General features: G+C 51.8%; 1 protein-coding gene across 1 annotated transcript; it reads right to left on the bottom strand.

Annotated features, from left to right (window-relative positions):
• Positions 1-12456: 12456 nt before the first annotated feature.
• DISP3 (dispatched RND transporter family member 3) lies at positions 12457-70050 on the bottom strand. Its single transcript, XM_043573745.1, has 21 exons — positions 69653-70050; positions 49158-50256; positions 48014-48233; positions 38498-38634; positions 37489-37623; positions 37024-37184; positions 35632-35771; positions 34522-34670; positions 34138-34299; positions 32958-33119; positions 30640-30753; positions 29730-29866; positions 28433-28617; positions 26499-26629; positions 26243-26415; positions 25151-25277; positions 24493-24638; positions 23090-23249; positions 22403-22516; positions 21777-21943; positions 12457-20982 (listed from the first exon to the last, which is right to left on the bottom strand). The coding sequence occupies exons 2-21, from the start codon at positions 50251-50253 to the stop codon at positions 20620-20622; spliced, it is 4179 nt and encodes a 1392-aa protein (XP_043429680.1). The 5' UTR covers positions 50254-50256; positions 69653-70050; the 3' UTR covers positions 12457-20619.
• Between the last annotated feature and the right edge of the window lie 663 nt (positions 70051-70713).

Genomic DNA, 70713 nt, shown 5'->3' with positions numbered 1-70713 from the left:
ACAGAATCCGAAGCAGGTTCCAGGCTCCGAGCTGTCAGCACAGAGCCCGACGCTGGGCTCAAACTCACGAACTGCGAGATCATAACCTGAGCCGAAGTTGGACCCTCAACCAACTGAGCCACCTAGGTGCTCTGATGCTCTTTTTTTTTAAATTAAAGTTTATTTATTTTCAGAGAGAGAGAGAGAGAGAGAGCAAGCGAGAGAGATCAGGGAAGGGGCATAGAGAGAGGGAGAGAGGGAATCCCAAGTAGGCTCCACGCTATCAGTGCAGAGCCCCATGTGGGGCTTGAACCCACAAACCGTGAGATCATGACCTGAGCCGAGATCAAGAGTTGGATGCTTAGCCGACTGAGCCACCCAGGAGCCCCTTAACCTATGCTCTTATATCAGCAGACACTCTTTTATTCATTCAATCCATATTTATTGAGCACCTACTACGTGTGAGACAAAGTACCTGTGGTCGAGAAGCTCACACCCCAGTGCCAAAGGGTCCTTGCTTTCAGGGAATGTTTCAGAGGCAATTTCTTAAACTGAAGAATTAAGCTGAATGGTGGGTGTGTCGGAAGCTGTGGTAGGTGGGTGGCAAGGAGATCTCTTGTTGAGGAAAGGGGAAGGGGGACTTCCAAAGTGCTACCTTGTTTGAGCCTCCCAGCAATCTGGGCCAGGCAGGGCAGGCAGGTGAGGCCCCAGCGACTCATTCCAATTTGCACTGGGATTTGGTAGCAGGGCCAGCATCCTGGCGGCGGATTGGGATTCGAAGCATCACCAGGCTGTTTCCCAATGTGCTGTGATTAGTTGGGGCTGAGAGAAGCAAAACTTTCTCCCCACGGCAGCAGCCCCAACTCTGTGATTTGCTGCAGTCCCTGGTGAACCGGAGTTGGAGAGATGTATTATAAATGTTAAGTAGGGAATACTGATGTTCCTGGGACGAAGAGAGATACTAGTCATGGAGGGTCCTTGTCACGCTTGCGGGAGTGTGGGAGGACAGAAAGGATTGACCTGGGGGCGGTCCCAGCCTGTCCCTACCCCACACGATAAAGGGGGTTCTGGCATTGTCTACTGGTTCCTTCCACCCTGTGAGTCCCCCTCCCCACTCCAGGGAAGGCCCTCGTGTTATCAGACCAGCTCTTTGGCTTTTGGGATATGGGATCAGGGAGAATAGGACGGAACAGCTGGAAAATCTGTAGCTCAGGAGGTGGAGTCAGGGCCAGGGTATTTGGCAGGAAGGAGTCACCAGGGGAGCCAAATACTGTATGGACGTAGGTGACAGGGATAAGCAAATTGGGAAGTTTCTCCGACCATGTGTCCCCTTCAAAAGGTCTGCGTTATGCAGCTGAAGAATTGAAATGATTTTAAATAACTTTTTGATTGCTGGACTATGTGCCATCATGGCACTGACCATTTGCATTGTGGTTTTAGTAGGGTTACACGTCAGTAAGAACAAGGACAAAAATACTACCTACCATGTACTGAAGGTTATTATCCAATATGCCCACATTTCACTTAACAACACTATTCTGCTTTTTTCTCTTTTATATTTTGAGTTTTGACCCCCTCAAGACTGCTTTTTTTTCCCCCCTTCTGTGCTGACTAATAGAATTCCAATATTGGATCTTGAAACTGTAAGCCCTTATAGCTGCTGGCGAAAGAGATCTCAGCAAGATAAGATGTAAAAAAAAAAAAAAAGTCCCCACTTCCCCTGCAGCTATAGGAAAGCAGATTCTAGTCTGCATGAGAAATCCATCCTTGCAAATGTTATTTCTAACAAAAGAGCTTTATACGGGGACCCTGACTTCAGACGTGGTTGCAGTCCTCCCTGGTAAACAGTTTTCACTCTTAAAGAAAACCCCCCATAATTCCAATTGATTGTCTTACTTAAAAATTTATCACCCTGGTGATAATACGTAAGCGGATATTTCCGTGTTCTGGAAGGTATTAAATACTTGTGAGCTGTCTTTGTGAAGCCAGAGGAGGGTGATGGGCACTGTCTCTTCTGCATGAATGAGCGTGAACAAACCTGGCCCTGTTGGAATTTGTATTTAAACAAGGAGTTGGAGAGGCCTTGTGTCATTTCAATTAATAGGAGCAAGGTGCAGTGTCCTCTACCTGGGTTGTCTTGTTTAATCCTCCCAGCAACCCCACAAGATGGGAGCTTCTGTCATCTCTCTTTTACAGACAAGACAATGAGACACAGTGAGACTGACTAATGTGCTGGGGGACACACAGCGGGCAGGCAGCAGAGCCAGGAGTTAGAGACAGGCTGGCTTGGAGATCACACTCTCAGCCTGGATGCTGTGTACCTGAGGGAAGGGGGTTTCATTTCTTCCTGTGGGTTGATGACTCTGGCAAGTAGTGGATGACGAAACTGGGACTGGTTGAGAATCCACGTCTTCAGAAAAGAGGAGAGTAGAACCTCAGAATCAGGGCAGTTTCACAGCACCTGGAAGGAATAAACACAGAAAAGAAAGAAAAGGAGGAGAATTGAGAGATTGTTCCAGAGTCAGAATCCAGGAGGCTGTAGTGAGAGCAAGGGGGTGGGAAGAGCCCAGGAATGGGCTGGAGGGGCTTGGAGAATGACTGGCCTGGGTTTGGCGGGTAAAAGGGACAGGGACCTCAAGGTCTGTGTCACTGACATAATACAACTCGGGGCAGGGCACCATTTATAAGGAAAAAGAGGTGAGTGGTAAACCCTGGAATTGAACAACTGAGAGACCCCGCCTGGGGACACTTTGCTTAGAGGAGCAGCCAGCTCACCACAAAGAAGAGGAGGGAATACACAGAAGAGCTTACTATGTGCTTTAACACTCTGCCCAAGCTAACTGGGCACTGTGAGGCCCAACACGGGAACAGACCCACGTGTACATTGTCTTTATCCTACAATCATTCCTGCCAGCGGTGAAAGTTGGTACGTTCAGAAGTGGTGGGCCCCATAGGCAATTCTTCAGGGGTTAGATGTAGTGCTTGTTTGTCTCATGTGCTTATCTGTCTGCCTTCTAATTCCTATGGGAAACAATCTCTCTAACACCACACACACACACACACACACACACACACACACACACGCACAAAGTTCCAGTTATCTTTTGTCGCATAACCTATTACACCTAGACTTTGTGGCTTAAAACAACCATTTTATTACGATCACAGATTCTGTGGGTTAGGAATTGGGAAAGGACATAGCAGGGATGCGTTGTCTTTGTTTAGAGGGTGTCTGGGGGCTTTACCAAGGAGGACTTGCTATTGGGGAAGAATCATCCTGATGCGATGTCACTCACATGTCTGGTAGTGATGTTGGTTGTCCACTTTAACCTCCACTGGGGCTGTTCTAACTGAACACCCACCCTTGGCCTTTCTACATGCCCTGGGCTTCCCACAACTTGGTGGCCTTGAACTTCTTAAATGGGGGCCCAGAGCTTCAGAGGTGAGTGTCTCAAAAGACAAAAAAATAGAAGCTGCCAGTTTCCTTTCTCTTTTTATTTTTTTAAATGTTCATTTATTTTTGAGGGAGAGAGAGAGAGAGACAGCATGAGCGGGGACGAACAGAGTGAGAGAGAGAGAGAGAGAGAGAGAGAGAGAGAGAGAGAGAGAGAATCTAAAGTGGCTCCAGGCTCTGAGCTGTCAGCACAGAGCCCAATGCAGGGCTTGAACTCATGGACTGTGGGATCATGACCTGAGCCGAAGTCAGATGTTTAACCGACTGAGCCACCCAGGCACCCCAAAGTTGCCAGTTTCTAAGGGCTGGACCTGGAAAAAGAGAAAGAATTACTTTTACCATATTCTAGTGCTCTAAGCAGCCACAAAGTCTGCCCAGATTCAAGGGGAGGGACCAACGTGACCATGAGATGAAAGGAGTGTCAGTGTTACGTTGTAAAAGAACATGGGAGATACTGGGGGGGCCACGAATGGAAAAATACAATATACATATACTTAGTCTTGGTGTGTTTGTCAATAATGGTGTTCTTCTTGTCTGGGAGTATGAAATCTCGGGCCTGTGATGACCCTCTTGGCCTACTGGTTGGGGCAGGCCCACCTGCAGAATGACTCCAAGCAGGCATAGGCAGAGCTGAGAGTTGGAAAGAGACAGAGTTCTAACAAATTGCTTAAGCCTCTGGGTAGAGCCATGCCCCCAGCCAGCTCTTGTCTAGGATTTTCATGTTTCTGGCACAACTGAAAGAATTCTTAACAATAAAGCGAGGGAGAGAGGGATGGTTGTACCACAAAAGTAGTAAAAGGGCCAAGATTTTGAGCCCCAAGTCTCATTCTGTGGGAGAGAAACTTCTAGATGGAGGCAGAACATCTCCCAGGGGTGAGATAGTGGGAGACTGCTTTGGGGAGGTCCCACCTCTCACGGAGTATTATCACCTCCATTCCTTCCTTTCCTCTCACCATGGCCCTAAAGAACCCAAGAATCACGGAGATGATCTAGAAGTTGGGCAATTAAAGGTAGCTGCTTTCCATTCCTGTGATATTGAGCAAGTCACTTAAATCTCTCTTAGGGGGCGCCTGGGTGGCGCAGTCGGTTAAGCGTCCGACTTCAGCCAGGTCACGATCTCGCAGTCCGTGAGTTCGAGCCCCGCGTCGGGCTCTGGGCTGATGGCTCAGAGCCTGGAGCCTGTTTCCGATTCTGTGTCTCCCTCTCTCTCTGCCCCTCGCCCGTTCATGCTCTGTCTCTCTCTGTCCCAAAAATAAATAAACTTTGAAAAAAAAAATTAAAAAAAAATCTCTCTTAGCTTCAGTCTTCTCATCTAAAATGTGGAGATTATGGGGTAATGTGAGGATTAAATGAGCTGATACTCAGGAAATCCTGAGCACAGTGCTGGGTACACTGTAAGCTCTTGATGACTAGAAACTATTACATGAGCCCTTTGGGTAGTCAAGATTCTTCTGATGTTAACACAAAGATGGAGGTCTTCGCATCTCTGAAATAGCCTCAGGTCTGCCCAGCCTTCTCTCAGTGCAGCCTGTGGAACTATTAGAAATGACAGGAGGCTCTCTTGCAGATTTATATGTATGGGTGAGCGGTAATTTCCATGACAAACACAACCACACACAGGCGGGGCACAGATACCTCCAAGGCCCAGGAGCTGCAAAGGGAACACCTACTAAATCAGGACTGGTGAATAAAGCCCAGGGTGTCTTCCTCCCCTTCCCCATGCTAATGAGCTGGTATATTCCAAATCATGAGCCCAGTGGAAGGGCCTGGCCATGATGGGATTTGCCAGTAGCCTTGAAACTGAAATAGCCATACATACCCACCAGAGGCTGCATGGAGTACAGGCATCTTCGTAGTACCAGCATACCTCCTGATGATGACCACAGAGGTTGAAGAAGAGCCAGAGCCCAGCATAGGCTTGAAGGGGCTGGGAGAAGGGGAAGGGGATGTCTGGAGTGAGGTGAGGAAGGCTGTGCAGAAGGCACTGCTGTGAGTTCCTTCTGGAAGAGTTAGGATTTATCTGAGTGAGTTGTAATTGCATCTATGTCCTCTCTCATTCAGTTGGTAGATATGTGAATGGTCCTTGTGATCTTGAGGCCTCGGTTTTCCCATCCTGAAAAATGGGCACAATGATACATACTTTCCATACTTTGGGGGGGGGATTTGGGGAGTACAAGAGGAGATACAAAAGAATGGGAAATTGAGGTCCTAGGGCCATTGCAGATTTAGAGACTTCTTGAGCTAGAAAATCATGAGGTTCAAATAAACCCCTTCATTTTGCATTTGAGAAAAACAAGGCCCAGGGAAAGGAAAGGATTCACCTGACATCTTCAAGTGAATTAGTGAATGAGATGAGACCAAGTGTCAGAGACCCTGATACTAAGCCATGTGATCTTTGTTTTTCCTCTCCTTGCTCAGTTTGCTCCCTTCCTGGTGGTCATATTGGATTCCAGTTCCCATATTGGATACTTATGGCTGGTGAACCTAGTTGGATAGAGCATGGACTCACATATTATGCATTTGTGGTCTCCCTAGGTCCTGTGGCTGGTCTGGGAAGTGATATCACTGTTACATTAATGCTTTAAATATCATATACATTCATGCTTTTGTTCACTGCATGATAGATAATGTATAGTCTCCTCCATTGACATCCCATCAGCATGAGCCTACAATTCCCACTGACTTGGTAAAGCTTATTTCTCAGATGATGAGCCATGAGGAGTGGATTCAGTGCTCTGCACATCCTTTCTCCCCAAGCAGTAACCCATGAATTGAGAGAGTGAGAAAAACTGGTGTAAAAGAGGTAATAGATTCTATTTCTAGATGAGACAGGTGGCTCTGAAGCCACCACTTATTCATTCTTTCAATGGAATGAGCCATAATATGTGACCATGTACATGATCTCTCATAATATCTCACAATAACCAGTGTGTGGCACTGATTATAAGAGGGACTGGAGAACGGGAACATGGATGACTCAGACAAGTGCATCCTTAATTTTGGAGACAAAATTGCAAACGGTGGGAGGTGAGAAGGGTTATCATAACCATTGTCTCTCAGTGGACCTTTGCAACAGTCCAACTTGGTCTGCTAGCTTCCTCTCCCACTTCCCCAGTCCACTCTCCCCATAGGGGCTAAAAAGCAGGTTGTTTTAAACATAAATCGGATCACTCCCATGCTTAGGATCCAAATGTCTTATATGACCCACAAGACCCACATGGACCAGTTCCTTCCTATTTCTCCAACCTTATTCCTCCAGGTCTTCCCCTCGTGCACTACACTCCATCCACATTGGGCTCCTTTCCACACTCTGAACATGCCACATTTTTTCCACCTGAGCACCATTGCAGTTGTGGCACCCTTTTCTTGGATTGCATTTCTGCTAGCTCTTCATAAGTCTGACTCCTTTTCATTGTTCAAAACTCAACTCATTCATCATCTCTTCAGAGCAGCCTTCCTTAACTATCCTAGCCAGAGTAATTCTCACCCTGTCACCATAGCCCATTTCTCTGCTTATTTTCTTCACAGACCTTACAATGAACTGAAATTATCCTAGTTACTGATATATTTATGTAATTTTTGTCTTTTCCTCCCGCTAGCCTGTATACCCCATAAGAGCAGGGAATTTCTTTGGCTCCTCACTATATGTCCAGTGCTTAGCACAAAGCCTGGCACACAGCAGGCTTTCAATAGTCAAGGAAAGATTTCTAAATAATAACCTCACTTTTCACTCTCTCAGAGAGGAGGTATTCTTGCATGTAGGTTTCAGAGGGAAAATAAGTTTGGTCCCAGGGGTTCTGCTCTTCTACCCATGTACTCCACTGACAACTTTAAAATATGAGAAACTCCATTTACCTGGGCATTCCCTGAAGTGCAGGTCCCTTGGGAAACACGTGGATTGGAGGAAGGAGGTGGAGGTGGAAGGGAGGTAAATGTTGGGTGTTTTCCAAACCAATCTTCTCATCACACATACATTTTTAATGCTGTCAGAATTTAATTTGTTATACAAAGCTGGAAGCAGTCGCGTTGTGTGTAAATAGCAAACTGTGGGAAGATTGCTCTCTGCAAATACGTTTTGCTAGCCCAGTCTATTTCCATACCCATTAAATGCACGAGCCGCTGTCCCTGGTGCTGAAATAAGAGAGCCGGCTGGGCACCAGGGCTTAGCGAGGGTCCTTCCTCTGCCCAAGGTGCTGAAACAACCTCTGGGAGCTACCCCTGGCGTATGGTCACCAAGCATAGCTGGATCACTGCAATGATAGCTGTTGGAAATCACAAGGCTGGACTATAATTCAATTCTAATTTAGTATGTCTTGAAGTTAATCCAGGAGCTGCTGCGACAGCCATCCTATGCTGCTCTAGGGAGAGTGGCAGGGCTATGGGATGATGAGACATTTTGGCAGCTCCAAGGGGCATGTCCAGCCTCAGGCGTTGTGCACCACATCAATAATGCCATGAGGAAGGACAGAGGTGTCACAGATTGTAGTTCACAGTCTCCACTCGCCATGACACCTGTCAGTCCAGCCTTACACTACGTGGTCTGTAGTGATGTCTCTGCTGGAAGATCCCATAGCTCATTATCCTCATCTGCACAACGAACAACTATGTTTCCATTTCCCTCAAGATGGAAAATAAAGAACAAAGGTTTGTAATTTTATAGCCCTTGAGAAGTGAATGACAGGTGATGATTTAAATTTTGGACTGAGGGAGTGGAGTGACCATTTGAAAACATTTATTAATCATTTTGAGGAATAACTTGTATAAAGTACACAAATCTTAAGTATACAGCTTAAAAGTGTGCATGTGTGTATAACCACTATCCAGATAAAATGCGTAACATTTTCAGCACCATTTTCTTGTGATGCCTCCCACCAAGGGTAACTCCTTTTCTGACATGTCACCAAAGATTAGTTTTTCTTGTCCTTGAACTTCATATAAATGTATTCACTCTTCTATATCTGACTTCTTTCATTCAACATCATGTTTTGAGATTCATCCATGTCATTGCATATCAGTAGTTCATTCTTTTTTATTTCTGTATAATACCCTTTTGTGTGAATAAACCACAGTCTATTGATCCATTCTACCATTGAGGGACATTTGAGTTGTTTCCAATTTGAGGCTGTTATGAATAAATCTGTGAACATTCTTGTGCATGCCTTTTGATGGACAAAGCACTCATTTATGTTGGGTACATACCCAGGAGGGAAATTGCTGGTTATATATATATTTGCATCAATTTACAGTCATTTAAAAAAAAGATGAATTTCTCCTTTGTGATTTTGCCTTTCTTCATTCTTTTGGTCAACAGAGAAGATGTTCTAGGAAAAACTCTGTTTAAATAATGTGGCTTTCGATTTTTCTGGGACATTTTATTGATTAATATTGATTAGTCAACTATTCCCTACTAATCTTTTCCTAGAAACCAGAGACATTCCTCCCTGAGACCTTTCTTCTCTTTGGTTATCACCATGACTGACCCCTGTAATGGAATGTGAATGAGATGATGTAGAGCTTATAATGAATAATCTTCTCCTTCCTCTGCATCCAGGTACAACATGTCTGAGAGAAGAATCTGGCCAAGAAGAGCTAGGAGCATCATAGTTACCTCCCCCCACCTCCCCGCCAGTGCAATGAAAGAATTTTAGGAGCTCCACACACTCAAAGGTCAATTAAAAATCTGCAAGGAGTTTTATGCTCCAAGAACGGAATGGGGATGGGTAGCACGGAAAATAACAAGGTCCTTCTCCTTTGTTCTTCTCCATTCTTGTCTTTTGTCCAGATTTTATGAGATTTGGGAGCATTATATTCACTGCTAGTATACAATGTTTAGATAATTTTAGGGTTCAAATTTGGACTATATTATAGACAGCTCAACAATCTCAAGGGCACACATGGAGTATTTTACAGATTTTCCTAAAATTGATCCATTCATTAGGAGACCAAATGCCCAGTCTGCCTCACCTCCCTGGCTGTTCTCCCTGGCCTTGAGGTCACAAGATTTTCCATTACACATTTACTCCTCTGTAAAATTTCTCTCTCTCTGTTGCTCTATGCTCTTTTTTTTTTTTAAACACTAGGTCTGTCATTCTCCTCACTTCTTTCCTCTGGACTTCTCATTTTCCCTCTCTGCTTCCCTTCGCACTTCCTTCTGTCAGGCATACCCTTTGGACAAAAGATCTCTGGGCTCAGAGCAGCCAAAATGACTGACGAAGAATAAAATGAGACCCTGATGTTCTCTTGAGATGGAGATAAAGTTATTACAGCCCCTTTGGAGGTAGCAGTAGAGACGGATAATGGTTTGTGTTTTATGAAATGGAAGCAATCAGAACTATGTCCACAAGAACCAAAGACCTTCCATCCTGCCTTTCTGAGTTGGGGTTAGAGAAGCTCTTGGCTGAGCTGAGGGTTAAAGGACTTGAAACTTAGGATAAGGAAGGAAAGTAGAACACACTTGTGGTATACCTTGGCTTGGATCCCTTTGGCCTAGGGAGTTGGGGGTCAGGAAGTCATGGTGGGACAAGAGAGGGTGCAGTGTTCACCCTGGGGCCCTGGGAATCTTGGAGGGTCACACATATCTTTGACATGCCTTTAGGGAGTCCCTGTAGGACTGGAATTAAGGGCTCTGCCTGCCTCAAGGTTATTTAACTTCCTCATCAGCCATCAAGGCTACCTGCAGGTCATACAAAAAGTGATCTCCAAATCTGCCATAGCTGCAGGATTCTCCCCTGGCCCACCCCACCTCTCTGGCCTGAAGATGGTCACTGTCAGCACTTTCCCTCTCTATGTAGATCAATAGGGCCCTTGGATATGACCTCAAGTTCAATTATGGCTTCAATTATGGAATAAAGAGGCCGTTATTGCACACCTACCTCTTATTAAAAACACTGCACTGGGGGGCTGGCAGAGACTGGACCTGGGGGAGTCATTAGCCCACTAATTTGAAATCAATTTAAAGTGTATTTGCTTAATGGTATAAGCATAGTGAATTATCTATAAATTGTCAATTTAGTGGAATGTCACACCAGATTTTCGTTTTATAAATTGCATTTTGGGGTTGGCAAGTGTATATGTCCTTTCTCTCCCCTCCACCCTTGCTTTCTCTCTTTTTTCTAAAACAAAGCTTGATAATCTGTCTTCTGGGATTCAACCCATAACAGGAGGGTTGAACACAATTCAGGCCATAATAGGAGGCCTTGTGCACTCCTGCTCATTCTTCAGGAACCATGACGCTGCCTTGTGAACAAGCCTGGTGAGTGACATATGGCCCTGTGACCCTTGTTCCCCCAGCTTGACAGCTAGCCAAGCCCCCAAAGCAAAACCACTCAGTTAACCCACAGCTGACTGCAGACGCATGAGAGAGTCTCTAGCATCAGAAGAACCACCCAGATTATCCCAGCGTAATTTAATCATGAATCTTGAGCTAAATAAGTGGCTATTGTTTTAAGCCACTAGTTTTTGAAGCGGTTTGTGAGGTGGCAATGGATAATTGGTATATTGAGACTCAGAGAGATCATGTGGCTTTCGCAAGGTTGCACAGCTATAGGTGGAACCCATGCAGCCTGATGGTCTGATTATCACACGATGGGGAAAGGACCTGCCCCAAGGTATCAGATGTCCCAAAGTCCCCCTGGGTCAAGGGCCCCAGAGTTCCTTAGTGGGACCTCTGGAGTTCAGTGATTCAGGGGACAAAGATGGGAGGAGTCTTGCCTCAGCTCTGCCATTTGCTGTGAGCTCTTGAGAGAAATCACTTCATCTTCCTGAGCCTCAATTTTCTCCTCTGTAAAATGGAGTGCTAATAGGCCTGCTTTGCAAAGTTGTGTGAAACTGGCGAGACAGCCTCTTGTGGGTTGCATAGTGTTATACGCATTTTAGGGTGTCTCTATTTTTATTATAATAATGTCTTCTATGCTCTCTGTTCCCTCTGGTGCTACCTGCACCACTGAGCCACACCAAGTCACTGCTCAGGGTGGAGGCAGTTGCATGCAGTAGAAACTGACCTTGGAGTCAGCCAGCCTGGGTTAGAATCCCACCACTAGGTGAAGATAGGTGACCCACTTTCTTCTCTGAAAAATGGGGATACAATCTTCCTTTCAGGGAGGGTAGTAGGAATGACATGATTTCAAGGCATGTGTAAGGGACTCAGTTATATCTCAGCTTCCCTCCACCCCTCCCTGTAGAATTCTGCCTGTTCTCACCAAGGGAAGGCAGATCTGCCCTGAAGGCACTCTGGCAGGCAGAGTGGAGTGACTGTTGCGGCACAGTCTGGTCAGAAGCCCTTCTCCTCTCCCCACACAAGCCAGATAAGTACAAGCAGCATCTCTGTCAGGTAGGCTTGTGCAGAACAAAGGCTCCACTGATCTGCCAAGAAACCCGTCCTTCACCTCGAGTCCCTTTGACAAGAGGTGGGGGAGGAGGGTGAAGGCAAGGAAGGATGCAGGGTTTCTGGAGAGTAGAAGGCACCTGCTAATTCATCCCCCTGTAGAGAAGCAAAGCAAGGGCATTCTTCTGCCCCAGTTCTGATGAAATAGTTCCCATTTTACAAGTAGGCAGATGGAGGCTTGAAAGGGACAGGAAATTCATTCAGTCAGCAAATATGTATAATGAATATACTCTATGCCAGGAACTGGGGATATTCAGTCTTTTGCCTTCATGGAATATGCCCTCGTGGGGAGAGAGAGACAAGTAGAAGGTCACTAAAAATACGGGGCACAAGAAATACAAAGGGCTGTGGGGTCACATCCCAGTACAGCCAACTCAGACATGGGGCAGTAGTGAAGGCTTCCTGGAGGAAGCTGAGTCCCAAAGGGTAGGAAAGAGCTATCAAAGTGCAGTAGGGAGAGGAGTGTTCCAGGCAGGGAGAACAGCCCACAGTGGAGGCTGGAGGCGAGTGAGAGCACTACATGCATCAGGACTGAAATAAATTTGGTTCAACTGAGGCCCAAGGCGCAAAGTGGAGTCAGTAGTGTGAGATCAAAATGGGGAAGTTGTCAATGAGACCCTAAAAGAATTCGAAGACTACATGAAGGACCTTCAACTTTATTCTGGAAGTAATGGCCAATGCTTCAGTCAGCTATTGCTGCAATAATGCTGCAAAACAAATCTCCCCAAACCCAGTGGCATAAAACAACAATCACTTACAGTGTCAGCTGAGAGTCAGGTGATCTATGCTAGGACTAGCTTTGCTTGACTCTAGACTACAGCTTGGATCCAGTCTGTTCCACACATCTCTCAGCCTCCTAGAACAGGTGGGCTCCCTGGGACGCATCTTTCTCTTGGAGAAGCAGAAGCTCAGAGGGCAAGTCCCCTCAGACAGACATACTTCAAGCCTTTGCTTGCTTCACGCCTGCCAGCATCCCAGTAGACAATGCAAAGTCATATGGCCAGACCCAGCATCAATGGGACAGGAAAAAACATTCCACTCACAGTTGGAGAAAAACTAATTGGGAAGCAAATAGTCCCTATTTATTGAACAGCTTTGCAACTTGAAGCACATAAATGCTACCCTGAGTTGGGAGAAATCTGTTATACAACAATGACGGTGGTAGTGATGATGGTTTAGCAGATATCACTATGGCCAAGTCCTTGGCATTATATTATCTCATTTAAAATACAACAAGCATGCACCATGGACTATTCTATTTAATGGATGAGCAAACAGGTTAAGATAGAGCAAGTGACTTGCTCAAATTCACACAGCTAATGGAGGCAGAATGAGGACACAAAACCCAATTTCTAGGACTCCACACCAGCCCAGACACATAGCCTGGCCCCGGCCTTTTTCTATCACCCTGTGCCCCTACCAAGCATCCCCTCTGCCTTCCCAACTACAAGGGGGAGAGGAAGAGACATCAGGCAATGCCACACTCCTGGTCACTCCAAAGCCTCTGATTAAATTCTTGGGCTCCAGAGCAGGTGGTTGTCCCATGTTTCTGTTTAGAGAAGGAGGCAGGGAGGCTGCCATTGGCCCCACCAGCTCCTGGCAGTGCCTGGGTTCAGAGCACTTCAGCTGATGTTTGTAGATGCTTTTTCTAGGTGGAGGGTGCTCCCCTCCCTCCTTCCTCACTGTTCACCCTGCCTCACTACACCCTCCTCCAGTCTACCCTCTGCCCTGCAGCCAGAGTGAGCTCTCTAAGGAGTAGATGAAAGCCACATTTCTCCTCTGCTTAAAAAAACAATCATCCAGGTACTACATTCCTGCAGTCAAAAAAAAAATCCAAGAATGTGAAAAGATTTATTAAAAAAGTCTTCCTCCAGTGATTGTCTGCCATCTGCCTGGTACCCTCCCCCCCCCCCTCGCCATGCCCACAGGTAACCAGTGTTTTAGCTTTTCTTGTTTCCTTCAGCATTTCTTTATGCATATACAAGTGAAAATGAGTATATATCCTCTCACCTACCTATTTTTTTAAACACATAAGCTAGCACATTTTACACACTGTTTTGCCACGTTGCCCGATTTGATGTAGCTTGGTGATGTTTCGCCTGTTGGCACTTAGCTTCCTTGTTCTTTCTTTACACCTATAGAGTATTCTATTGTCTGAAGGGACTAATTTATTTCATTGGTCCCTGTGTTGATGGACATTTAGGAGCCCCCAGTCCTTTGCTATACCAAACAAGGCTTCAGTGATTAACGTCTACACTTGACCAGTGTATGTTTATCTGCAGGCTAAATTCTCAGAAGTGGGTTCGCTTAGTCAAAAGGATCATGCAGTTGTGATTTTGAGTGTTACTGCCAAATTACCCTCCATTTTGAGTTGTTTCTACTCTTACCAACAATGCATAAGAGAGCCTGTTTCCCCAAACCTTGCCAACAGAGTGTGTTATCAAACATTAAGATTTTTACCAATTGGACAAGCCTATAATGGTCTCCTGCTTTAAAGAACCCTTCATTATATCCCCATTCCCCTGGGATAGAGTCCAGCTTCCTTGGGCAGTCATAGGAGTGGGCACAGCTTTTTCCTTTTTAAGAGTACTTTGTCAGCCAGGAAGGTAGATGTGGACATGACTCATGGTGACATGGAACATGGTGTTCCAACAAAGAGCCATGCAAGAGAAGTGGAAGCCTTCATGGAGAAGATGGCATCTGAGCTGAGCCTTGAGGGACAGGCCAGAATTTGACAGGTGTTAATGGGGGAAAAGTGAGGGGGACATGTACGTATAGTCCAGAATGGAGATGGGGAATGTCTGGGGCAGATGAAGAGTCTAGGATGGCTGGAGGACCTTGAAGGAGGTGAGCTTGAAGGGAGGCTTAAGGCCAGGTCATTATGGGCCTTGAATGTTATATGCAAGAGTTGGGGCTTAAGCCTGTAAATAATAGAAACTCTTGAAGCCTTTGGTGGGGGGTTATTTAGTTAGGACTCTTGATTTAAAGTGAAAGAGAACCTTACTCAAAGTGGCTTAAGGAAAAGGGGATTTATTGGCTTAAGAAAGAAATCTAGGCATGTCTAGCTTCAGGCATGGCTGGATCCAGAGGCTTAAGTAATGTGATCAGAAATTTGACTTTTACCCTTAGCTCTGCTTTCCTCTGATCTGGCCTCATTTCAAGGCAGGCTCTGGGCTCCTCCCACAACCTGGGAATATCAGTCAAAAGACAGTACATCTTTCCCACGATTCCAGCAAGTCCCCAGGAAGACACTCAATGGACCGGCTTGGGTCAGGTGCCCATCCCTCCACCAATCACTTTGGTCAGGAGATGGAATGTGCTTATTGTCCGGGCCTGGGTTATATACCCACTCACCTGGCGGAGGGGTGGGGGTGATGTAAGGGGGTAATTGGGGGAGTGTGTGTGTATGGGGGAGGGTGGCCTCAGCCTCACCTGCACCACACGTCCGGGATGCGGGAAGATCCTCAAAGAAAAATCAAGGTGCAGTGACCAGAGAGGGAAGAATGGGCTTGTATGGGAGACAGATTACAGGTGGGGAAGCCAAGAAGGAGACAGTAAAGTTTAGGAAGAGGGTGGGGGAAAGGAAGAGGCTCCCTTTGAGCCCCCTGTTGGGGGTGTGGTGGTGGTGGGGGGGGCCGAGCACCTCTTTGTGGCTGGGAAGCACACTCTGCCATCTGCTGCAACCTGGTCTCGGGATGCAGACCTAGTCTCTAAGGCAAATCCAGGCAGCCTTGGAGGGCGGGGCTGGTCAAAGACATCAAGCCCCATGCCAGCCTGAGCCCCTCAGGCACAGTGATGTGTGGAAGAGGGAGGCTGGGCTCGTATTATTTCACATCCGCTGGGAGTGGCTGGCATTTCACAGGACTCCGCAGAGCCTTGAATGCCAAAGGCAATGGTATTTAGCCTGCTGGAGTGCGTGTGACCACCGCTCCGAACTCCTCTAGAGGCAAAGGAGACTTGGTTCTTCCTGAGCAACTTTCTGCAGGAACCGAGGCTGGCCTGCAAGGCCTGTGCAGAGGGCCACTCCGCGTGCGTCGCTCAGCTCCCTTTGATTCACCTGGTGGGTTGTGCATGTCACTCTGAGCCAGATGTTCTCTCCTGGGCCAGCATGTTACCTCTTTCCATGTCTGCTGCCCCCAAAGCCTCCAGCCTTGGCCCCTCGAAGATCCAATGAATCCCTTCTTTTATGCCTAACATCAGCCTGCAGTAAGCTGTCCTTTGGCTCAAGAAGGCCTGTGTCTGGTGGGATCAACTCCCCAGAGGCAAGAAAACCGGTCCTCAGTCCCAGTCCCAGTCCCAGAAAGGGCCCTTTCTCCTCACTCTTCTTCCTCACTGCTGTCTGCTTGTGGTTATGTTTGAGGGTTTTTTTTTTAATGTTTTATTTATCGTTTGAGAGAGCGTAAGTGAAGGAGGGGCAGAGAGAGAGAGAGAGAGAGAGAAGGGGACAGAGGATCTGAAGTGGGCTCTGTGCTAACAAGCTGACAGCAGTGAGCCCAACATGGGGCTGGAACTCACAAACTGTAAGATCGTGACCTAAGCCGAAGTCGGACGCTCAACTGACTGAGCCATCTAGGCACCCCGAGGGGTTCTTTTGTTAATTTTCCCCACCTCCACAGTAAGGTCCAGGAGGTCAGGGTCTGGGTCTGTGTTTGCGTTACCTTGTATCACTGAGGCCTGGAATGGTGCCTGGCACACAGTAGGTGCTCGGCAAGAAAGTTGTTGGACAAATGAACACACAGCTCCAATGGGTATTCTTCTGCCTGTCAGATGTGAACAATGATGGGAACAAGAGAGACTTGGGATGGCCACTGATGGTGGACGAAGAGGACAGCTGGACTTCAGGAGACTCAAATTCTGCCAGCATAGCAGTGGAAGGATTCGGAGCTCTGGACATCGTTTTGTCCCCTGCCCCATTTCCCAAGGGATTATATCAATGTTCAGTGGTTTGTTCAAGGTCACCCAGGCAGGGCTGGAACTAAGACTCGGACACTGGACTCTCAACTCTAGACCTGGTGTTCCTTTTTCTGAGAGTAGCATGCAGGCAGGGGACAGCAACTGAGGGACATTTGTCAGTTGGCCCTCGGGTCAAAGGTGGTGCATGCTGAGAGGCTGAAGGGGACAGAGAACATATAGTCAGGAGCCAACAGCCCTGGGTGGGAAGCCCAGCTCTGTCTCTCACAAGCTGTGTGATCTCAGCCCAGTTAACTTTTTGTCTCTGAGCTTCAATTTCCTTCAGCAGTGAAACAGAACAAAAACATTCCCTTCTGAAGCTGTGAGAATTCCCAAGAATGCATGGATAGGACCTGGGATGCAGTCGGCACTCCAAAAAAAGCTGGCTCTCATTAATAAGTATCTCCTGGCCTCCAAAGGAAGGAGGGAGAGAAGCTGGGGCTCAGGGAACTTTTGCAGGTGACAAGGGTCTCTCTCTGCCGGGCTCCCCTGGTGTCCCGTGGCCCTCCTTGGCCTGCTGAATGCCTGCACATCTTCACAGACCCCAGAATAACTGCTGTGCCCGAGCTAATGAAGGGCATCTCATTAATGCTCAGCAAAAGCTCATTAAAACCGTGAGCTGTGCATCAGTAGCAAAGGAAGGTCAAGGTTCTTTTCATGGGAGTTAGTGCCTCTGGGACTCTGCGTGCAAATATTCACAAACAAGTTAAAGGGCGATTTACTTGTAGACAAGTAGACAGGTGCGTGGGCCCAAATAGTCACCCACATCCTTCCCTCAGCCTTGCCTCGGCCCCCGCCCCGGTGAGGAGAGCATTCCTGGCCGGGAGCTGGACAGAGTGGTCACCACACAGGGCCTGAGGGACCAGGACAGGTCAGCTTTGATGAGGAAATAAAGATCCGAAGTTGAGAATGCCACCCACAGGGGGGGAGCCTGGCAGGGAGGTGGGGTGGGGGGGGTGGCGGGAGAAGCCTGGTGCTACCGGAAACTGCCCTCCCCTCTGCGTCCCAGGTGTTCATCTGTGAGACGGGAGCCGAGCTCACTGGAGAGCTAGAGGGGTCCCCAGAATAGTGCCCAGGCAGGGCAGCCCTAGTCAACTGTGGGGAGGTGACAGCGACACCAAGGCCTGGCTGCCTGCTCAACACCCCCACAACACTGAAGAAAACAGAGGCCAAGGGGAAGGAGGAGGAGCTGTTTCTTAAAAGGAAATGGGCTAAGAGAGGGTTTCTTTACAAATGGGCATTATTTGGACTGCATGCAAATGATATGCAAATGACTTTGCCTCCGCTTTAAAACTACGTTATTGGAGAGGCTATTAGACAGACGGGGCAGTCCTTTCTCAGAGCACCTTCCGGGCTGTCTTGTTGACTTGCCTCCCGGTCACCCCCTCCCGCCTGGGCTTCACCCAGAAGCTTGCCTGTTCCTCCCACAGTGCTGTTCACTGGAAGGGGCACAACCCCGGAAGCGTCCTCCACGCTGCAGAGCCCTGGGTTCACCGGCCTGGCCTGAATCCCTGAGCAGCCCCTTCAGGGCTGTGTGGTCCCAAGCACGACCTGCCCCTGAGAGACAGTGCTCTTTGCTGGCCCTCCAAGGGCTCAGGTTTCACATAAGGCTGACGAGAGAGTGCTTAAGTGTGAAGTATGGTACACATTCAACGGTTTCCATCTCAGATTTTCTAACCACAGGCCTCTCGCTCGATGTGACCACCAACCTTGAATGTCCCCATCATCGGGCTTTGTTATAATTCTCCCACAGGCAGTATGCCCTTACTGGCCGAGCATACATCCTGGGGCAAGCTGGCTGGGGGTAAAGTCTGGCTCCACCTTAACTAGCTATGTGACCTAGCCAAGTCCATCTCTTAGAGCCTTGGTTTCCCCGTGTGCGAAATGGGTATGCCAGCACCCACTCTGTAAGGTTAATGAAGGATCTATGCAGGCTGAGCCCTGTTCTGGGTTGAAATGTCCCCCCGAAAGACGCACTGCAATTCTAACCCTGGCACCTACACATGTGAGCTTAGTTGGAAATAGGGTCCTCGCAGATGATAAAGTCGAGTCCTTAAGACAGACCCTCATCCGATACCACTGGCGTCCTTAGAAAGGGAAAATGACATGAACATCACAGAGAAAAGACGAGCACGAGAAGGTGAAGGCAGAGATTGGAGTGTTGCGTCCAGAAGCCGAGGACCAGCAAGGACTGCCAGCAACCAACAGGAGGCAGCAGAAAGGCCCAGAACAAATTCTCCCTTGGAACCTCCCGGAGGAACCACCCTGCCGACACCTTGGTTTTGGACTTCCAGCCTCCAGAACCGTGAGAGAATAAGCTTCTGTTGTCTAAGCGCCGCCCCCACCCCCCCGCCCCGGTTGGTGGCATTTTGTTATGGCAGCCCCAGCAGATTAATACAAATCCCCAGAAGGACGTCCGGCACGGTAACTGGTACCATTAACTGCTCGGTGTCTGTCTTCACCATAGATGGGGTGGGGGTGGGGTGGGGAGGGCAGCAGTCCAAAAGTCTGCTGTTCCCGGCACAAATACCGAGTCCCTGCTTGGTTCCAGGCGGGCACTAAGTGGGAACATGGTGCCGTGCTGCTGTTGTGCATCCCTGGACCCCAGTTAATATTTACAGATGGCCAGGTGAGCCAGCCCGGAGACCACCCTTGACGCCTTTCTCACCCTCAGGGCTCAGTTCCTGCTCAGGCTGTGTGCAGCTCCCCAAAGCCCAGGGGGCAGCGTCTGCCCTGAGGAAGGCGGCCAGTACCTGGTGCAGCACGCGGCACGCCAGACGTGCTCAAAAACGCCCCAGCCGAGGAGCCAGAGGAACCCCTTAAAAGAAGGCACATCTACTGAGCCCCACTCCCACAGAGCTACCCAAAGCCCCCAACCTCGCCCCTGCATGCAGAGCACTCTGGGACCTTGGTCCCTGGGGGGCCCAGGCCCACCCCCTCGCCTGCAAATACTTAGTTATCACGATTTGAAGAATATGGGGGAGCCAGTGATGTTACGATGCTCGTGTTAATGGCGGCAGTTTCCTGTCACTGGGATTGGAACCATCTGCTGTGAGATGCCGGCAGGCACAATCAGCCCCCATCTCCCAGGGGCTGCCTCCCCCAATTCCGGCCCCAGAGTCGAGTGGGGGAGCTGGGGAATTGGATCAGTGAGGAAGGCTGTGTTGGGGCCCTGAAGCCCCCGGGGAGAAGGAGCCTGTTGAGGCTGGGGCCAGGGTCGGGCATGCAGAACCCCAGGCCAGTCTCTGTACTCTCTGGCCAGGACCAAAAGGCCTGGGAGGGACCACAGGACCACCCAGCACTGGCCGCCATAAAGCTGGGGGAAGGGAAAAATAGGATAGGGGGTGCAAGGCCCCTGCCCTTGAACCCGCTGTGCTCTTCCTGCAAATTCCCCGAGGGAAGCATGGGACTCAGGAGGCGGCTGGGCTCTGTCACCGACCCAGCTACAGGTCAGTCAATTTGCCTCCTGGTGCCTCAGTTTTCACATCTGCAGAACGGGGGCCCTGTAACACCCGCATGCGAAAGTTGTCAGCACTGAGGCAGTGTGAGAGGGACACCCCCGTGGTGACCCGGCATGGAGGGGGGCTGGACTCTTCTGCTATCAGGGGATGTCTGGCACGGTGGTAGCCAGCTTCCCATCCAACTCTGGCTGGGCGCCGTGATGAAGGCAGTGCGGGCCACACAGGTGGGCATCGGCTCCCACGCTGAGCGACTTGGCGCCTTTCCAGCTCAGGCCTGGGAACAGAATGAGTTAGAGCCGAGCCAGGAAACATGTCTCTGGGATCAGAGAGAAAGGGCCTCGTCCCACACCCGCTGGACAAAAGGTGCGTTAAGTCAGGACCCAGTGCCAGTGCTATAGGGAGGTCCCAGTGGGCAGGGGGATCTTATAGCCACTCCGGAGGAGCATGAGGCAGGCGGCCAGCCCCAGGGCCCCCGCCAGGAGCACGGCGCCCAGGGCTTTGAGGAAGGAAGTCCTGGTCCGGGTGAAGGAGCCGGGGGCCATGATGCCAAGCAGGGCCGTGCTGACCGTGAGCGTGTAGAGGATGGAGACACCTGTGTTGAGCGCGACGATCTTGCCGAACTTGGCAAACGGGGCGATGATGCAGAAGAAGAGGGGCACCGTGGCGATGACCGTGGTGAGGGCGCTGGAGACGATGGCCACTCCCACGTGCCGCACGGCCTCCAGTGTCCTCCATTGGCGCTGTGAGTGGGCGTCCTGGTGTGGGGTGAGGGCAAGAGCTGGGGCCAGGGACGGACATGCCAGCGGGATCCCTCCCCGCCTGGGGCCAGCCCGCTCCTGGAGGCCCCCAATTCTGCCTCCATAAATGGGGCCAGTAACGGCACCTGCTCCCCAGGGTGGGTGTGAAGATGAACCAACTCCCTGAAGAGGGCGCACAGGCAGGCACTTAAAGGTCGCTATGACGACCAGGCTAAGGCTGATTTGCACAGTAGGTCCTTACAAATGGCCCTGATTGGAACGGAGCTCTTTCTTTTGACCAAAAGCACCTAAACACATAGCTGATTCACGTATTTATGAGCGTTTTCACACCACCACAACTCCAGGTTAGGAAACAACGAAAACTTTACGAGACCCAGAGCTGGTGTGGGCACAGAGTATGTGACTACATTCTCACTAAGCCGAGAGGTCCGGACGGGTGGTTGGTGGCCTCAGAGTCATGACTGGAACAGCCCGCCCTGCTCCCCAGGCTGGAGAATGAGACTCGGACACAGGGAAGCAGGAAGGGCCCTTGGGCGTCAATGGGTCCAACCCCTTATGCTCATTAGAGAAACAGGCTGGGGGATGGACCCGCCCAAGGCCCGGAGCACTGCTCGGTGGAAATGCCTTAGGACCCGAGTCCCCTGGGCGAGGAGACTGGCCGTGGAAACCTCAGCCCCTGGAACGCAGTCTGGTTGGGAGCTGGGCACCAGGGATGTCCAGCTGTCCTGGAGGGTCCCTCCGCTGCACCGGGGACGGGAGATGCGTTGGGGTAGGACTGGCAGGTCGCTCACCTCAGCCTGGTGCGGGGGCAGGTTCTCTCCGGCCAGCAGGTAGCCCTCAACCAGATGGACGCAGTAATCCACGGAGGAGCCGACGAGGATGGACAGGGAGATGGCCTCCACGGCACCCATCTCCCAGCCGCTCCAGTACATAATGGTCACCACAAGGCAGACGATGCCTGCAGAGGGGAGGGGGGGAGGCAGCTTGGACCCAGCTCACCCACACAGTCCTGGAGGGGTCCTGGGTGAACTCAGAGGGCCCCTGGGGAATGGGGCCAAGCCTAGAGTGGAGCCCCCACTTTTAGACACAGGAGGGACAAGGAGGGCCAGGGCCAGAGAGAAGCGGACGCTCCAAGGGGGTGGGACAGGTGTGGCAAGGGGTCACTGGGCCAGGAGCTACTACCCGGCGACACGTGGCTCCCTTGCGGGAGCACACACGCCTGTGGGGCACCGTCCTATGCACGCCTGTGGCTGAGGGTCTTTCTGCCTGGGAGGGAGGTGGGGGTGGCTGGGAAACCTTCACCGAGGAGATGTGACAGTTAAGGGTGGAGAGAAACCTGCCGACCGGAGGCCATTAGCAAGGCCCCTGCCCACTCCTGGCCCCATAGCCTGATGCCTGTCACCCCTCTGCCACATACCCAAGATGCTCAGGAGCACAGGCAGCAGGAGGAGCACGTGGGTGGTGAACACGGCCACGGCGGCCACACAGATGAGCAAGGACAGGGCCAGGCCGTACAGGGCGCTCTGCACCCCTGGAAGGCAAGAGCAGACGGTCCTCAGCTGGGCTTCGTGGGTGCGGCACCTACAGGCCCCCCTCCCCTCCGTGGTTCCGAGGTTACTGGGGTTCCACGGGTGGACACGGTCACCACTAGCTGTGTCACTCTGGGCAAGCCATGACCTCCCTGAGCCTCACCCGTAAAAGAGGGCAATCACAGCCCCTACCCCACAGGCCTTGTTGGGAGTTTAGAGAGAACGTGGGTCAGGCCCTCGGCACGGGGCGTGGCACCAGGAAGGCCCAGCATGACAGAGACCTGCCATGTGGTGATCACTGTTACTTTCTAGGCGGCCAGATTCAAGATCGGAGAACGTGGCTAGGTACCCCAGAGCAGGAGACCCCAATTCTGGCCTCCGATGGGTACTCCTGGCCACCATGCTGTTCTGGTTGCTGCAGGGCTCTTGGCCAGGACTGAGGAGATGACAGGCTGTAGCTCAGACAGGCCCTGCCCTGCCCTCCCCACCCCAGGTCACCTCCCTGTCCCTACCCTCCTCCCCCACCTGCTGCCACCGGCCCCGGCCCTGGCGTGGGGGACAGGGCTGCCACTTGCCTATGATCTCCATGAAGATCTGTTTCCAGTGCTCGCAAGTCTGGAAGCCTCGGCGCAGGGCTGAGCCCTCAGGGAACGTCTGCAGCTGCTGCTGTAGGAAGCTCTCCCAGCGCAGGTAGTCGGAGTATGTCTGGAAGGAGGACTTGCCCTTGTACGTGGTCTGTGGGGCACATGAGTCAGTGAGACGGGCAGGGGGCGGTGCCCACTCACCCTTCCCAGGTGACAGCCGGTCTGCTCTGTGGCAGATGCAGCCGGCCCTTGGCCACCTGCACACAGAGGATGCTGTGCGTGGGGGCGGAGGGGGCCACAGTCCAGGATTACCTCCCACCAGCCTCTGAGTGCACGTGTGATCCTTACAAGGGCAGCAGGTTCTGAAATAACCACAGTCCCCGTCCCTTTCTAGCAGAGCCCGCTGCAGCTCCCAGAGCCCCCTTGCTCTCACGCCACGCCCTCTGCACACGCTGTTCCCTCTGCCTGCACAGCCAGCTCCCACTTGGCCTTCAAGGCTCTCACTAGGGTTCTGTCTCTTCCAGGAGCCCTTCTTTGATTAACCAAGACAGGCCTCTGCTGGGCTCTGCAAGGCCTCGGTGCTTCCCCATCATAGCTGTTGTCACTGCCCAGCAAGCTGCCCGTCTCCTGGCTGCAGCGTGAGTCTGCTTCACAGCCCCCAGCTCTGAGGAGCCGTTCGGGGGAAGAGGCAGGCACTCACCCTGCTCTGGGACTTTCACGTGTATCCTCACTGACCCCGTTCTGCAGAGGAGGAACCTGAAGCCGGCGGGGATACGTGATTTGTTCAAGGACACAGAGCACACCAGGATCAGAGGTGGAGCCGGACCCTGGGTCTCAGCACAGGGACAGCAGGGGCGGGCTTGGGAAGCCTCGTGGAGCGAAGTGCCAGGGCCCTGAGGTCCACAGATGCCCAAGTCAGGGCTCTCATGTGCTCACATGTGCGTGCGTGTGCATGTGCGTGCGTGTGCACGTGGGAGTCCAGGGAGTGTCAGGATGAGAGAGGAAGCAGTGATGTGCGTGGATGGCTGGTCCTTTGGCTTCCAAGCTCTTCCGGGGCAGGCCCAGCACCTGGCTCTGCGACCCACAACCAGGCCCCCCAAAGGGGCCCTCAGAGGGGAGCATCCTAGACTCTCACCAGCCCCCAACCTCGTCTGCTCCCCAGCCCAGAGGCTGCAAAACGACACACACCCTGGGCTGGTGGGAACCGGCGGACAGCCGACATCAGAGAAAGGGCAGCGCCCTGTGGTCAGGTGGCCCTGGTTTAAAACCCGATGCTGACACTCATAACCACGTGACCCGAGCAGCCCCTCTGGTCTCGGCTGGGGGCGGGGAATCAGGTGCACACACGTGAGGCGAGCCCTCGGCACTGTGCCCGGCTGGCCATGGGAGCTCACCGACTCAAAGGCCATGGAGATCCACTGCACTCGGCCTTCCTTGACGCCCACCGCCCCGTGGGACAGCTGCCCCGGGAGCAGGTTGGGCTCCGGCAGCTCTTTGCATTCAGGGTGCAGCATCTGCAGGACGGAGGAGGTGCTGTAGCCTGCGGGGAGAAGGGGAGAGAGGTGGTTGGGGAGGGGACCCGGGAGAGCACCCCTGGCCCCCCCATCCCCACCCCCCACCGGACGTGTGTCCTCACCCGTCGGGTGAGAGTATGGGAGGGGTGCACGCCCTTCCCCCAGCCCCCCAGCTTTCAAACATGTCTGTAACCAGTGGCAGTGCCATTAGGCAACTTACAACAGTCACTTGCCATCGGGGTGGAAAAGGACATCTTGTGCCCCTTGAGCAGAGCCCTGGCAGGGCCTCATCTGTGTCAGCCCCGGCCCTGGCTCCCAGTTCTGGAAAAGCTACTCCTGCAGGTGCCCCCACACATGTGCACGTCTGCACCTGTTCAGGTTCACGCATGAGCCCACTCGGCAAGAGTCACGCACCCCTCACCCCAGCACGGATGCAAATTCAGGCACAGATGCATGTCTGCAGGACACGCGCCAGGCACACGTGTGCTCACGGCTGTCCACCCGTGGAGCCTCCCCAGCCTGTCCTCCCCCCGCGCACCTGAGGGAAGGCACTGGGCCCCGCCTGGCTTCACCAGCTCCGAGTTCCCCGCGATGGCCTTGCAGAGGCGACACAGGTGCCCAATTTCTTTGAAGAGATCAAAGCTGCTGTCATAGATGACACTGCCCTTTCCCAAGGAGACACAAGCGGGCACAGGCTGCTCAGTGAGTCAGGAACTCGGCCCTGGGCCCTGCCCCGGGGCCAGAACCTCCGAAGCTCCCACCACCATCACAGACACTGTGCTGGAGCCCCGGGCACAGTCGCCTGAGGTCCCTGCCCGAGTCCACTCTGTAGGGCTCCCACCACTGCCCACTCTGCACGGTGAGCCCCCCGGGCTCACCCCTGCTTTTACCCACAGGCTCTCACGGGGGCTTCCTGCTCCCTCCCCTCCCTCTGCACGTCCAAATCCCTCACCCACTTCCCCAGTGTGCTTTGTTCCCTCCTCACCTCCCCACCCTCCTCTAAACACCTCGGGATCCTCGGTCTAGACTGATCACACAGATCTGACTGTTCTGGCTCCCGAATTACTTCGGGAAAGATTCCTGTATACTCAGCTGGACTGGCTTCTCAAGGCAGGAGCTATGACGGTACCACATCCACAGCCCTGCCTGCCATGTGCTCAGCCCCCACTCTGTGCCAGGCAGACCCAGCCACGGCTCCGTCCGTGTCTCTCCCTTTCAGACACCCGAGAGCCCAGCACAGGGCACAAGCGTATATAAGGGAGGAGACAGAGCGGAGGGCCCCTCAGTCAGGCACGCAGCAAGGGCTGTGGGCGCAGGGAGGGCCTCCTGCAGAAGGAGGGGGTTTATACACCTGCATTCTCCCTCAGCTCCGTTCTAGCCCCTCATGCTGAGGGGGCAACCAGCTCAGGCCCAAAATGTACCCAGATTCCTGGGTGATTCTAAGAGCTCAACCCTGATCACTCCTCAAGAGAAACAGTGCCCTCAAGAGCCCATGGTGGTCCCGTCTGAGCTCGGTGAGCAAAGGAGCCAGGAGGGGGTGTGGGGAGCAGGGCTAGTGGCCACCCGAGCCTGGTTTGTGAACTTGGTGCAGTCGGGTCCTCCGGCATCTGCTCAAAGTGGGCCCACGTACCGGGTCTCCGATGACGTGGTTGTCCACCTGCCGTGTGCGGTTGATGCCAATAATGCCAAAGACCACGAAGACCATGGCCCCAGTGTCCACCAGCGGCCGCACGGCTGGCTTCCCGCAGCCGGTGTTCACGCAGGGGTTGAAGCCGAAGGTGGCCGAGAGGCGGGCCTTGGGCACTGCAGAGGGAGTCATCACGTCTGTACAAGAGGGTGGGGCCCGGCCTCCCCCAGGCCCCAAGGCAGCCTCCCCATGCACGTACCTTTCTCACTGGGCACATAGAAGAAGCCTTTGGTGGGGCCGTCGGGGCTGGAGCTGAGCAAGCAGCCCGGAGGTGCGGCGCACACACGCCCGTGGAAAGGGGGCTTGTGGGACTGAGCAAAGTACACTTTCCTGTGGAGGCAAAGGAGCCGGGCTGAGGCTGGGAAGGCTGGGAGGAGCCTGGGAGGTGAGGCAAGCACAGCCATGTGTGGCTGCGAGCAGGGGCTAGAAGAGTGCAGGGGACGGACTCGGGTCCCCCAGCACAAGGATGTGGTCTCAGGTTGGGGGCTGGGCTCTGGAGGCCACTTCTAGTCTGGCCACTGCCAAGGCGCTCCCCAGGGCTGCCTCACAGCCTTCCCCTCTGCGTGTCTCCCCACCTGCTGCATGAGGGGTGAAGACCAGGTTTCCAAACTGCCCTGCAGGGGGGTGCAAGAGTTCACAGAGGGCCCCCCCCACCCCGGCCAGCCTCAGGGTTCCTGCTCAGAGGCACCCTCACCTTAACCTGAACAGTCACTGAGCCTCAAGATTCTGTCTGAAGCAAGGGTTCTGCAGTTAGCTTGTTCACCACTGGACCTGATGGAGCTCAAGGTTCTTTCTAGAATGTTCTAAGCTCGTCCAGGCAGCCTGATCCCAGTTGCCGTTGTGTCCTTGCAGAGCAAGCCCAGCCCTGGCCTCAGGGGAGAGCGGGCAGAGGGACCCCCACTGCCCGAGCCAGGGTACCTGAGGCTGGAAGGACCCAGGGAACCCGTCTCAGTCACCTCCCCACTCCCCCCAACCTCTGCACCACTGCCCTCTGCCTCAAGTGGAGTCCAGCCTTTGTGGGTGCCTGGTGCCCTGAGGCCAGGCTGTCAGAGACCGTAGCCCCGTGTGTCACCAGCACAGGGACCGCACTGCTGCTCTCTGGGCACGTATCATCATTTGTAACGACATCGCGGCTGACTCGTTAGCTGCTGTCTCCCACTGGCTGGCCTAAGGGCAGGACCCACATCTGTCCTGTTTACCACCGTATCCCCAGGACTAGCACGGTGCTGGCACACAGTCGGTGCCCTGTGTTTGTTACGTGAATGAACGATAAAATACAGCCTCAATGGAGAAATGAATGTGGGGTCAGAACACAGGAATAAAACCTGGGAAAGAGGTGCCCCCAGCTGCTCAGAGACCTGCTCCCCCCTTCCAGTGCACAGGCACAGAATCCCAACACTCATTAAGTATTTTGGGGCACTTATGTCATACCAGGCACTAGGCAGGGCCTGGGGATACGACAGGTAAGTATAATAGACACAGTCCCTCTCCTGTCTCCTTATGGTCGGCGGGTGGGGGGGAGGGCGGTGTTTTCTGAATTGATTATATTGGGAGAGAATGTGAAGAGTGCCTTCGAGAGGACGTACGGAGCGCACATGTCAATTCATTCAGCAAGTGTTAGCCGAGCGCCCCCTGTGTGCAAGACATCGTGCCAGGTGCGAGGGACGGAGCAGGGGAAGCAGTCAGGGCGCCTGTGGAAGGATGCCCGCGTGCTCCTGACGCAACACAGCTTATAAACCAGCCAGTCAGTGTGTTTCCAGGTGGTGATGGGGCCAGACTGGGAGCAGGGGGTCCCTCGCAGGGAGAGAGAGCGGGTGTGGCTCTTCTGGATGGAGGCGGGGGGGGGGGGTAAGCCTCTCCCCAGGGGGGGCATCTGAGTAGACACCTGAACCCTGGAAAGAGGCCAGCACATGAGGCTCGCGAAGGAGCTACGGAGCCAGCACGAGGCAGAGCAGCAGAGCAGGTCACGGGCCATCTTCTGCGCCCGCGTTCCCCGTGCCCCGGTCCCGGGCACAGAACCACCTGAACGCGTGTGTGCACGCGGACAGGGGTTTCCTAAAGGTGTCTGCTGACATCCCTGGCGAGAAGGGGGCCGAGCTGGCGGACACCGGCTTATCCGCGATGCTCTGTTACCGGGTGTGCTGCTGCTCCTTGGCGGCCGCGTAGAAGCTGAAGTCAAACTTCCAGCCCCGCTTGGCGTCACAGGCCAAGGTTGTCACCATCCACTTGCGGGAGGGGCTCGCCGCCTGGAGCAGCCCTACTGTAGACATACAAGCGGTCAGCTTCTTGGTGAAGTTACCCAAAGGCGCTCTATACACCTAGGCAGTGGAGCGACAGAGACAAGACACGTGACTCCGGGGGGCTGCCTCGGCCTGGGCCCGGCCTCAGGCTCCGCGCCCTCCCCCCGAGGCTGGTCCCACCCCGTCCCCGCGCCCACAGCTGGGGACAGAGGCTCAGGAGGCCTGGGTTCGAGTCTGCACATTGGGCAAATCCTTCCCTCCCTGTCTGAGCCTCAGCCCTTTTCTGCAGCTGAGCACCTACTGTGTGCCAGGCCCTGAACACACAGTAGTCAGCAACATGGGCTTGGTCCCTGCCCCCTGGGGGGCTGCCGATCACCATGGCTTTGGGTTCTTGCTGGGGCTGTGAATTAAAGAGTCAGGATGATAAGACACGGGATAAACGGGCAGGGGAGGAGGAGGGTGAACCGAGCGAGAAGTGCGCGGGCAGAGGGCCCTGTGAGGAGGTGACAGTGACGCTGAGGCGTCAGTGAGGGGCCTGCCATGCATTAAGCTGGAAGGAAAGCTTTCTGGGCAGTGGGAACAGCAGTGCAAAGGCTCAGGGTCAGGAAATGCCACAGGCATCTTTCAAATGGAAATATAAAGCCTGAACACAGGAACTGACGCAGGTAACTACGTCACCCAGAGGGTGTAACATGTCAGAGAAACACAGATGACTCCTGACAGGGCCTGGGTTGGCCCTCAGAGGCTCTTTGCTGGGGTGCGGGAGCGGCTGCCAAGAACCACATGTAACTTGCCGAGCAGCACTTGCTGTGTCTTAGGTACGACATGCCATGCAGGCCTCACTTCACGGACCTCCGACCCTGAAGGGGTCGGTAAAGCTGTGCTTTACACACTCCGTTTCACAGATGAAGAAACTGAGGCTCAGAGAGATTAAGTAAGCTGCCCGAAGACACCCAGATTACAGATGGCAGAGCCAGGACTCGAACCCAGGTCTGGCTGACTTGGGAGCCCATGCTGTCCCCGCTCTGTAGGTGCCGCAGACCTGGCTGGGAGAGGGTCCTCATCTCCTGTAGCAGCTCATCCTCGCAGACCCCGCCTCCCCCTCCCTACATGGCCAGTGCCCGCCAGTGCGGCGTCGAGGGCCACCTTCCTCGGCAGCAGCGGTTCAAGTCCCGGCAGCCCGGACTCACCTGAAAGGAGGGCACCTCCCCGTCCCCGGGGGACACGATCTGCCAAGGGGCAGGCAGGCTGGCGTTGAGGGAGAACCTGTACACGGCCGGGTGACCCTTACTCTTCACCTTGGAGACATACACGGTGCCTGGGGAGTCTGGGAGACAAACGAAGGATGGAGGAGGGGTGGACAGTCACCCTGACCGGCTTCCCTGACCCCGGAGCAGCCCGCTCTCTGTTCTGCATCAGGGCTCAGCTCTGAATGCTGGCTCTGCGCCTCTCTATTGGACCGAGTCCACAGCAAGCTGGGGGTGCTGGTGGTGGACACGGGGATGGGTTGGTAGCACAGATGAAAGGGAGACGGCAGTGGTCACCAGGATGGGGTGGCGGCATAGGTGGAGGGAGTGACGGCGATGGTATGGATCGTGGTGACGAGGTGCAAGCAATGTGGGCAGTGCCACCCAGGGCGGGGTGTGGGCTGCGCGGTGGGGCCAGAGCTGGGAGTGACAGTGGTAGGCACAGAGGGGTGACGACAGCCAGGGGATGACAAGGACACACAAAACTGTCCCAGGGTGGGGGCTGATTCCTACACGTGTCCCAGCACCCCATCTGTGACAGAGACCCGGGCAGGGATGAGCCACCCTCCAGGGCTCAGGACACCCCTGTCCTCCCCCAGACACTCAGGGTGGATCTGGTGCACAGCGGGTTCCTAGGGCACCAGAGCCTGGCTGTGGTGCTGGCAGGAGGGGCCCTGAGGTCACCCCCCCCCCACAACCCAACCCCTCCTCAGTGACCCCAAGAACACAGACTGTTGTTCTCCCAGGAGACCCAGGGAATGAATGTCATCTATCTCCACAGGACCTCCACACCCCAGCATCAGGCAGGATCCCCCAGAGCCCCCACCCCAGCCAGAACACATGCCCCACTTACCCTGTGGGGTGGCCTCAGGCCGGCTGGCCCAGGAGACCCCTGAGCCCCGCTTCTTCTTCTCCAGGGACGTCCGGATGTTGTTTTGCAGGCTGTGGGGCTTCTCCTGGAACAGACCTGCCCCCCCCCCACGTCATTAGGGACACAGGGCCTCCCTGGCTGAGCCTGGCAGGGGAGGGCAGAGACTGGGACGGATAACAGCCCCAGGGACGTGGGCCTCAGGGCTCTCAGCTTAGGGGGAGGGGTGTCAGGGGTCTGAAAGAAACAGGATGGCACTGAAAAAGTGCCAAATATCGAATTTGCAGGAATCTTTATTTAAAAATTTTTTTTGTTTTTTTTTTTTTTGAGAGAGAAAGACAGAGACACAGAGTTCTAGCAGGGGAGGGGCAGAGAGAGAGAGGGAGACACAGAATCCGAAGCAGGCTCCAGGCTCCGAGCTGTCAGCGCAGAGCCCGACATGGGGGCTCGGGCTCCTGAACTGCGAGATCATGACCTGAGCCAAAGTCGGATGCTTAACCGACTCAGCCGCTCAGGCGCCCCTGATTTTGCAGGAATCTTAAGGCGAAAGAAAGGCACCTGTCAGCTCCACCCAGGAAAGACATGCGGATGCATTCCCTCATCCTCCTCGCCACGCCTCATGTCCCTGCTCTGGCAAACGGGGTGACCCCGAATCTCCAGAGGGTGGTGGAAGGACCAGACGGGGTGCTGCATCTCGTGCACTTGGCTACATGTCTGGTTTGTGATAAATGCTCAATTAGTGGGAACAATTAGAAAAGGAACGTCATCAACTAGCACAGATGACAGGGGACTGTCTCGTTTTGCCTCAACCACTGCGGATGAATTTTCTGTTTTCTTTGTTGTTTTCTAATGAGAGAAATTTGACACCTTCAAAGATGCAATCTTCACAATAATTCTAGAAGGTCGCTATCATTAACCCCGCTTGACAAAGGAGAAAGCAGAGGTTCAGGGAGGTGCCGTGACCCACAAAGGAAGTGAGAGGCAGAGCCTCATTCAGATCCAGTCTCATTGGCCCTGCAAGCCCTTTTTGGGACAGCATGAACAGGTCCCTCTGAGAGGCAGTTCAGAATGCTGAGAGCTACAAGGGGCTGGGGGCTGGACTTGGGCCGGCATCCTGGCCCTTCTCCAGATGATTCCAGGAGTTTCGGCACTATCCTGGGTTTTGTCCATCTGTGAAATGGTAGTGGATGTGGCTTTTTGACTCTGGGCCCTGAGGGATGGCAGGTGGCCTCATAGCGGCAGTAGTAATGGAGTTTGATGCATGTGCCCGGGCGGGCAGGAGAGGAGCCGGGGATGTGGCGGGAGTGGGGGGGAGGGGGTTGGCTCCAATTTAGGGGGGTTCTTCAGGCACCTCCCTGAGCCACACTCGATTATCATGCATTCGGCTGATGCCAATACCAAGGGGAAGGCCAGGTTAATTCGGACACCGCCCTAACTAAACGAAGGCAATTAGAGCGGTCAGAGGATCCTCTCCTAGGAGCAGGAAGCACTTGCCCAAGCATCTTCTCCTTTGGTTCTAACTGACCTGGCCAACTTCCCCTGCCCCCAACGCTGACCTCAGGCTCTCCTCTGGACCAGACTACCTCTAAGGTGAGGAGACATCTTTAACTCACCTCTTTGCTCATCCCTGACACCAACTCCATCCCCAAATCCTATGGCTTTCACCTCCTAAAAACCTCGTGGCTCCGCTGCCCCCATAAGCACGCTGGCTTCAGGTCCACCATCTCAAGTTCAGATGAGGGCACTGGCCTCCTACCTGGTCTCCCAGCCAGCTTGCACCCTGGCCCTACCAACCACTACTACACAGTGCCTGGGAGACTCCATCACAGCCCTACTGTGCTCAAAACCCTCCACTAGCTCTCCCTGCCAATTAGAATAAAATGCAGACTCCTCGCTCTAGCCCTCCAGACCCTGGCCCTGCCTACCTGGCTGGCCTTAGCTCCCGGGGCTGCCTCTCTCAGACTTGGCCCTGGTCTTGCCCACCTGTCTTCTCTTCTCTCTCGAGCTCCCCAGGTGCCCTGTTCTTCCTCCATCACAGCTCAGATCCACTATTACAACACTGGCCCCTGGCAGGCGAATGAACTCCCTGAGTTCAGGAAGCCTGTCCTGCCCACTGCGGTCTCCCCAGCACCCAGTAAATACCTGTTTCAGGAAACGCGGAAACACTCAGGCTCAGCGATTTGCTGAGGTTGCACGGTGACAGACAGCCTGGACATGTCACATCTCTCAGGCTGACAGTCTTGGAGACCCGAAACTCCAAAGAGAGCAGGGAGCCACAGGGGACACCCCGATGGAACTCTCACCTGAACAGGTGATGCATGATATGCCCTCAGCGCTCAGGTTGTACTTGAGATCCAGCAGCACCTGGATGTTGGTATCGGGCCGGAAGAGCAGGGGGGCCCGGCTGGCGGGGCGGAGCCGGCTGGCAAACACCAGGGACAGGATGAGGACGGAGACAAAGAGCCCTGCCAGGAGAGGACGCCGCGCTAGGTGGGGCCAGGGCGCAGGAGGCACCCACAGCCCCAGGTGAGAGCTGTTCCCTTTGTGGGGTGGCAGGGTGGGGTGGGGGCCCAAGGGAGCTGGCAGAGGTATGGTATGCCGGCCTGGGGGTGAAGCCTTGTCAGGAACTGGTCCTTGGTGGCGGGGGGGCGGGGTCGGGGGAGGATGGATGTTATTTGGGTCGTTTGGAGATCAGGCTATAAGCTGCAATCTCAGACTCCTGGATAAGAATCGGCCACTACCTTAGGGCACTTAACAGTTGATAAAGAGCTGGCACACGCGCTTGGTTATACACAACCTTAAATGCTGTCAATCGTTATCATAACAGCAGCACTGAATGTTTCTTGAGCACTTACTGCGCCCCACACACCTGCTGAGTTCCCTAATTGCCCCACGACTGCCTTGTTAGATACATACTGTTCTTTTTTTTAAGTTTGTTTATTTATTTTTGAGACAGAGAGAGAGAGAGACAGAGAGAGAGAGAGAGAGAGATACAGAGAGAGAGAGAGAGGATCCCAAGCAAGCTCCACACTGTCAGTGCAGAGCCCGACGTGCTGCTCCATCCAACTCAGGAACCGTGAGATCACGACCTGAGCTGAGATCAAGAGTCAGATGCTTAACCAATTGGGCCACCCAGGCGCCCCTAGATAGATGCTATTCTCCTCCTCAGAAACAGGATAGGAAAGTGAGGCTCAGACTGACTCACAGCTCAGCCTTACTGGCTGGTCACCCAGTTGGTGACTGACTGGTCTGACCGGGTGGTCTGACTCTGGAGCCCAAGCATTGAGGGCTCTGCTCTCCGGCCCAGCATGATGACTGGTGCGTAGTAGGTGCTCAATAAACAACAGCTGTTGTGGGACCGGCTCCATTCTACACAGGAAGCGGGGAGGCCCAGAGAGTGAGACACTAACCCAGGTTCGTTTGCAGGAGGGGGCTGGGATCCCACCGCAAGACACAGGGGAAGGAGGGTGGAGAGCCACTTACCCACGATCACCCAGCGGCTCTTGACGGCTGACCACAGAGCCCAGTGGTACAGCAACTCCTGCAGCTGGGCAATGAGCTGGCCCCGGCTGCCCCTGTCGGGTGCTGGCTGTAGGCTCTCCGGGGGCACAGACACCAGGGACACGTCTCCCAGCTCCAGCGACACTGCCAGGCAGAACAGCGGCCCATCAGAGGCCTGGCCCAGACACCCATCAAAGCCCACCCACGTCCCCGCCCTCCCTAGGGAAGCCCAAATGCTCGAGGGGGATCCCCAAGGGCCATCAGGATCCGCCTGTCCTCAAATCACTTCGTCGAAAGTGACCTCCCTGACAGACACAGCCCCGGGTCCCGCCAGGGTCAGCAGGGCAGGCCTGTGCCAGAACTCACCTGGCTCCTCCTCCACATTCAGCAAGGGGATGTCATCATCGAGGTAGGGCATGGGGCCCTGGGTGGGGCTGCCCCCAGCCCGCTCGGGGGCGGCAAACACGTCCCCGGGGAGGTGCAGGGAGCTCTTGCGGCCACACTTCTGGTAGCAGCTACGGACAGAGTCGGGGAGAGGGGTGAGCCCCAAGGGTCCCAGGTGTGCCAGGAGGGTGGGGCAAACCCCCCTCACCCCCTCCCCCCACCGCCCACCACGTGAGCCCGGGCCTCAGGCTGCTGCGGACATCTTCCGAGGACACGCGTCACGGACTCCCAGGAGCTTGTTGCCTGGTTCCTTCCCGGTGCCATCTGCCCCCCAGACCCTCGGTGCCCCCCTTCCTCTGGACAAAGGGTGACAGCAGCCATGACCCAGGGAGAGGGACCCCCGCCCTGGTGTGCCCTGCCCCAAGCCCAGAGACCCTGTCATTCTCAGCACCCAAGCCCAGCCAGCCACCCAGGCCAGACCCCATGTGGCCTCCCCCGCTCTCCCTCCTTGCCCCACCACTCGGGCCGCGAGACCCCAACCCCCCGAGCTCTGGCAGCAACCGTGGCCCTGACCCGTTCACGTCTGCACACAGCTCACTGTGTCTAAATATGTTTCTCCACCGAGAGGAGAAGCCTGGGGACATTTAGTATGGCACCTGGGCATGGGGTCTGGTCAGATTACGAGGTTTTAATCTCAGCTCTGCTGCCTACTGAATGGGTGAGCTTGAGAATGTCACCCATCCTCTCTCAGCCCTTGTTTCCTCGTGGGTAAGACCGGCAAAACAAGGGAACCCAGCTCCGAGGGTCCCGGGGACGGGGAGGCGGTGGGAATAAGGTCTTATGCAAAAGCCCTCTCTCCACTTCCCGGCACGGAGCAGGTAATCACAAATGGCGACTATCAGGGAGGGTTCTCTTCTCCTTCCTTGGTCCCCCAGTAGCACCCAGCATAGAACTGGGCATACAGAAGGTGCTCAATAAAGGATCACAGAGCTTGTAGAAGAGAAGGTGGTATGCTGAGTGGCCCCGGAGGACACGCCCCCTCCCCCTCGCCGCCGCCCCCCCCCCCCCCCACGCCTCTGCCCACCTGCTCACCTGGTCTGGCAGGCACTCTCCAGCGGTGCCATGTAAAGGCTCCAGATGCCCAGGGCAGCAGGCATGGTGAACAGCACAGCCAGCCAGCAGCAGGACACGATGAGAGACATGAACAGGCCAAAGTCATGGACGGCCGGGATCTGGCAATGGAGAGGTAAGGGTGGGATGTGAGGCTGGTCAGGCCTGGAGCCCAGGGAGTCTGAGACCCTGCAGCCGGACCACCTCCAGAACGAGACGGGATGAGGAGGCTCAGGCTGCCAGGCTGCCAGCCACGGGAACTAGGAGGACGTCAAAAGGCAAGGGCTGGTGTCAGGGGACCCAGCAGGGGAGGGACACTCCCAGCTCTGGGTCGGAGGCTGGTGTCCATGCTGCAGCCCACTGGCCACAGCGGTGCCTGACTCGGAGCAGGTGCTCGATAGCAGTCAATCCAGGAGCGACTGACGATCAGAGGAAGACAGCCCGTTAGACACCAGGCCGTGTGTTAATGAGGGTAAGGAAGAGAATGTTCACATATGCTCCTGGGGCCGAGGAACAACAGGTGTGCTCCAGGGTGTCCCAGGGACCCTCACAGGGATGTGGCGCTCAGAAGGAAACTGTAACCAACAGCAGACAAGCCTTCACTGTTTGTGAAAAACTTGGGACAATCATCTCCTTTTAGTCTCTGAATAAGCTACACAGGAGGGCAGTGAGGCTCAGAGAGGTCTGGAGGTCACGTGGCCCATCACAAAGGTGGAACTAGAGCCCAGCTCTGCCTGTGTTCTGGATGCAGTTCTCTAGCATGGCCTGGATAATCCCAAAGCATCTAGTGGTTTCTCGATGGGACACCCGGCCCAGGTCATTAAATGTTTTGAAGGCTCAGGTGGGCTCACTGCCTTTCAGGTTCTGTTGGCACCAAGGCCCTGGCCCCAACTCAGACTCTTCTCCTGAGCCCAACTCAGAGGCCTGAAGGAGCATGGGGCCAGGGGAGAGGGACATCAGCGAGAGGGGTGACAATGCAGTGTAAAGCCGGTGGTTGGAAAGAGCTCTGGACGGAGGGTCAGGGGACTTGATAGGCCACCACTTACCAGTTGTGTGACCTTGGGGAAGTTGCTCTACCTCTCTGGGCCTCAGTTTCTGTATTTGGAAAATAAGGATGTAATTGCACCTTCGTCCTATGTCTTGAAAACTAAATGTGGAAGAGCTTTGGAAATTGCCACATACCCTTCAGGGCAGAGGTTGGATGACTACCATTTGTTAAGTTCTGGTAATGGTGACTAGTAGCCAGAATGGTGTCTAGGGACATGGCAAGTGCCTTGAGGCAAAAGCTATGTGGGGCATGTGGGAGGAGCAGAGTCCAGGGCTCGTGGTGGGGGGAAGGAAGAGACGGGGCCAGGGACAAAGGCAGTCTCGCACCTGGGAGAAGACATTAGCTGCATAGGCAGCAGCCGTGGTCAGGGAGGTGAAGAAGGTGGCCTTTCCTGCCGTCTGGATGGTGTGGATCATCCGCAGCTGTGGGTCTTCCAGGTGGGTAGCCTGGCGGTAGGTGTTGATGAATACAAAGACATCGTCCACACCTATGGGAGGGAGTCCCAGGCCAGCAGGGGCAGGCTCAGGATCATTTTGCTATATCCAGAATCAGGCCCAAGCTGGGCCTAGCCCAATCCTGAGTCTGCCCCAAGAGGTCAGGCTTCAGGGGAGTCCTGCTTCTCAGTCTGGAGTTTGGAAAGACCCATCCAACTTTGGCTCTACCCACTCGAAATCCAAGCCCTGCCCTCCATTCTCCCTGCCCTCCCCAGTCCCTGTCTCCAGAACGAGGCCCCTGTTTCCAAATCTTGGCCTCCTTTCCACCTTTCCCACCATGCCACAGAAGCAACTCACCAATGCCCACTATCACAAAAGCAGCCACCCCGTTGAGGATGCCCAGGTACTGGATTCCAAAGACCACATGGTACAGGAAGAGAGCCACCAGGCAGCTGAGGCCGATGCTGGCAATCCCGAAAAAGGACAGGAACACTGGGCAGGGCAAGAGGGGATACAGTGGGAGGATCCAGCAGAACACACACCCTTCAGGGACACAGCTGGGTCCTGTGGCAGCCCTGCACTACCCTGGGTGTGCCCTGCACAGTTCTCACGCCCAGAAAGAAGGGGCCAGGCAGGAGCCCGAGTGGCAGAGGAAGCCACCTGAGTAGGTGGTTCATAGGCCCTCATCTTTGCAGAACCTACCTCAATCGCTAGTAGGGAATTATTATATGTTTAACATCTGTCACCCCAGTAGACTAGAGGTTCCGTGGGGGTAGGAAATGTGTTTGTGATGTTCACCACTGTATCCCTGGCATCTCAGAGCATCTGACACATAGTTGGTGCCCAATTAATATTTGTTACATGGACGAATGAGTGTCTTTTCCATTTGTGAAGGTATTACTAATCTGTTGTTCACCTGGGCAACAGAGAGTACCCACTGTATATGCAGTGAGAAGCAGCCAGGGTACATGGAAAGATGATGCTGTTAAAGTGACCTTGGGGACAGAAGGGCAGCTGCACTGGGACTGTAAAACAGGCTACAGAATAATCCATAAAGAAGGGTCCAGTACTCCAGACTCCCCAAAACCAAATTTTTAGCAAGAAAACGATGGTCAAAGGGCAAAAGGTTAACCACGTGAGGTCCCAGGAGCAGGGGCCCTCAGGTATGGCCCAAGCTGCCTCTGGACCTCAGTCCACCTGCCTGGGGTTGGAAGGTGATTTCTGAGCACCCTTCCCCAGAATCCTTTGACACAATGGATTTGAGATGATTTCTGGCATTCTGGAGAAGGCAGGCTTTGGCCGGACAGGAGCACACAGGAAGGAGAGAAAGGGGCTGGCTCCTGCTGGGCCTTCCAAGGAGGCCTACCTGAGCAGGAGGTGAGAATGTAGACGAGGGCAGCGATACAACTGCTGCTGATGAAGGCCAGGAGCATGTCATTGTTGAAGGTTCTGCGCACCTCATAATCAAAGAGGTCTGTCCCCCCATATAGAACCTGGACTTTGCTGGAAGGGGAGAGGAAAGACAGAAGTGGGTTGTACTGTTGACACTTGGAAGAGGAGCAGGAGCTACCCACCTCCACAGGGCTCTTTACCTTGGCTCCATGTTAAATCACCTGGGGGCTTCCAAAACTCCTGATGCCCAGGCCGTACTCTAGACAAATTAAACCAGAATTTCTGGGGTGGGGCTGAGTCATCAGTATTTAAAAATCTCCCAGGTGATTCAAACGTACAGTCAAGGTTGAGACCCTGCTCAACACAGATAATAATCAATTATAGTCAAATACTACATCATCTCCCAATTCTCAATTATTCACTGCAAAATTCTAAATTCAAACCAGCTTCCACTTATGCAGTTTTACACTGCTATTCAGTGTGCACTTAACACAAGCTATTCTTCATAATAACAAAAATGTTAACCAGGCTGGTCAAGTAGAGTTTTAAAATACAAACAGGAGTGATATCTGCTTCTGGACACGATGCAGTGATAAGATGAAATCTAGATTTGCCCTCCCCATAAAACTAACAGAAAAATAAGAGAAACTATATAAAACAAGAATCTGGACATGAGACAACACAGGATGATGATTCTTGAGAGATGAGAAGTAAACTGGGCCCTATGGTTATCCTGACTAACAGCCGTGAGAGTTGCTGGGTCTCAGTGTAAACTTATACATGGGTTATGGGGTTCCCCAAAGGAGGCTGAAATTTTTCCAAACTTGATGGAAAACTATAAACCCACTGATTTAAGAAGCTCGAGCAACAAACTCCAAGTACAAAAAAAAAAAAAGAAATGAAATGACAACAATGTACATCATAACCAAATTTTTTCAAAACCAGTGACCAAAAGAAAGTCTTAAAAGCAGCCTGAGGAAAAAGGCGCATCACATACAGAAGGACAAAAATAAGAGAGACTTCTCATCAGAAAAAAGTGCTAGTGAGACAATAATGGAGCAGCATCTTTTACCTATTGGGAAAAACATCGACCCAGAATTCTATACCTAGCAAAAATATACTTCAAAAGCAAAAGCAAAATAAAGACTTTTTCATTTTTTATTTTATTTTAATTTTAAAATTTATCTTGAGAGAGACAGAGACAGCATGAGCAGAAGAGGGGCAGAGAGAGAGAGAGGGAGAATCCCAAGCCTGATGTGGGGCTTCAACTCATGAAACCATGAGACCATGACCTAAGCTGAAACCAAGAGTTGGCCACTTAACCAACTGAGCCACCCAGGCGCCCCAGTAATACATGAAAGCAGAAGGAATTAATCTCCAGGATCCCTGCACTATAAGAGATGTTAAAGTAAATCCTTCAGGTACAAAGAGAATAACAGATGGAAATATGGATCTATACAAAGGAATAAAATGGATTAAAAATGGGAATGATATGAACAAATATAAAATATTTTCTTATTGCTTATTTAAGTTTCTTTATAAGATAACTGACCACTTGAGCAAAAATAATAATGTAGTGTGGTGTTGATAACACACATGAAAATAAAATACATGAGAACAATACATAGAGGCTGGGAGGAAAGAAATGGTAGCATACTACTGGAAGTGTCTTACACTATACACAAAGTGGTAAAACGTCATCTGAAGGTAGCCTGTGATAATCTAAGATTATATACTATAAACCCTAAGCAACCATTAAAATAAATAAAAAGTTATAGCTAAAAGACTAACAAATGAGGGGCACCTGGGTGGCTCAGTCAGTTAAGTGTCCTACTTCGACTCAGGTCATGATCTCGTGGTTCATGAGTTTGAGCTCTGCCTTGGGCTCTGTGCTGACAGCTCAGAGCCTTGAGCCTGCTTCAGATTCTGTGTCTTCCTACCTCTTTGCCCTTCCTCTGCTTGCTCTCTGTCTCTCAAAAATAATTAAAGGTTAAAAAAAAAACTTTAAAAAAAGACTAACAAAGGAAATAAAACATAATAATAAAAAAACATGGAATCAGTCCAGAAGAAGGCAAAAGAAAAGAAAAGGGGAACAAAGATAGACTTAAGTCTAGCCATATTAATAACTGCATTACCTATAAATGGTCTAAACACCCCAATTAAAAGGCAGAGACAGACTAGATTTTAAAAAAAGCAAGACCTAGAACCTTACAAGAAACCCACTTTAAGTATAGAAACAAGTAGGTTAAAATATTTAAAAAAGAAAGATATATGACATGCTAACTCAAATCAAAAGGAAGCTGGAATGGTTATATTAATAACAAATGAAATAAATTTCAGAGCAAAGAATATTACTAGGGATAAAGAAGACAATTTCAAAATGATAAAGCGTTTGATTCATCAAGACAACACAATCAACCAACTTGACCTGACAGGTATTTATTAAACACCCCACTCATCAACAGCAGAATATGTATTCTTTTTAAGTGCACAAGGGAACATTTAGTAAGACAGACCACAATCTGGACCATAAAACAAGACTCACTAAATTTAAAAGGACTGAAGTCATACAAAGTATGTTCTCTGACCACAAATGAATTAAATTAAAAACCAGCCACAAAATGATATCTGGAAAATTCCCAAATATTTGGAAACTAAATAACATACTTTTAAACAACACACAGGTCAAAAAAGAGATCAAAGGGGAAATAGAAAGTATTTTGCATTGAAAGAAAATGAAAACACAACATGTGAAAATCTGTGGGATATGCTAAAACAGTACCAAAAGGGAATTTATAGCAATAAATGCCTGTATTGGAGAAGAAGAAACATTTCAAGTTAATGGCCTCAGCTTCTACTTCAAAAAAGTAGAACAAGATAAAAATTACATGTAAAGTAGGCAGACAAAAGGAAATAACAAAGATCAGAGAAGCTAATGAAATACAAAACAAAACCAATAGAAAAAAAAAATCAGAGAAATCTAAAGCTAGTTCTTTGAGAAGATTAAAAAAAATTTGATAAACCTCTAGTCAGAATGATCATGAAAAAAGAGAAAATACACAAGAAATATGTGACATCACTAGTTTTACAGATATTTAAAAGATAGTAAAGGAATATTATGAACCACTTCCTACCAACAAATTTGACAACTTAAATGAAATGGACAGATTTAATGTTAGACTCAAAACTACCAAAGCTCATGCAGGAAGCAATAGATAACTTTAATAGCCCTATCTATGTATATTAAAAAATTCTTCCCATAAAGAAAATTTCAGGCCCAGACAGTTTTATTGATGAATTCTATCACATATTTAAGGAAGAAAGAATACTAGTTCTATGCAAACTCTCCAGAAAACTAAAGAGAAGAGAATACTTTCCAACTCATTCTATAATAGCAGAATTACCCTGATACCAAAATAGGACAAATACATTACAAGGAAACTACAGCCCAATATCTATGTTGAACATATTGTGCCCATGAACACAAAATACAAACAGAATACAAAATACAAAATGGAATCTAACACTATATAAAAAAGAAACTATATCATGACCAAGAGCTGGGGGGGGGGGGCTTGGGTTGCCCCAGGAATGTAAGCTTGGCTTAACATTAAAAACTCAATCAATGTTATTCACTACATTAAACTAAAAAAGAAAAATTGTGTGATCTCTCTTTAGACACAGAAAAAACATTTGAAAAAATTCAACATTCATTATTGATTAAAAAAAAAAAAAGCTACCAGCAAATTAGGGATAGAGGGAGCCTTTTTAACCTGATTAAGGACATCTACAAAAACCCTACGTAATTTTGATTAGGAATAAGACAAGAATGTCCTCTCTCATTACTTTTATTCAACCTTATGCTGGAGGTTCTAGCTAGTGCAATCAGCCAAGAAAGAAAAATAAAAGGCATCTAACTTGGAAAGGAAGAAGTAAAACTGTTTTTATTAGCAAAGATATAATTAACTATGTAAAAAATCTAATGTAATTTACCAAAAAACTTCTAGAACTACTAAGGGAGATTAGCAAGGTTACAGGATACAAAATCAATTATATTACTATATACTAGTAATGAGCAATTGAAAATTAAAATTAAGAAAATAATACCATTTACAACAGCATAAAAACATGAAATAGGGATACATCTGACAAAAGATGTATATACTACATTCATGGGTAAGAAGACTCAATATTGTTAAGATGTCAGTTCTCAAGTTGATTTATGGATTCAGCACAACCATAATCAAGATCCCAGCAGACATTTTTTTTTCCTGGAGAAACAGACAAGTGAATTCTAAAATTCAAATAGAAATGCAAAGGACCTAAAATAACTAAAATAACTGTAAAAAAGAATAAAGTTGGGAGGCTTAACAGATATAGTATAAAGACAAGATATGGTATAAAGCTACCATAATTAAGGCAGTGTGGTACTCATGTGCAAATAAAGAAACAGATTGATGGAACAGAACAGAGAGTCCAGAAATTAACTTATATATCTATGAACAACAGATTTTTGTCCTAGGTGCAAAGGCAATCTTTGTTGAAGGAATAATCCTTTTGACAGGTGATGTTTGAACAATTGGGTATCTGTATAAAAATATGTGGCATCTTGGGGTGCCTGAGTGGCTCAGTTGGTTAAGCAACCGACTTCAGCTCAGGTCATGATTTCACGGTTTGTGAGTTCGAGCCCCGTGTTGGGCTCTGTGCTGACAGCTCAGAGCGTGGAGCTCACTTTGGATTCTGTGTCTCCCTTTGTCTTCCCCTCCCTTTCTTGTGCTCTGTCTCTCACTCTGTCTCAAAAATAAATAAATGTTTAAAAAAATTTAAAAAATGTGGCATCTCCATACACTGGGTTACTGCTCAGCATCTAAAAATAATAAACTATCAATGCCTGCAATAACATGGATAGAACTTAAAGTAATTAGGCTGAAAGGGGTCAACCAAAAGAGTGTATACTATATGATGCCATGGATATAAAATTCTAGAAAATGAAAACCAGTATGTAGTAATAGAAAACAGAAAGTGGTGCCTGGGGTAGGGGTGGAGAGGCGAGAAGAGGCAGGATGGACTCATTAGCCAGGGGACATGAGGAAACTTTTGGGGGTGATGGATATGTTCACTATCTTGATTATGGTGAAGGTTTCATGGTATATACATGTGTCAAAACTAATCAAACTGTAAACTTTAAGTATGTGCAGTTGGTTGTATGTCAATTACATCTAAATAAAGCTGTTTTTAAAAACAAACAGAACACTTAAAAGTAAAATAGAAAAGATCTCTGAATTATCTACTTTTTAAGTTATATAGATCAATTGATCTTTCATTAGAGTAGACAACTGAAAATTCAAGCAATTTTTTAAATGTTTATTTGTTTTTGAGAGAGAGAGAGAGAGAGAGAGAGAGAGAGAGAGAGAGAGAGTGCACAACTGGAGGAGGGGCAGATAGAGAGGGAGACAGAGGATCTGCAGCAGATCTGTGCTGACAGCAGAGTGCCTGATGCAGGGCTTGAACTCATGAACCATGAGATCATGACCTGACTCCAAGTTGGACTCTTAACCAACTGAGCTACTCAGGAACCCCAAGCAATTGTTATTCATTCACTCATTCATTCGTACAGCATTTATAGAGTGCCTTCTAAGTTCCAGGTCCTATTTTAGTTGCTGGCTATAAAAAGACACAGGCCCCAATTTTCACTCTCAGGTATAAAGGAATAGTTCATGGAAGACAAGTATTCCTGCCAAGAACTACTGAAAAGATAAAATTCAGAAATCATCTGTTTGATGACAGTAGAAGGTTCCTGAAGTAATGAGAAGTAGAGGGACTCCAGAAAGATTCCATAAAGGGAAGAACCTAGGAAAGGTAAGCTGTTCTTCTACAGCTATTTTCACCCTGGAGGCATCTGCTGATTCTGAACACAGGCAGAAAGATGTGAAAATCGAGGCTAGGAGTCAGATGAACTAGCAGAGTTTCCCCTCAGCACTTTGGTTAAATACTGGAGCTGCATGAAGCATTAGGCTAGAAACCTAAGCAAAAAGCTTCTTTAAAAATGTGGCATGGAGTTTCTGTTGTTTTTGTGTGTGTGTGTGTGTGTGTGTTTGTAGTTTTGAGAAACAAATATTAGAGTTTGCAACTTGTTAGGGGAAAGAGTTCTGCAGAATACACCAGACTCCCAATAGAAAGTCCTAGAGAACCAAGGGCAAACAAGGGGCAGACTGAGGCTTTCCAGGGCTGCAAAACAGCCTTGACTCAACAAAATGGTTAAGGTGATCAGTCACAACTCTGTCTGCCTAGTGGAAGGAATGATAGACTTTCTGTGCAGGAAATAATATCACCTGGACCTCTTTGTTTTTTTATACATAATGTTTATCGCTCAATAAAAATAACCAGGCATACTCATAGGCACGACCGCATGACCAAAAACCAAGTGAAAGAACAGACTACAGAAACAAATCCACAGCTTATCCCTATGTTGAAAGTCAGCTGATAAGGACTTTAAAATAATGATAATTTAAAAAATAATAATAATATGTTTAAGGACAGAGAGGATACTATGGACAAAATAAATAAAATGATGAATTTCACCAGGGATTTAGATAAATAACAAAGAATCAAATGGAAATTCTCCACAGAAAAACATACCATTAAAATGTCAACAGACATTAAGTGGCAGATTAAATATAACAAAAGACTGGATCAGTGAACTAGAACATCTAAAACACAGAAAGAAACGAAACATAGAAAGTAACAAAAACCAAAACATAGAAATAAAAAATAAAAAACCTAGAAAAGATCCCTGAAAACACATGGGACTCAGTGAAAAAAAAATCTAACATTTGTGTAATCAGAATCTTAAAAGGAAAAGAAACATAGAATGAGGTAGAAGCAATATTTGAAGCAGTAATAGCCAGGAAAACTCCCCAAACTGATGAAAGTTATCAATCTACAGATTCAAGAAGTTCTGTGCACCCCAAGCAGAACAAATTCAAGGAAAACTACACCTACATAACTCATGGTAAGACTGGTGAAGCCAAGGAGAAAAATCTTAAATGCAGCCAGAGAAAAAAAAGACAATTTTTCCAAGGAACAACAAAAATATTTACAGCTGACTTTTCCACAGGAATGATGGAAGTCAGAACACAATGGATTGACAGCTCTAAAGTACTAAAAGAAAATAACTACCAATTTATAATTCTATACCAGCAGAAATATACTTCAAAAATGAAAGTAAAATAAAGATGTTTTCTAGGCAAAAACACAGAATTTATCCTCAGCAAATATGCACTTAAAAAACTATTAAGAAGAGGTCTACAGACACAAGGAAAATGATTCTAGGGGGAAACATGAAATTGTAGAAAGTAATGAAGAGCAACAGGAAAAGTAAATATGTGAGTAAATATAAATGAGTACTGACTTAGTAAAATAATAATGTGAAATCATGCGGGGCTTCAATGTATATAGAATTAAAATGCATGCAACAAAATGCAAAAGGCTAAAGGGTATAAAAGCAGTGAACATGTTCTAAGATTCTAATATTATCAGAGATATAGTGAAAGTGATCATTTGTATTATTCTGTAGTTAAGTCAAGGTGCATGTTGCCATCTCTTGGGTAACCAGTCATAAAGTAGTAAAAAGATCCAATTATTCCAAAAGAAGATACTAAAGTCTATAGGGACTCTGCTTTTCATTGCTCCTATGAAACTCTAGGGTGATGGGAAGGGGAAGAGAGGCTTTTTTTACCCAGGCAGAGGTTTTGTCTTAACAGCTGAATATATTACGCAGTGGTAGTTTTTGGTATTTGAACCCTAAAGATCCTCCTGCAGGCAGCCCCTCCCAGTTTCCCACCCTAGCCAAGTACCTTTCTCTGGAACACCTCTATTTGTTCATCCACCCCCACCCACCCACTCATTCATGCCCAAGATAAATTCCTACTAAGGGGTTCTTGGCACTGTTCTAGGGACTAGGCCTATAGAAAGAAGCCAGGAACAATCCCAGCCCGCAACAAACTCACACTCTCTTGAAACATAATGAAACTAGACCTTCCTCAAACTTTAACATGCATACAAGTCATCTAGGATCCTGTAGGTCCAAGAAAGGCCTGGAGATTCTGCATTTATAACAACCCCCCAGGTGAAACAGATGCTGCTGATCTGAGGAATGCACTTTGAGTGACAAGGAATTAAACAGCTAAAATACAGACTGACAAGTGCCATGATGAAATTGTAGCTCAGAGAGGTGAAAGAGCTCATGGAAACTCCCAAGTGGACTAAGTCACTGGTATGTGACCTTAGACATATCTAACTCCAAAGCTCATGTATGCTCTTTCGTTCCTCCTCTAGTGAGAAGGAAGGGCATGGTGGAAGGGGGGTGGAGTGGGCTTTCAATCCAGCTTCAGGGAAAAACTGCCCAGGCTGGATCTTAGTGGATGAGCAGGGGTTTGTTTAGCAAAGAAGCAGGGCCAGGAGAAGGTTCCTAGTGCAGCGACTGGCATAAAAACAAAAGGGGTAAGGGCTCTGGATTGGAAAGGTTGGCTTTTAGTGCCAATCCCACCACTTATGGGCTTTATAATTTGGACAACTCACTTAATAGGGCTGTGCCTCGATTTCCTCAACCATAAGATGGAGATGATCATAATAGCACCTGCCTCATTGGGTCGGTGTTGAGAATTAAATGAGATGGTGTGTATAAGGGGCTTATACCTGCACTGTGCCACATAAATGTTGGTTCTGATTATCATAGTTGTTGCTCAATGCAATGGATGAGTAATGGAAGGAACAAGGGTATTTCAGGCAGAATGATTCATTTGCCTGGAGCTGGCCTGTCAGGGCAGGGGACTGAGAGGCATCACAGTTATTGCCCATCAGGACTGATAGATGAACTATTTAATGCCCCTTCTGGGTGAGGAAGGGCCTACGTGTATTTTTAGACACATAGCCCAAGGTTTGGAGGACAACCAAAGCACCCACTACCTGAGAGCACCTTCACATCTCTTGGCTCACCTCCTCCTAATGCCTCCAGAAGGTACCGGGACTCATCATTCCCATTCTACAAGTAGGGAAACTGAGGCCCAGAGAAGTAGAGGCATATTTGCCAACTCTCTCTCTGGGTAGAGGAGGCAGACAGGCCAATACTCCCTGGTCAGTACTCTTTCCAGAAAGCCCTCTAGGCACCATCTCAGGAGAAAAATCAATATCCAAGACTTCTTAGGCAAAAGCCCTGGGATTTCCTACCTCCTCCAAAGCTTTCATGTTCACTAACCATCAGCACTGATCAAGAAAAGGGGCTTTTTGAGCTGTCAGAGTGACAGTGAGGATGTATCTGGCTCTGCCCCTGATTCAGGAAGAAAGACTTCCTAGGGAGAAGGTTCAGGGGAGGTGATCTGGGGTTTATGAGAAAGAAGCACTCGAAAGACAATTTCCTACCCCAACACAGCCCTTTCCTGATATACACAAAGACAAACAGACACTGCGTGCAGCTGGACCTCCTACCTACCTAGTAGACTGCTTGGCCAGCATGGCCACGTAGGTGACCACAAAGCTCTGAAACTTGGCCCGCTGCTCCTCCCAGCGATCGTCCACTGAGTAGTAGTTGGGCAGGGGTGCTCCAAAGAGGATCTCGCTGCGCAGTAGGGAGCTCTTGAGGTTTTCTGCGGAGAGGCCCTCGTCCACATACCAGTAGAACTCGGGGTGAGTCATGGCCAGCTCTAGGGAGCCTGCAGGGGCAGGGGTGGTGGCCCAAGGAGCTCAGAGGGCAGCTCCCCACAGCCCTCCATCAACATCATCCTGTCCTCCTTGCTAATCTCACTCCTTTCTAAGGAGGTGGCACTCCCCCTCAGGCTGCCTCCAGCTGTCTCAAATGGAACAGAGCAATGGTTTAAAGAACTCACTGCCCAAGAGCAGCAGTCCCCCAGACCTGCTCAGGCAGCCCCCAATAAATTCACATTTTATTTGCATGTGAACCTCACCTAATTCCAAGGCTCAGTCTTTGCAGCCCTCGAGTTCCACCTTTCCATTACAGTCCCCATTCATCTGCCTAGAATCCTGCCCGTGTGCCCCTTAGAAGGCACACCCAAGCACCCAAGCCCCACCCCACGACCATTCTCTAGCCCACCCCACCTTTCAAGTCTCATCCCTAAATTACTACAAACTAACCCCACCTTGGTCTCCCTTCAACTTGTCTCTCTCCCCTATCTTCCTCTGATTAGATGCCCGGTCCTCTAACCACATCTGGGTTTCCCTCTAACCAACCTCATGCCCAAGCCCTACCCCACCCATTCTTTAACTGGCCAGTTTCCCACAATCCAGGTCTGCACCCAAACCTTCCTTGCCTCTCTCAGATCCCATCTCACATCCTACCCTGCTGCCAGCCCTTCGCTGTATCACCTTCAGGTCACGCCCAGCAGGCAGCTCGAGCCTGAGTCTGCCCACAGCGGAGTCCCACCCCATTCTCCTTCAGGTGTGAGTCCATGGCCAAATTTCCCATGGGTCTCTAAGGTACCTTCTCTCAATCTCATGAAGACCCACCCTCAGCCTCACTGAGGACCCGCCCCTTACAAGCCCCACCCACCCAAGGGCTCCACCCCTTACAAGGCCCTCCCCAGCAGGCTGTGTCCCCAGCCACACACAAGTCTGCTCACCCCGGATGTCGGCCAGGTCCTGGCCCATGCCATCATAGTAGATCTTGCCGCCTCTCTCAGTGGGGAAGAAGTAGGTCATGAGCGAGCTGGGTGGGGAGCAGTAGGAGTAGGACCCTAGTGGAAGGTCCTTGAGCACCTCATGGGGTTTCCAGCAGAACTCCCGGAAGCCCGGGTGGTCCATGATCTTGCGCTCAATCTCGTGGATTGTGACCAGCCGCTCACTGGTGAAAATGTTGCGCTCTGCGTCGCCACGGGCCAGGAAAATGAGCTCAATGCGCCAGTGCGCATGTGTCTGGGTGTTGGCGCTCACATAAGAACGTGAGTAGTCCCAGCGCGAGGCACCCCTGCGGGCTCGGCTCTGATTGGCCGCAGCCACAGCACGGGGCGGGGTGCTGGGTTGGCACCGTCCATTCTTCTGCATCCCCTGGTTCGTTGGGCCTTCACTCTGGTTGGCTGCCAGATCCACCAGGGTTGGGGCCTCCCGCCGAAGACGCCCACTCCGATTGGCTGCTGGTTTCTGGTCTGCGGAAGTGTCAGGGGATAAGCCTGGGCCACGCCTTGGGGCCGCAAAGACTGCCCGTGGGGGCCTGGTGACCGGTCGAGAACGGTTGCCCAGATGCAGCTGCTGCAGCTGCTCTGAGATAAGGCGCTGGAGCGTCTCAGAAGTGAAGTCAGCCAAGTCGCGCCGGTTGCGCCCCCAGGACCCAAACTGGGACTTAAGCGCCAGCGCGAGGGCATCAAAACGCTGGGAGGCCTCATGGTTGCGGATCTCAAAGGCGTTGTAGGAGATGTCAATGTCCAGCGGCGGGTAGTAGAGGAACATGAAGGCCGACAGGGCCATGGGGATGCTGCAGCCCAGGAAGAGCACCAGCCCTGCACAGCAGGGATTTGTGAAAGCCCAGCCCAGGGTGCTCCAGAAGCCCGAGGCAGGCGGCCGGGAAGGCAAGGTCCAACGCCTCCAGCAACACTGCCCTCCTTTCCCAGCTCGGGGCCCTGGTTTCTGGGCCCTCCTAAAGGCCTCACCGGTTGCTTCCTCCTCTTCCTGCTCCTCCTCTAGCCACACGTCTTGCAGCAAGGGGTCATCCTCCGAGTCCATAGCCTACAGGAGAGGGAGAGGGTCAGCAGGCTAGAGAGAGGGAGAAGACGGTGCCCTGTGGCTGCAGTCGCCCAGCCCTGGGTATTAGACCCGTTCACAAATACCGCGATGGAATTGCATCGCGTGGGCATGTAACTCAACTGAACTTCATCGCTTGTACACAAAACAAAGAAAAATATGTTACTGGTCCATCACCTCCCCCAACTAGATCTTGGCTTTCGAGGCCACAGGAAAGGGAGAATCACAGCCCGTTTGCAAACAGAAGAGACATTCCTCCCTGTGTAAGGGATACTGGGGCAGGGAGGTGGGGGGGTGGACTCTGACTACACACGATTTCTCAACTTCCTCTTCATGCTTTGATTCTAGAACTCATGGCCAACAGGAGGCGTTACTCCACTGCCATCACTTTTACTTATAGTTAGCAACTCTAAAATAGATCTACCTTGTGACCCAGCAATAGCACTGCTAGGAATTTATCCAAGGGATACAGGAGTGCTGATGCATAGGGGCACTTGTACCCCAATGTTTATAGCAGCACTTTCAACAGTGGCCAAATTATGGAAAGAGCTTAACTGTCCATCAACTGACGAATGGATAAAGAAATTGTGGTTTATATACACAATGGAATACTACGTGGCAATGAGAAAGAATGAAATCTGGCCTTTTGTAGCAACGTGAATGGAACTGGAGAGTGTGATGCTAAGTGAAATATATCATACAGAGAAAGACAGATACCATATGTTTTCACTCTTATGTGGATCTTGAGAAACTTAACAGAAGACCATGGGGGAGGGGAAGGGGGAAAAAGTTAGAGAGGGAGGGAGGCAAACCATAAGAGACTCTTAAAAACTGAGAATAAACAGGGTTGATGGGGGGGTGGGAGGGAGGGGAAAGTGGGTGATGGGCATTGAGGAGGGCACCTGTTGGGATGACCACTGGCTGTTGTATGGAAACAAATTTGACAATACATTTCATATGAAAAATAAATAAAGTACCTTCTGAAGTATCATGGTAGGAGGAAAGAACGTGGTCTTTGGAATCGGAGTTTGGGTCCTGGTAAGGTGAACGTTGGCAAGGCAGTAAACCTCTATGAACCTCAATTCGTCGTCTATAAAACAGAGGTGGCCACTCCTGCCTCACACAGTTGTGAGGAGGGCTGCAGTCTGGGTAGTATATTAGTTACTATCTGTCACATAAGCAGATTTCTTTGCTCCCCTCGGGGGCTGTAATGTGCCTAGCGGTCGCCCATGGATGGGGCTGTGCCAGAGCTGTCATAGCTCTCCTCAAGAACTCTCAATAGCTCCCCACCCCCTCTTTGGGACACTGCAGCTGCAGCCACTGTTTGTCAGGCTCAGGCCACTTAACATGCAGCGCCAGCAACATCAAACCTTTGGGCACGAGCAGGGGCCAGGCATCTGTCTCCCCAAGACTTGGGCACAAGCAGCAGGAGGGCCTGGCAGGAGAGGGCAGCCCAGGCAGCCTGAGGACTCCTGCAGGGTGGCCTGAAGGCAGGAGGCCTTCCGGCATCCCCGGGCATGGCCTGTTCCCCTTGTCCCTCCTGTCCTCAGTTTGGACGGGGAGAGACTCATTATCCAGTTAGACGCCAGGCAGCGAGAAGAGGAAGCTAATTATACCAGAGCTGGCTAATTAATGCTGCCTTTCCTATTAACATTCTCTAGAGTGCTCCATTTCAATTAGACGGTCTGTCCGGGAAGAGAGGGGGCTGCCGTCAGCCCAGAGAAAGTGAGGAAGAGAGGGTGAGGGGAAGGAGGGAAACAGAGACAGAGAGGCAGGAAACGGGAGAGATGAGAGACAGAGACAGCTGGGAAGAGGAGACAGAGAGGAGAGGGGAATTGAGTGGGGGGTGGGCAGACAGAGATGCAAAAAGGGAAACAGAGAGGAGGGTGGGAGAAGAGGAGGGCAAAGCAGAAAACTTGAAAGGGAGAGAGGCCTGGAGGGGATGGGAACCGCTCCGGTAATATGCAAGAGTCCTATCCTATGATGAGATCATTAAACTTCCCATTTGCGATGCCCTAAAGCATTCTGGCCGAGGGGACGCCATATGCTCCCAGGACCAATTTGTGTTAGCAGGAACTCCTGAGTGTGAACCAGAGGCAGCTCAGACTCACCCCATGTCCAAGAGTAGAACTAAGTCTGCATGTGGAGGTGGGGGCAGGTGGGAGCTTCGCCCCCACTCCCAGCCTTGGAAGGAGGATGCTGATGGCAATATGGTGGAGAGAGAGGGACAAAGGCTACTTCTGCCTCTTTTTCTGGGGTCCATCCACCCTGTCTCCAGCCTCAGCCTGCCTTTCAAGATGTATAGTTTACGGTATGGTGATATGTGAGCGGGGGTCCAAGGCCAGGATTCTGGGTCACGGCAGCACTTCCTGAGTGATTTGGGGGATCCTGCTGTTGCACCGGCGATGCCATTCCCCAGGAGTCTAATGCATCTTTCAAGGTCTTGCTCAAGTGTCACCTCTGACAAGAAGCCTTCCCAGATCTGAAGCCCCCAGCGACCCATCTAAACTTCTCACCACACTTAGGGGGTACAAATTACTCAGGGACAAGGAGGGAGAGGCAATATAGTAGGACATTAAGAGCTAAGGCTTTGGAGGCAGACAGATCTGGATGTCGGTCCCAGCTATACAATTTAGAGCAGGCGATGTATCCTTTCTGACCTTCAGTTTTCTCATCTATAAAATGGGGCTACCAGTAGTCATCATCACAGAGGTGATCAGATGATGTACACAGCAGGCTGACCACAGTGCCTGGTACATGTAAGTGCTTGGGAAATGACTGCTTCTGTTCTTTTATACTCTGCTCCTCCGCCAAGGCTGTGAACTGGAAGACTCACATGGCTCATTGCATTTGCCAAAAATGATCACAGCAATATCTCTCGTCTCATGTGCTTTTCTCATGGTATGACTGAGACTTCTCCCATCAAGAAGTAATGTCTGCATTCCTTCCCCTTGAATCCAGGAGTGTGGGGGCTGTGACTGCAACAGAAGTGGCTCTGAGACTTCTGAGGCTTGGCAAATTGAGAGGCAAGCTTCCCCCCCTGGCTCTCTTGGGACGCTTTGTCCTTGGAGCCCAGCTGCCATGCGGAGAGGAGGCCCAAACTAGCACAGGCAGGGAGACCACATGCGGGAGCTCCTGCTGACAGCCGGCATCAACCATCAGATATGTGAGTAAAGACACCACCGGCCAAGGAGTAACCCAAGCCTTCGTGTCTTCCCGGCTGAGACCCAAGTACCATGGAGTAGAGCTAAGCCACTGTCTCTTGTACCCTGTCCTGACCCACAGAGTCCAGGAGCATAATACACTGGTTGTCATACATCACTAAGTTTGGGGGATGATTGATTACATACTAACAGTAACTGAACGATTATAATGGATCCTGTCCCCTATGTTTGACTCTGTGCCCTGCAGACAACATTTTCTGGATTGAAGTGCCCAGAAAATTGGGCACAGCCATTCTGCCTCCCAGTGAGAGCCCCACAGCCGGGTGGACATGAACGCCAAGAGAGCAGGGACTTGGCTGTCATGTTCCCTGCTGGGGTTCTGGGTTTCAGATAATTGTCGAATGAGGAAAGGTAAAGGAATCTCTGGAGAATCTGGGTTAGGTATTAGAACTTCCCCCGGGACAGAGGATGATCACCAAACAATATAAACATGCAGCCGAGAGTATGGTTTCTTCTGCCTGGGGTGGGGAGGATCTTGAAGAGGGTGAAACGGACAAACAAGAAGTGGACTCGATGAGTTCTTTGTCTCTCATGCCTCCCACCCCCACGCTTGTCTTCTCTACCTCTGGAAAGAAAAGCTGCCACTTGGGAAATGACACCAGATTGGTGGTTGACCACCACGGCTGCAGGCCTGGCTCAGCCATCAACTTTCTGTGTGGCCCTGGGCCTGTCCATCTGCTCCTGGGGCCCTGTCTCCCCCATCTGGCTTTGGGATGGTAAAGCCTCAGGTCCCTCTAGTGGTGACTCCCGCCGAGCTGCAGAGAAGCCCTGGTCTGCAGGCCAGCGAGGGTGGGTGGGGTCTGAGAGACCCTCAGCAAACCCAGGGAGGCCTCAGCTCGCAGGTGGGGTCTGACAGCAGCACCTCAGTGGACAACCACCTCCTCGGGCTTTTCCACAGGGTGGGCAGCAAATCGCACATTTCTTTTCCCTTCTCAAATGATGAGAATTGATTAGCCGAGCAAGGAGCTCCAGCTGCTCCATGGAAAGGCACTAAGGACAGCTTATGAGGGACCCATCATGAGCCGACTTCCATTATGCCTTCACGGTCTTCATCATGGTGGGCCTGCTCAGTGCCCAACGTCCTCTCTGCCCTCCCCTGTCTCTCTCTGTCTCTGTCTCTCCTACACACACACACACACACACACACACACACACACACTCAGAGATGGTCAGAATTGAACTCTGAGCCTCTCAGGGGCCCAGGAGACAAGGTGGAGACATCCACAAAAAAAGGTCTCCCTTCTCTTGGGGGAATCAAGAGGGGCAGGTGCCTGAAAGGGAATGGTAGGTCCTGGGGGGCCCAGAGGGAGGAACCTGGCCCAGTGTTAAGGGCCAGGCAAGGGGCAATCCAAAGCCACATTTGAAGCATAATCTCAATATTATAACAGAAAAAAAAAATTCTACATGCATTAAAAAGAAAAAAAAAACACTTACAATGGTTATCTCTACTTTGGAGGATTATGGGTAATTTTCATTTTCTCCTTTATACTTGTCTATTTCCAATTTTTCTGCAATGATCAGGTGTAGCCTCACTTTTAGAATGAGAAAAAAAAACTTATTTAAAAATAGAATGTGTGTGTATGTGTGTGGAAGGGATTTTGTGAACAGCCTCCAACTCTTTGAGGAGTTAGGATAATAGGGGCTGGGAGGAGGGTTCTGTCCCCAAAGGAGAGCAAATGCGGAGGGGGGTGACTGAGTTGCAGCAGGAGAGACCCTGGTTAGAAAACAGAAGGTCCTGGAAGAGAGGCAGCTGGCAAAGGCCAATGAGTGAGCAAATGTGGAAATCTCCTGTTCTCCTGAGATAAAGAGAGGGGTCTTTTCTTTTGAGCTTATTTATTTTGAGAGAGAGAGAGAACAAGCAGGGGAGGGGTAGAGAGAGAAGTAGAAACAGAATCCCATGCAGGCGCCACACTGTCAGCGAGGAGCCCCAAGCGGGGCTCAAACCCATGAACTGTGAGATCAGGACCTGAGTCAAAATCAAGAGTTGGAGGTTTAACTGACAAGCCACCCAGGTGACCCGAGAGGGGTATTTAAAATGAACAGGGAGGGGCACCTGGGTGGCTCAGTTGTGTCTGACTTCAGCTCAGGTCATGATTTCACGGTCCGTGAGTTCAAGCTGCGCATCGGGCTCTGTGCTGACAGCTCAGAGTCTGGAGCCTGCTTCGGACTCTGTGTCTCCTTCTCTCTCTGCCCCTCACCTACTCGTGCTCTCTCTCTCTCAAAAATAAGTAAACATTAAAATTTTTCTTTAATGAACAGGGAGTAGATCATGTCCCAGAAGGGGCATCAGAGCACAGGCAGTCCAATCCCTTTGTCTTCCAGATAGGGACACTGAGACCAGGCAAAGAGAAGGGACTCACCCAAGGTCTTATTTCAGTGGCAGAGCCAGGACTCCGGCTTGAAGGAGTGCTCAGTCTGCTCCATCGGCAGATTCTGGGGGGACTTCTTGGCAGTCCCTGGGAGCCACCAGGCCCGGAGAAGACGACACATGCTCCCAAAGAGCCAAATAGGGAAACGACTTTTAAGGTCTAGGGAAAGAGGCCTTCTTCAAGTCCCAAGCCAGATGGACCCGCCCCCCAACCTGGACAGAATGGGGCTTTGGTGGGAGGCGATGTTTCCTCAAAGACCCCCTTGACCCAGTTCTTGCTCTCCTGCAGCATGGCTCCCAGGGATATGGCCCCACGCCAGAGCCTGCCTGCAGCGCTGGTTACAACGTCCCTCCTTCCCCTGATGGGTGACAGAAACATTCCTTCTTCATTCCCTTATCCCAGCCAGACTACTAAAAGTCACATTAGACATGCAGATTCAACTTCAAATACATACATGTATATATAATTTAAAGGCAATTAGGAGCTAATCAGCTTTTTCTTCCTGTCTCGGGGTGTTTTGCCTCCCTGGTGCGGCACTGGTCCTCAGAAACATCTTGGGGTGTTTGATTCTTCTACCCTTCGGCTGAGAGATGTGCGTGCAAGTTCAAAATGAGACGGTTGGAGTTGAATGGTCCCATTCTCCCCTGACACTGAAGTGGGGGACATCATGTCCTTCTCTGCTTCCTGGTTCTGGGTCGGCGCCTTTGGGTGAATTCAGCTCATCTGAGGCGGAGAAGGGCGGACAGGAGAAGGGAGAGACCTCCTGGGCAGCAGTGTCCTAATGCCCTATCTGCTGATGCCCCGTCTTCCCTCCAGATGCCCCAGCTATGTGCCTTCCATCCTGAATCCCCAGCCCTTCTCCAAGACCTGGGCACTCCATCTCAGGCCAGGAGGCTATAGGAGCAGTGGAGACATGGTGGTGAAATTGGGGCCAAATCACCAGGTGGGGTGAAGCTAAAAGCCCCACTAACTCACTGCAGAAACTCTGCCACCCATTAAGATAACCACAATCTAATAATTAGCTGTGTGTCTGCGAGGTCCAGGTACTCTCTCCACCCTCCCTCATACACCAGCCCTGCAAGGGAGGCAGTAGGCGCGTCCTCATTTAACAGAAGAATAAACAGAGAGGTTAAGTGACTCCCTTACGGTCACACAGCGAATAAGGGGTGAAACTAGAGTTTGAACCTCAGGTCTACGGATTCTGAAGCCCATGATCATTTCTGCATTCCAGGTGGCCCATCAGTTTCTTGAGAGCTGAGATGGCAATACCCATTGAAAAAACCCACTGCTCTTTAGCCAGCCTGCACTAGCACTGCAAGACCTAAAAACCACTCTGCTTTCAGTACCTGTCAGCTCAAGGCATGACTTAAAGGAAGTCCCCATCAGTCTCGAAGCCTAGCCTTCCCTCCAATGGGAACATGGGTGTGTTGGTTACCTTTGTGTGGCTGGGCCATGGGATGCCCAGACGTTGGACCAAACATGATCCTGGATATGGAGCCTGAGGAAAGCAGAGGACCACCCCCCTCCCCCACAATGTGGGCCTCATCCCATCAGTTGAAGACCTGACTAGAATAAAAGGGCCGGGTAAGACGGGGCTTCTGCTGACTGCTAGAGCTGAAGCATTAGTCTTTTCCAGCCTTCAGACTCAGTCTCAGACATCGGCTCTTCCTGGGTCTCAAGCCTTCTGGATTTCGGACAGGAACTTACATCATCTGCTTCCCTGGTTCTCAGGCCTTTGGGCTCAGATTGGAACTATCATCGGCTCTCTTGGGTCTCCAGCTTGCTGCCTGTGGACTTTGGGATTTCTTAGTCTCCAAACTCATGTGAGCCAATTCATCTATCTATCTATCTATCTATCTATCCATCCATCAGCCTACATCCTATTGGTTCCATTTCTTTCTAATACAGTTTTCTCAGAGGGAAAGTGGGGGTGAGGCAGGAGCCCCATCCCAGCAGATAGATCCTAGAGGTCTTCCTTCAAGAAGCCCCAAGTCCTACCCAGAATCTCAAATGAAAATGGCAAAAGAGCCAGGCAATGCCCTCCAAATCTGAAGAGGGAGGGGCATGGTTGGGAGGCTCTCAGGGCGTGTCTGAACCCTTCCCTCAGCAAGAAGTTCCCCCATCTACCCCCCCTCCCAACCGCCCCCTCCCCCAGCCCTGAGGAAACCTGGCTTTGCAGCTGTGGCTGAAGCTCGCACGTGCCCCTACTCCCCTTCAGACCCCCTGCCCCTCAAGAAACACCATATCCTCATTAGCTAAATGTGCCAGCAGAGGGCAGGAAGTTCAGAAGGACACATGTGACCACTTCTCACAAAGCAAATCTGGGCTTATTTATAGGGAGGCAGAAGGGGTGGGAGGGAGGGAGTCGGCAGGGGCTCTGCGGTGAGCCTGTCCAGGCCCCGTGTTCCCCAGACTGGGGCTGGCTGCGGAGACAGAGTACATGAAGGACAGCCGGCCTCCCGGGGTTGACAGCTGGTGAGGAAACTGGGCACTGACTCGCAAGCCCAACAGCTCAATATATATCAGGCAAACAAGCTTTGCTCTGGTCAATATATCACCCGGGGAATGTCCCAGCCAGCACCAGAGGAATCCAGTATTAATGGTCACCAGAGCATTGCCACCTTCTGCCGTTCTGTGTGTTCTCTCTAGTGGGCTCAGGGGAACAGAACCGGCCTCCCCCCAACGCTAAGAAGGATCTGGGGTACCAAGAGCATCAGGGCCTGATTTTGGCGGGGGGCAGTGGGGAGCTAAGGATGGATTTTGCAGTCAGATACACCTGGAGTCAGACCCTGGCTCTGCCGCTGGCTGGGCGCCTGGGGTTTCGGTTTCCCCATCTGTGAAATGGCGATGGTGACACCTGCTTACTGAGTCACACAGCTGCTGGTGCGATCAGTATGAGCTTCAGAGATGGGGAGAACCCTAAATCTGGCCCCGGCTCCTGTCAGGGCTGTATGTTGGCTGGAGCCGCCTCTTCCATTCTCTACGACCTTGGCCCTCAGATGTTAACATGGGTCATTCACCAGGTGTGCTTGTTCAAGTGCAAACTTCTGGGCCAGACACCAGATCCAGTCACTCAGACTCTCGGGGGGTGGGGGGGGGGCAAGGCCCAGGAATCTAGTGACACCACCTCCCCGGGTGATTCTGTTGCAGGTGGCCCGGGAGTATTCCTTGAAAGACTCTGCTGTCCTGGTCACCTTCCCCAGCTCCCCGTGGTTTCTTCCAGCAGGTGGTCTAGCCTTTGGCACTCCCTTTCCTGCGGCTCATGCTTGCCTCTCTGCAGGCTCACCACACCCCTGGGGGGCCCTGTGGATGGACTCAGGGCTCACTCCTCTAAGCGCCTCTTCCTCCAGCCATGAGGACGGAAGAGATGACGGCATCTGGGCCAGGAACAGGACTTTACGTCCAGAGAGAGGGACACAGGCTGCCCAGATCTGCCAACCAGCTCTTCAACCAGCAGTAAAAGAAAACAGCAGGCCAAGGGCTTACTCTCTGGCAGAAGCTGTGGGAGGGGCCTGGGCAGGGAGCTTCACATCCACCAGGCACTGCCGTGTGCCCAGCACCAGACACTTTACTTATGTCCTCTCTGGTCCAGCCTCAGCTCTATGAGGCAGTGTGCAGGGGTGGGGCGGGGATCCGGGCCTCCGCAGGCCCAATGTCAGAGCCCATCATTTTAGCCTCTGTGCTCTACTGCTAAGAGGGATTCCACCCAGACTGCCCCACTCTACACCTCTTGCCCCTCCCCCACACCTCTTCCCACCTAGGAACTCAGACCTCATAGCCCAGACCCATCAGTCCGGACTCCTGGAGCCCTCCAGGCGACCTTGGCATCTCTGAAGAAGAGGCAATGAAAGCTTAATAAAACCAGCAACACTTACAGAGGCCGTAAAATACAGCCAGGCCCCCAGGCGTCCCTTGCTTGAAGGGTCAGAAGGTTCCTGAAAACCCTCACTACATGCTCTGGCCAACCTGTCTGCCTCCCACCACCTCTTCCCCACTCCCTGGTCCCAAGTCCTGGCTGCTGTCTGGACTTCAGTGTCCATGGGGCCCAGTGGCCAATCAGCTCCCCAGCCCCAGACCGCTAGGTTAATAAAAAATAAAAAGATTCCCACAAAACACGACCAATAACCATGGCCATAAAAGCCAAATTGGATTCCTTCGTGGATGATGAGCTTGGGGTCCTTCTCTGTCTCCGAGACCTGATTAACAAATATGTAAAACGGTTCTCCTATCATCTCTGGCTCCAGCCAGCTCTCCCTGCAGCTCCAAGCTCAGGGACAAGGAATGAGGCAGAAGCGGGGGGATGTGTATCTAGGGCAGAAGAAGCGGCCCTCTGGGCCTCGGCACTGGCCTGCTGTGTGACTCAGAACAAGTCACTTAATACCTCTGGATGGCAGTCCCCCACCTGGGGAGAGATGCTCTCACACCCTCGCCCTTTGTGTTCTCGGCCTCTGCCCAAGAGGGGGACACAAAGGAAAGGCAGAGGGCTGCCCTTCACCCCATCCAGAAGCTGTTGTATGACTGGGGGAGGGGGAAATGCTGGGAGGGTCCTGCTCTGACACCAGCCAAGCAGTACGTCCTAGGTGCCATCAGCTTTGCTGGGACACAGCAGATGGCCAGCCACCTGTCAGTAATCAGCTCTGGGGGAGGCTTTGGAAACTGTATCCCTTCCCACCTCACCCCCCCCCCCCCCAGAGCTCCCAGACTACATCTGTGGGCCCAAGGACACTGCAAGACCCTTCTCAGCCCCACACCACGAAAGACAAGCATGGAGGTAAACTGGAACACAAAAGATAAAAAAGCACATAATACGAAGTGCTCAGACCACAGAGAGGCCACCACGACTGGCTTGGGATGGAGCTCCAGGGAGGCTGTACCGCAGCCTGACTGCCAGGAAAAAAACAGGGAGAGCCCTTAGGGTAAATGTCTCCTCTGAGCACTCCGAGCTTCCCCAGCCCCTGCTGCTGACGCTTGCGGAGGGCCAAGGAAGCCAGCACCAGCCGAAAGCACAGGAAGGAGATGCTGGATGCTGCTCAGACCCTGCGTCCCCAAGACAGAGCCAGCCCTGCCCCTGCCCCTCACATCCTGGGGGATGCGTCTACGCAGCATCTTACAGCTTGTAGATCATTTTCACGTGGGGTTTCAAGTCCTAGGACTTATTTCCAATTTGCAAACAAGAACTGAGGCTAAAAGAAGTAAAGGGATTTCTTTGAACCGGATTTCTGATAAGCTTGGCACTCTCCTCACTATATTGGACTTTATTTGAGCCTTACATGTTTGAAACTCTCCGAGTTCTGGAATCAGCCCTCCTGATCCCTGCTGGTGTGCACACAGGTGAGCGCCTTCTCCATCTCCCTCGGTCTTTCTCAGGGTCTGCACCCCCCGCCCCCCAAAGAATCATACTGGCCACAGCCTAGGCACAGCTCAGGCCCCAGGGAAGGGAGAGGAACATCTGGGACTAGCAAGTGAGTTCATCGACTTGAGTGTCTAGGTAGAAATGCACCTTCAGTGCCCACACTGGTCAGTGGCTCCGGGGAAGAGCTTCCTGGCTACACTGATGATGACAACTCGGGTGCCTATAGTGGGGAGTGGCACAGAGGCCCCCGACAGGGTGGGGAGTCTGACACGGGTTCTCGGCCTCACCCCACACCCTGTGATGGTGCAGCTGTCTACAGAGACAGGAATTAAGGGTCCACGCTGAGCAGGCAGAGCAGAGGGCCCTGGGATAAAGAGCAGATCTCTAAGCATCCTTCCTCAACTCCGCTACCTTTCCCAGGAGATTCTGGGCCCCAGCAACTGGCTGTGGCTCCCAGCTGTGGGGACCACAAGAGACCCCAGTGAAGTTACCTGGACTCAAGAATCCCAGTCCCTTTCCACCCCACACCACCCCTGCTCAGTGGTGCAGTATCACCCTAAGTCAGTGGGAATCCTCACCCCAAATCCTTCCACAGTAACGGGGCTCTGTCTCCTCCTTGCTTGTGATCTCAGGCTAGTCTTCCTTCCTGGGTCTCAGTTTGCCCTTTGTCAAGTGGGAGGGCTGGACGCAATGAGCTTTTAGATAACTTCCAGTTCTGTCATTTGGAGACCCCAAAAGGCCAGGACACAGAAGTGTGACAAGTGCACATCAGCTGTGCAGCCTCTTGGTTTCAATCCCTGCCATGGCCAGGAGCCAGAGGACACCTGTGACTGGAGGGTCCTGCAGAATGGGATGGGGGTGGGGCATGCAGTGAGGGGCCAAGGTTCAAGGACTCAGCCTATCTCTCCCTGATCCTGTGCTGAAGGGTGTTCCAGGGGACAAGAACAGGTCCCTTCCTTTTGTCAGTACTTGGGGTCAGGCTCTGCCAGATCAAGGTCCTGGCTGTCAAAGTCTGCCAGCCCCACTTACCAATTCTACATTTACCCCTTCATTCATTCATTCATTCATTCATTCATTCATTGTCTTAATTCATTCACCTGATGGTGCTTGCTGTAAAGTAAAGAGTTTCCAGGGCACCTGGGTGGCTCAGTTGGTTAAGCGTCTGACTCTCTTGGTTTCCGCTGAGGTTATGATCTCACGGTTCATGAGTTCAAGCCCCACATCAGGCTCTGCAATGACAGTGCAGATCCTGCTTGGGATTCTCTCTCTCTCTCTCTCTCTCTCTCTCTCTCTTCCTCTCCTGCTCTCTCTCTCTTTCTAAAAAAATAAATAAATAAACATTTTAAAAAATGGTTGAAACAGTAAATTAAAACTAAACTAAAGACTTTCTGTTAAATTACCTTTATCTTCAACTCCTTTTCTCCAGAAGATTCTATGAACCTTCCCACCCCGGATCTATTCTCATGGTCATTAATGCCCAAGAGCACCTCTTGGCTGACATGTCCCTGCTCATCACAAATTCCTGGCTCTGTTACTCTGGAACCATCTGCTCAAAGCCTCTGGAAAACAGGGTGAGAAAGTCAGGAGCCCTTGCAAGGAACGTGCAGATGTTACTAGCCTGCAGTGTTCTTCACCAGTCAGCTTCTCCCCAGCTTCTTCAGTTGAAGAAGGGAAGGAGGGGTCTTCTCCTCTGGCCACTGACACTTTTCCAAAGCCTGACTTCTCTCTAGCTTAGCCTAATGTGTCTCAGGCCTGGATGGCAGAGAGGAACCAAAACCAACATCCTGCCTTTGTGAAGCCACAAGATGATGCTTTAAAACCAGCAAATACTTTTCACCCAGGGATCTCGCACATGCAGTCATATCCAGAGGGATTTGAGTCCCAGCTGTGTCTACATGGCATGAAAAGGGGAAACATCTGGAAGAAAGGCAGGCAAGTCCTGCCAGTCTGCCAGATGTGGCATGCATATGGACATCTGAAACATGGCCCGCTTGGCTGGTTGGCAGTCAAGAAGCAAGTGGTCAACCCATGTCACCCTGTCAACCGGGACACGGCCCCAGTCCATACGTACAAGTTACTCAGATTACTGAAGGATCCGAAAAGTATTTTGGCTGCAATCTTTAGAGACCCACATCAAGATAAAGGCCAAAGAAGGGCTTCGATCATCATCTGGGGTCTGTGCTGCTGGCACCGAGCCCAGCTTGCCTGTGTCTCAAGCGCCATCACTCACCAGCAACTTGCTTTGTCTCTCTGTGCCTCACATTTCTCATCCTTAAAATGAAATAATAATAGTAATGCTTTGGGGTGCCTGGGGGGCTCAGTCGGTTAAGCGTCTGACTCTTGATTTTGTCTCTGGTCATGATCTCACAGTTCGTGGGTTCGAGCCCTATGCTGACAGCACGAAGCCTGTTTAGGATTCTCTCTCTCTCTCTCTCTCTCTCTCTCTCTCTCTCCCTCCCTCCCTGGCACTCTCTCTCTCAAAATAAATAAAAAATCTTAAAAAAAAGGAAAATCCTTTAAAAAAATAACAGTAATGCCTTCATAGGGCAGGTATGAGGATGAAATTATAACATCCATTAAGCTCTATGCCCAGTGCCTGGCAGTCAGTAAACATTCCAAATATGTTGGCCATGATTAGAATCACTGTCATCAGGGCTCCTGGGTGGCTCAGTTGGCTGAATGTCTGACTTTGGCTAAGTCATGATCTCACGGTTCGTGAGTTCGAGCACCGTGTTGGGCTCTGTGCTGACAGCTCAGAGCCTGGAGCCTGCTTCGGATTCTGTGTCTCCCTCTCTCTCTGCCCCTCCCCTGCTCATGCTCTGTCTCTCTGTCTCTCTCTCTGTCTCTCTCAAAAATAAATAAATATTGAACTAACCAAATTTTTTAAAAAAAGATTCATCATCATCATCATCATCATCATCATCATCATCATCATCAGACGGGTCATTCTGCAGAACTCTCCCAGCTAAGAACACAAGAAACCACCCCCAGGACAGTGCAAAGGCCAGTATGAGAGGGAGGGACACATACTTCTCCCCCCGAACATCCAAGGACCGCCAGTTTGCCAAACCCTTTGCCCAGCTCAGCCCCATTTAAGCCGCCTTCCCCAGAGACAAGGAGACCTCCACATTCTGTTCCATGATAGGAATAGCTTCCAGCCGGCAGTCATGTGTCCTCTAGTAACGAGGTTTGGCAAAGGACATGTCGTCCAGGTGCCAGTACATGTGTCGGATGCCTCGGGCAGATGGTTGGGCGGGGACAAGCTTTCCCTACATCCCATCTTCCACCAAGACATCATGCTAGGAAGAGCACCCAGGTGTGCTGTGGGCACCACCGGTGGGAAACTTTCCTCCTGACCCCGGAATGACTGCTTGTTTGGATCATGTCCTCTGAGCCCCAAAGGACAGACACCTGGGTTCCTCTTCTGCTTCTAGTGGGGGACCTAGAGGAGCCATCACTTTCACCCATCACCTCTGCTCCAGGGAGGAGACGCCAGGCGAGGATGGGAGACTCTGGTGAGCCCTCCAAGGACAGAGACAGGCTTTTCCACTTCTGCACCCAGTGCCTGGCGCACAATGGGTCTGCCCAGGCAGACACTTGTGGGATTGCAGGAGTAAGGAGAAGGCTTTTTCTTGTAGAGGAGGTTTCAGCCTCTTCAAACATTAGCACAGCACCTGGCACATGGTCAGTGTTCTGTATTTGCTACTGTTGTGGTTCATGACGATGCATAGGTGGGGACCTGGCCAGGTCGGCAGGGTCAGGTTTGAGCTGGGGGTGCAGGGTGTGGGGGAGAGGACTTGGTGTGAAATGCAGTGAAAGCCAGCTGCATTTCACCCCTGCACTTGGAAGAGAAGTATTATCTTTACCGCCTGTATTGGCTCAGATCCTTCTCTGAGGCCACTTGGATTCTTCCCATACTCAAGGCGGCCAGCCTGGCTCCCTGGCGTTTGGGCCTTACCACCAATGTGCTGCGTGATGCTGGGTAACCCACCCCCTCTGAAGTAACCTCCCCATCGGTAGCCCTGGCATGTCACAGAGGTCAACCGTTTTCCTAGTCCAAGCCTCACGGGGGCTTCTGCCTGAGCCCCTCCACAGGCAGACAGGTTTGGGCTCCCATGGTTGGTGACAATTCAAGATGCAAAGGCAAAGCCCCCAGTCCCAGCCCTGAAAACCCATTCTCCCTGAGACAGGGCCAGAGCTAAACTCAGGGGACAGCCCTGCACCTTTCACCCTTGGTGGGGCCAGCAGAGGAATTTACATCCTTTTCAAAACCATCATGTAAATGGTTTCTTGACAAAAACCATTCATTCAGTGAATGAATGAATGAATGAATGAATGAATGAATGAATACCAGAAACAATGCAGAATCCTGGCCAAAGTAGAGTCTTTTGCTTTATTTGATTAAAATCTGACCCCAGTGTGGCCTCTTTTAGGTGTACAGCTTTAGGAAACCTTTTTCACTTCTCTGAACCTTGATTTTCCCATATATTAAATGGGAATAATGATCCGTACTCCACGAGAGATGCTTACAAGGTTAAGTGAAATAGTATCTATACATGCTTAGTAGGTAATCAGCAAACGGCAGCCTCATTATCAGCGTTGTTATTCTCAGCCTGCTGCTCCGTTTGTAAGGCAGAGGACTGAGGCCATTAGCCTTGAATGATGCCCATTTCCAAAGAGCTCTGATGAGCCTACAGACACACATTAATTGCACCCCTCCCACCCGTGTGCCTTCCAGCTGGAAGGAGCAGAAGCGGCCGTCTGGTCTCTCCGTGGCCAGGCAGGGAGCTCACTCACCAGGGGAGGCTCGGCCACCTTCTCTGGGCTATCCGGGCAGTACCCGTGCCTCTGGCTTTTGTCGAGCAGCTGGCGTGTGAGCCGCACTGTCTGCCCGTGAAATGCGACTTTCAGAAAACATGCATATTTGTGAGTTGGTGCATGTTTCTATTTCGGGCCGACACTGCCCTCTTTATTTATTTTCCCTGGGCTTTGCATTTGGAACCCAGCTTGGAAGGGTGTTTTGACAGACTGTGACACCACTCCGGCTCCTCTGGCAGGAGACATGCTCTGGTGGGGAAGGAGGATTTAAAATGACAGTCTTTCTCTCAGCTAGGGTCCATTGACAATCAGACACTCCTGCCTCCTGGCCCAGCCCTGGGTTTCCCCATATTTGGGTGGGGGGCAGAGTAGAAGAGGTACAGGTGGGGAAACAATTTCAAAGAGGGGGAAGAAGCCCAAAGAGACTAATCATTGAGCTTCCAAAATCATAATAACACGGCCGTCATTATCAACACCAGTAATGTTACTATCAACTGCTGTCACCACCACCACCACCATTTTTGGGTTCCTATTTTTATGACTGACAGTGGGCTGGAAGACTGCCCTTAGGGAAACCACCTCATCTTTCAGCATCTCACTGTGCTCATCTGTAAAGGTGATTTTGCAGTACTCAGCTCATGGGGCTGTAAGAAGTGGCCGCTCAGTCAAATGTCAGCAGTGACTGTCTTGCCTCCTGGTCTCAGGTCTTGGCCAGCTGCCCACGGACAGCCGACTTGGTCAAGTCTTAGGGATTTGGGGCTGATTGCCAAGACCCTACCCACCAGGCAGCCCTCTAAAGCTGCTCTCAGCTAGTCCCCTCTCTGTGGTCATTTACAAGCAGCCCAGAATTGACCTTAACTCAAGGAGGAAGGACCTTCGCTCAGACAACTCCATCTGCCTTTGGATGACCAGGTGAGTGGAAGGGGTGATGAAGAGACCAAAGAGATGTTTAAATGCTTAAACTGTCAGACAAAAGAGCCTAAACCATGATTCCAAGGCTCTGAGGGGCAGGAGGTCCAGGCTTAAGTTCCTCCGTTTCTACTCATTCATTCATTCATCCACTAAGCATCCGCCAGCAGAATCAGTGGTTCACGTAGAAGACATACTGACAGGGGAATCAATGTCTGCCCCAATGGCGATTGCACTTCAGCAATGTGACCTCAAGAAAATTACTCGACATCTCTGGCCCTATAAAGGAAATCATCTTAACATCCACTGCTCAGGGGACAGAAAGAATTCACCAGTGGTGGGTGCTTTGGGCAGAGGGGAAGGTACCATAACCCCTGAGGTTAGAACCATGTTTTCAATCCCACCCACACTCAAGAGTGAGTCAATGTTCCACATCACTAGGACCAAACAGGGACTCTTGAGGGTCCCTTCAGCCAGCCCTGCACCGATGGGAAGCCTGAGGCTCGGGGAAGGGAAGTAACTTGCCCAAGAACACACTGGGAGACTGTGGCCAAGCTGAGACTAGAACCCAGGTCCCCCCACTTCCACTCCAGTGGTTCTTCTACCACATCACACTGGGATGCTTCCTCTTCCAACAGAGTTTCTGGAGTTTAAGGGCAATAGCAGAAGAGGTATCAAAGGGCAAGCCAGAACATGAGTACTGGATGCCTCAAAATCCCCATGGAGTGAGGGCTTGCTGTGATTCCACAACAGAGGAATCCCAGCCTGTTGGAGAGACTGCAGAGGCTCTGGGGCATCCAGTCCTAGAAACATTCCCAGGGAGGGGCTGGAAGCGGCTGAGGCCATGGGCAGGGAGAGGGGTGCTGTCAGACTTTCAAGGGGAGGGGAGTGGAGGCATGGAGTCTGCCCAGAGAATGGAGTCAGCTCCTCCTAAGGGTCATCTGTGTCCATATGGGAGCAAAGAGTGACTGGATCAGACCCAGGCTGAAGGAAAGTTGGGGAGAGAGTGAAGGCAGCTGGGAAGGAGGAACTGGTGAGAAAGACAAAAAAAGGGGGGGGGGGAGATACACATGGGAGAGGAGAACAGAGCAGGGAAACAAAGAGAAAGTGCAAGCAAAAAATGATGCAGAAAGAGGGGTGTGTACCCTGGTTGTAGGAGATTTGTCTGGAGTACATTTGAGGAAGGGGAGCAGGCATGGGGGCGGTGAGCAAAGCAAAATGGATTCTGAGAATAAAACCAAGATTCTGTTAAGGCCAGGCTTCTGCCCAGATTCCACTGGGCCACAGCCTCTTCCTTCCATTTGGCAGATGCCAGGTTTTCTGCTCAGGTCTGCATTGGTGGGGGGGGGGGGGCGGGGGGCAAAGAGGGGGTAGCTGCTCCTCTACCCCACCCCCCACCCCGCCCGGAAGTGTGTGTGTGCACGGGGAGCCCAAGCAGCTCTGTGAATCGCTGGGCACCCCTGTGAGCACCCAGGGGCGAGCTCCGGAGTCTGGGGCTTAGTAAGATGTCGGGGAACAGCAGGATCCGGAGTGAAGATGCCCGCCTGGATGCTCGTGCTTGTGGGGAGACCTGAGTGTGTCCACGTGCGAGTGGATCTTCCCTCTGTGTGTGGGCTGTGAATGGATGTATGTTTGCGTGAGTGGACTATGAATCTGTGTGGGGATTGTTTGTGGTCTGTAGATTTGCGTGGGTGTGCGCATGGACTGTGGGTCCGTGAGCTTGCGCGGGGGTTGTGGGTCTCGGAGGCCGCCTCGCGGCGCTGTCCGCGGTGCTGACCCTGGGCTTGGATGGGAGGGGACCTGTGCCCAGCCTCAGGGGGACGCGGGAATCTGGCGCCGGCTGTGTAGCAGACAGGAGCCGCGGAAAGGAAGCCTCCAAGTCTTTCTTGGAGGCGCCTTCTTAGTCCACCTGCGGGTCCCCCCCACCCACCCCCGGGGGAGTTGGGAAAAGTTCTGCCAGCGGCGGGGTTGGCTCGGGGGACTCCGCGCCAATCGCACCAGGAATCTTACCCCAACCCTCCGCGCCACTACGGCCCCGCTGCCCACCGCACCTCCACCTTCACTCGCGTTCTCGGCAGGGCACGGGGCTCCCCTATCGCGATCGGCTTCCGCCGCCTGCCCAGTCTGCCCCAGAGCTCCCGCGCGCCCGGCTGGACCTGCAGCTAGGTTCATTGCTTTCCAGGACTCGGGAAACGTCTGGGTGAAAGCATGAGTGCGCTAAGGTAGGGAGTGGATGGAGAGGAGGTCAGTCACCTTTTCCTCCCTCCCACTCTAGCCAGGCCGAGAGCCGGATCCGGGGCGGCTTCAGACTGACTCAACTTTTACGGAATCAGTCATCCACCCGCGAGGACGAGCAGGGGGCCGGAGTGTGAAGCCTCCCGGGAGATCGGAAGCCTCGCCCGTTGTGGACCTCAAACTGGCCCGTGCAGAACGAAGCTGCTCCCGCCCCGTGAGGAGTTGGTGCGGAGCTGGAGCCCGGCCACGGGGGGCCAGCTCCGGGCTCTGCCCACTACCGGCTGGCCTTCCCGGCGGGGGCGGGGGGGGGGGGCGCCAAGGCCTGCACCCAGGGCTGGTTGGAGAGCGAGAGAACTTCACACACAGCCCCGCGCAGGCCGGGGTGGGAGCGGCGCGGAGGGCTTGTCCCTTCCTCCGAGCGATGCATCCCCCCAGCCCCGACCCGGATGGCGCCCAGGGGCAGTCGCACTCACCTCGGCTGGCCAAGCTGGGCTGGCTGAGCCGCGGGCGCGGGAAGGAGGCGCACCGGAGGGGCCGGGGGCTGCGGCCACCCCGCCGTGAGGACTTGTCCCCTCGCGGAAGTCGCAGGGAGATGCTCTTCGTAGCTGCAGGAGGCCCGAGTTCCCCGCTCCGCTCCAGAGAGCGCAGACCGCGCACAGCCTAGTGCTGAGACTGGTCCCCAGCGCGCAACCCGAGCGCTCGGCGCCGCCGCCGCCTTTTATTCGCCGCCCGCCTTTGTTTGGGTCCCGGCTCCTACCACGGGGTATGGGGGTGTCGGGCGCAGGCTCTAGAGCCGCGCCGCCTCCTAGCCACTGGCGCCTCAGGCCTCCACGCCGCCTGGCTTTGCATCAGTGGCCGGCAAGGGCCTGCGCTCCGCCGCGCACTGCTGTCCCTGGAGCCCGCCGCCAGGCGCTGCCGTGGCCGCCGCTCCCCCTGCGGGAGCCGCGCGGTGGTACAAGCGGGCTCCCATTGCCAGCGGGCGGGGCTGCGGGTGGCGCAGCGACCCCTGGGGGTGGGTCCACGCCTCTGCAAACGGCCCAGGCTGTGCCTCCTGCCCCGCCCCCAAGTTTCGTAGGTTCCCAGGTCTCTTCCCCCGTCTTCGCTCCTCTCCCAGTCCTCGCAGCTTTGGCAGATCACCAGCCGCCTGGACACTCTAGGGCGTCCCCAGGTCTCCTCCGGAGGGAGCTGCCAAACTCGGGCTCCTGGCGCCGTCCCTTCTTCTCTCCTTCTCCATTCACCTCTCTGGCACCAGAGCCCAGAGCCACGCCAGCCCCTGGGACCCGGCATCCCTCCAGCTCTAGCACATGGTCTGCCTGACACCCCTGCCCGAAAGACCACAAGGAGAAGGGGCTGGGGAACAGAGACGGGTGCCTGACCCTCTTCTCTTCATCGGGGCTCAGAGGGCATTGGCACTGCTGTCACCAGGGGAGAGCGGAGGCGGATGCCTCAAAAGCCAGGGAGCTGTAGGACCCCAGATGCAGGATGGAGAGGTTTTACTTACAAAAACCAGAAAGAAGGGAGGCCAGTGCCACTG

The sequence above is a fragment of the Prionailurus bengalensis genome, chromosome C1 (assembly GCF_016509475.1).
Source record: "Prionailurus bengalensis isolate Pbe53 chromosome C1, Fcat_Pben_1.1_paternal_pri, whole genome shotgun sequence".
Classification (NCBI taxonomy): Eukaryota; Metazoa; Chordata; class Mammalia; order Carnivora; family Felidae; genus Prionailurus; species Prionailurus bengalensis.
This window is presented reverse-complemented; position numbering and strand designations above follow the sequence as displayed.

Coding starts and splice junctions, on each gene's coding strand:
- DISP3 (XM_043573745.1), bottom strand. CDS start 50,253: ATGGACTCGGAGGATGACCCCTTGCTGCAAGACGTGTGGCTAGAGGAG. Junction 23,250..24,492: donor TCTCCATGGCCTTTGAGTCG/GTGAGCTCCCAT, acceptor TGTGCCCCACAG/ACCACGTACAAGGGCAAGTC. Junction 20,983..21,776: donor TGCCCCCGCACCAGGCTGAG/GTGAGCGACCTG, acceptor ACCCCACACCAG/GACGCCCACTCACAGCGCCA.